General features: G+C 50.2%; 2 protein-coding genes across 6 annotated transcripts; both read left to right on the forward strand.

Annotated features, from left to right (window-relative positions):
• The first annotated feature begins 20,403 nt into the window (after positions 1-20,403).
• On the forward strand, positions 20,404-34,879 carry MFGE8 (milk fat globule EGF and factor V/VIII domain containing). 4 transcript variants are annotated; one of them, XM_032176242.2, is made up of 8 exons: positions 20,404-20,647; positions 23,938-24,069; positions 26,484-26,665; positions 27,066-27,218; positions 27,943-28,087; positions 32,069-32,253; positions 33,743-33,898; positions 34,022-34,879. In XM_032176242.2, exons 1-8 carry the CDS (start codon positions 20,575-20,577, stop codon positions 34,157-34,159), a joined length of 1,164 nt encoding a protein of 387 aa, XP_032032133.1. In that variant the 5' UTR covers positions 20,404-20,574; the 3' UTR covers positions 34,160-34,879. The 4 variants fall into 4 exon arrangements, with proteins under 4 accessions (XP_032032133.1, XP_032032136.1, XP_032032135.1 ...); XM_032176245.2 differs by lacking the exon at positions 20,404-20,647 and adding an exon at positions 21,417-21,467 and having other exon boundaries at positions 34,022-34,871; XM_032176244.1 differs by lacking the exon at positions 20,404-20,647 and adding an exon at positions 21,690-21,771.
• Positions 34,880-38,051: 3,172 nt separating this feature from the next.
• On the forward strand, positions 38,052-60,357 carry HAPLN3 (hyaluronan and proteoglycan link protein 3). Of its 2 annotated transcripts, none has more exons than XM_058427762.1 (5): positions 38,052-38,139; positions 50,276-50,446; positions 55,882-56,250; positions 58,378-58,680; positions 59,390-60,357. In XM_058427762.1, the coding sequence occupies exons 2-5, from the start codon at positions 50,323-50,325 to the stop codon at positions 59,674-59,676; spliced, it is 1,083 nt and encodes a 360-aa protein (XP_058283745.1). In that variant the 5' UTR covers positions 38,052-38,139; positions 50,276-50,322; the 3' UTR covers positions 59,677-60,357. The 2 variants fall into 2 exon arrangements, with proteins under 2 accessions (XP_058283745.1, XP_032032139.1); XM_032176248.2 differs by lacking the exon at positions 38,052-38,139 and adding an exon at positions 40,489-40,627.
• The last annotated feature ends 591 nt before the right edge of the window (positions 60,358-60,948 follow it).

Consider the following 60,948-nt stretch of genomic DNA (forward strand, 5'->3'; position numbering starts at 1 on the left):
AAGGAGTCAGAAATTTTAAGTTGCTGCTCAGTTCATTGACATGGTTGACTTTTTCTTGGATAAAATGGGAAAATAAGTGTCTGACAAGTTCTTCTGGGCTGCTGGCTTGTAAAGGGGAACAGTGGGTGGGAGAAAGAGGGCATTCAGCTCCTAAACAGGTCAGGTATCTTTGCATTGAACAGGCCCCCATGCTGGGCCAGGTGTGGTGGCTCATGCCTGTAATCCCAGCACTTTGGGAGGCTGAGAAGTGTGGATCACCTTAGGACAGGAGTTCAAGATCAGCCTGGCCAACATGGTGAAATCCCATCTCTACTAAAAATACAAAAATTAGCCAGGCATGGTGGCAGGTGCCTGTAATCCCAGCTACTTGGGAGGCTGAGGCAGGAGAATTGCTTGAACCTGGGAGGTGGAGGTTGCAGTGAGCCAAGACTGCACCACTGCACTCTAACTTGAGCGACAGAGCAAGACTCTGTCTCAAAAAAAGAAAAAAAATAGGCCCCCATGGCTTAAAGAGAGGCATTATCCAGTTGAGGGATGAAGAAGGAGGGAGGTATTGGAGAGGCTGGGTGTTGGGTAGGGATTAGCCAGCAACAAATCTTCCTGGACTTGTGGTTCACTTTCTACCCCTCAACCCTGCCCATTCTGGGGCTCTTGCTCTTGGGTTTGATTTCCAACAAAGAACTTGATGTTCTTCCGGAAATGGCCTTACTGTGGACTCAGGCATGAGATGAGTTGTCCAGATGTCCAGCTGGCCCAGTTAGAAAGGTTTTGAGCAGAGCCCTATAAAAATAAATCTGTCTAATGTATTTCTTCCACGTCCTTCTTATTCTGCAACTAAATACCCAACTCAGGCCTGAGTGTGTTCCTTTATCCACAGGAGATTCAGACTCCTAGAACTGTTCTGGGCCAATAGATGCCACTGATCATCTGGGAAAGAGGAGAGGAAATGACCTTGAATCAATGAAATAAATGTGTCTGAGCAACAGCTCAGCAAAGGTCGTCAGCCAGATAAGATGTGAAACTGGGGCTCAAATCCAAATCTCAGGCTCTAAATCTTTCTGTATAACACCCAGCTGCCTGTCTCCAAATAGCAGACACACTGGGTGAGAAGACATACCAAGGTACCACCCAACTGTGAATAGGAGACCACTGGCTGCTTCCAAGTGTCAGGGCTGCAAGATTTCAAAGAAGGAAACTAGTCAGACTGGAGGGAGTGGCCAGAGGAATTCAGTGGAGGACAGTAGTCAACAGAAACCCAACTGAACTATGGAAATCACATCAAGGAGCCTCAGAATTTGACCCACCCATTTGGTTTCAGTGAGAAAACACGTTTACATTTTTAAACTGAAGGCATATTTATTCCCCAGCACTGGCCTCTGGCCCTTGGCCTCTGGATTAGAAACAAGAGGTGGTTGTTTGGTCCCTGGACTGGGATATTTGCTCAGATTGTGATGTATGCTCAGAGCATCTGGTTTGGGATAGGGGGTGTGCATTTGGAGGGTGTGAGTGTGGGGCTGCCATCCTGTTTTTCTCAAGCTCATGTGATGCCTGTGTTGGAGAATGCTGGAAAGTGGAGGAGGAAGAGCTGGCCTGGAGAACCTCTTCCCTCCTTTCCATATCGATGGAGTCAGGCAGTGTTGACAAATACTTGTAAGTCCGCACCTTAGAGAAAATGTCACTTGGCCCCATGATCCCTCTCACTGTCCTGACACATGCCTTTTGCTTAAATTCGTGCAATCACAGGGAGTCACCCCCGACAAAAGCAGTTCACCCCTCTTTGGAGAGCACTTCCTCTCCTGTATACATGTGCTGTTCTGTTGTCTCTACACTTGGCTTCTGGTTCTTCTATGAGGGATAGTCATTCTACTCATTCAAAAAATATCCTTTTTCTTTTCTTTTCTTTTCTTTTTTTTTTTGAGATAGAATCTTGCTCTGTCACCTAGGCTGGAGTGCAATATCACGGTCTTGGCTCACTGCAACCTCCACCCCCCAAGTTCAAGTAATTGTCCTGCCTCAGCCTCCCAAGTAACTGGGATTACAGGTGCTCATCACCTTGCCTGGCTAATTATTTTTAATTTTTAGTAGAGATGGGGTTTCACCTTGTTGGCCAGGCTGGTCTCGAACTCCTGACCCCAGGTGATTCACTGGCCTTGGCCTCCCCAAGTGCTGGGATTACAGGCATAAGCCACCATGCCTGGCTCATTCAACAAATATCTTAGAGGTACCTCCGTCATGCTGGGCCCCATGTCCAGTCTTGGAGATAAGGAGCTCACCTGGCAAGGATAGATAGGTAACAGGCAACTTATTTCAATACAGGCACCATCATCCACTTAGTTTTTCAGGCCAGAACCTGGGTAGCATCCTTGATTCCTGTATACCTAACCCCACACATCCTACCCACCAGCAAGTCTTGTTGGTTCTATTTCCAAAATACATAGGGTATTCTTCCTCTTTCTTCCAACTCCACTCCTTTACTCCTGGCCCAAACGACCCTTGTTTCTCTTCTGGACCACTGTACTAGCCTCCTAATTGGCTTTTGGGCTTCTCCCCCGTCTCCATAGAACCCATTCTTCACATAGCAGCCCGGACCATCTTTTAAAAATATTGGCACTCTCCTCCTTAAAGTCCTTTAGTAGAATTTTAAAAAATGTAAGCTTTGTATGAAGTTCAACACATCTTCAAAACATGACACAAATCACAAGTATACACCCTGGTGAATTTTCACAAAGTGAATACACTCATGTAGCTAGCCCTCAGAACCGGAATGTTTCCAGCCTCCCGACCCCCCAGGAGCCCCACTTGTACTTCTACATCACTAGTTTTCCACCAAGATTAACCACTATTTTGACTTCTAAACCATTGATTACTCTTGCCTGCCTCTGACCTTTGTATACATGGAACCACAGAACATGTCCTCTCTTGTGTCTGGTTTCTTTTGCTCAACATTCTGTTTATTGAGTTAATGGTAAACAATGTAGATTTGATTGTATGTGCAAAACAAAAACAAAACAAAACAAAACACATAAAATCCACTGGAGGGGTACAAACATTTTGGAACACTGGCAGCATCTACTCAGCTATGTGTGTGCCTTATGATTCAGCAGTTCCTAGTTAACCACTCAAGAGATAGGTAGGCATATGCTCATCAAAAGACATGTAAAAGAATGTTACAGGTCTAGGCTAGAAACCACCAGGTAGGTGTTATTATTACTCCATGTTACAGGTTAGGCAACTGAGGCTCAGACAGAGATTGAGGAACTTGCCTAAGATCACCTGCTTGGTATATGGCAAAACCAGCCTTCAAACCCAGGCTGACAAAGTCCTGCCAGGGCTGGCCCTTGTCCGACTCCATGCCTCTTGGTTTCTACTCTCCTGCCCTCATTCTCTTGGTCAATCAGCCAGGCTTGTGCCTTTCTCAAAGCATTTTTTTGTTTTTATTTTTATTTTTTATTTTTTTGAGATGAAGTTTTGCTCTGTCGCCCAGGCTGGAGGGCAGTGGCACCATCTCGGCTCACTGCAACCTCTGCCCCCTGGGTTCAAGCAAGCTTGTCTGGTTAAATTTGTAGTTTTAGTAGAGACAGGATTTCACCATGTTGGCCAGGCTGGTCTCGAACTCCTGACCTCAAATGATCTACCTGTCTCAGCTTCCCAAAGTGCTGGGATTACAGGCATGAGCCACTCTGCCTGGCCGCATCTTTCTATATTCCTTTTTATTTGGGTAATTTTCTTTCGGCATATTTGCTCAAAGCCGAATACTTGTGTAACTGCCCAAGAGGTTTACCTTGCCCACTGCCTAGACAGAGCCAATTCATCGAGAAAGGGGAATTGCAATAGCCAAAGAGTAATTCCTGCAGAGCCAGCTGTGCCGGAGACCGGAGTTTTATTATCACTCAAATCAGCCTTCCCAAGCATTCAGGGAACAGAGTTTTTAAGGATAACTTGGTGAGTGGGGGGATGCCAGTGAGCCAGGAGTGCTGATTGGCCAGGGATGAAATCATAGGGAGTTGCAGCTGTCTTCTTGTGCTAAGTCAGTTCCTGGGTGGGAGTCACAAGATCAGATGAGCCAGTTTATTGATCTGGGTGGTGCCAGCTGATCCATCCAGTGCAGGGTCTGTAAAATATCTCAAGCACTGATCTTAGGAGCAGTTTAGGGAGGGTCAGAATCTCGTAGCCTCCAACTGCATGACTCCTTAACCATAATTTCAAATCTTGTGGCTAATGTTAATCCTACAAAGGCAATCTAGTCCCAGGCAAGAATGAGGTCTGCTTTGGGAAAGGGCTGTTACTGTCTTTGTTTAAACTATAAACTAAGTTTCTCCCAAAGTTAGTTCAGCCTATACCCAGGAATGAACAAGGACAGCCTGGAGGTTAGAAGTAAGATGGAGTCGGTTAAGTTAGATCTCTTCCACTGTCTCAGTCATCATTTTGCAAAGGTGGTTTCCATCCCTCCCTTTGGGTTTTATAACACCTTAATCTTAAGGTGTAGGCTATGAAGATGGGAAAAGGCCATTGATCGCTCTGGCTTCTTTCTGCTCATAGGGAATGTAGTGGGAATGGGAGTGAACCCCAAGGTGAGAAGAATGGAACTACTTTGCAATTGTCTGAGTGTACTCATGCAGGCCTGGTTGAACTTCCAAGGCTTGCATGGCAAAAACATTAGTACTCTCATCTATAGTTTTACTACAGTGTTTAAGTGAACAGCCTACTATAAGGCAAATAATAAGTCTTAGGATGAAGGGTACAATTCCAAATTTTAAAAGCAAAGATTTGAAAACATTAGTTTGGGGACTTCTAACCCATAAAGAATTTAGAATTTAATCTAAACTGCAGAAAAAACCTCAAGAACAGCTAACAGTGTACTATAGTTTTTCTTCTGAAGTGCAATTTTTCTCTCTCCTGTCCCCATTTTTCTTAAAAACCTATTATGATGGAACTGATTTGTTTATAAAATAAACTTTAGCCTTACTGTACTCAGCCTGATTATTTGCATAAAGTGAAGCAAAAATAATTATTTTCCACTTGGGCTTTTAAAAATTGGCTTTGATAGAACTCTGTTCCATGAGGAATCTCAGATAAGACTTTTTAATAGCCAAGCCCAGCCATGGGTTTGTACCCTCAAATACCTATGAGTTGGGCAAATTCCTCTCCTCTTGGGGTCCCAAGATAACTTGGGGTTCCTGGGCCAGTTAGAAAGTGACACTCTTTACTTATCACAGGTCAGGAACCCTGTACAGGGACTCTATTGTGGACAGGGCATGAGGCCAGATGCCCTAATGGGCTTTAATTGGCTTTATAAGTCAACTTTGATTCTTTAAAGGAAGCATGCCATTCCAGTCAAAGCCTTCATAAAATAACCAATTTCTCCAATTGTGTTCTGTTACAAAAGAAAACAGATTCTTATTGCACTTATGCAATTAACTATACTGCCATAAATTGAGAATACTCACAAATAGTTTCCAAATTCTGGAGAAATAAAGTAGAGAGGAATAAATATGCTCCAAATTTTGTTCACAGGAGTATATTTTACTCACTTGTTGAAAGTTGCAAATAGCTCTAAAGAAATAAGTTCTCTTGACTCTGAAAACAAAAGGTTTAGCAATATTTAACACATTAGCTCTCCCTGAGAGTCCTAGAAGTTTGTTTTCTTCCTCTATTCCAATAGCACAATTTTTAAACTTATCTGAGACCTGCACTGAGAGTCCTATATCTGATTATAAACTGCGTTTTGAAAAGGACCAAAGTAGGCTGGGTGCGGTGGCTCATGCTTGTAATCCCAGCACTTTGGGAGGCTGAGGAATGTGGGTCATGATTTCTGGAATTCAAGACCAGCCTGGCCAAGATGGTGAAACCCCGTCTCTACTAAATGTAAAAAAAATTAGCCAGGCTTGGTGGCAGGCACCTGTAATCCCAGCTACTTGGGAGGCTGAGGCAAAGAATTGCTTGAACCAGGGAGGTGGAGGTTGCAGTGTGCTGAGATTGTACCACTGCATTCCAGCCTGGGCAACAGAGTGAGACTCCATCTCAAAAAAAAAAAAAAAGAAGTAAAGAAAAGGACCAAAGTAAGACAAAAGATCCGTGGATGACAAAACTCTATAGCCACTATTAAAGCTACAATTGACTAGGAATTTTGGTTACTTCTGTGGCATACAACAATTTTACATAACAATTATAATTATTGATAATGTATGCTAAATTATCTCAACATTATAGAAGTTTCCCATAATTTTGGAACACATACCAATAACATATTTAAACAAATACAGTCCAAAAAAACGAAACACCATTCACTCTTCTATTTGAAAGGTTTTTTTCTATTCTAATGTCACAATCTCCCACAGTTATTAATCAGAAATCTGCAGTTAGGAGCAGCTGTTAAATTTTATAGTTGATTATAAAATCATCTTTTAAAGAGGACCAAAGTGAGACAACAATTGTCTGTGGATGACAAAAATATTTTAGGGCAGCCACAGTTAAAGGCACAATTGACAAGGAAATTTACCTCTGTGGCACACAGTCATTTAACATAATAATTATAATTATTACTGATAAAACATACCAAGTCATATTAGACTTACAGCAGTTTTACATAATTTTGGAACATATACCAACAACACATTTACACAAATATAGACCAAAGAAAGCCAAACACCATTTCATATTTGACAATGCTTCCTGTATGATTTTTGTACCAAATAAGCCAAATGTCATTTTTGGACTTTAGAGGACCTAATATCTAAAATACTGGGCTAGAAAGAGACATAATCTATAATTTGATTTTGGAAAGTTTGTTAAATATCAAAGGCTTAAAACACTGGATATCACAAAAGAGAATCCCAGGTCACTGTAAGTTATTCATTTGCCCAAAATGATAACTCCAAAAAACAGTTTTAAAAAGAAAGCCTTTACTCTAATAGAGGAGACTTAGCTTTCCAAACAAGACCCAATAAAGATAGTATGAGGCTAACTGAATTTGTCTCTTCTCTCTTTTCCCTTTTTTCCCTGCCATTTACCCAAAGGAGAAAACAAAACCATTTCATTATCTTTTATCATTACATAAAAATCATTTTCAAAAGAGAAAACCAAATTTCATGTTTGCTTTAGTGCATCTTTAATGTTAAGGCTAGTTTCTTAAATAAAATTTTATATCTCTATTCAGTTGTAATTAGTTTGACCATAAGGTAAGGTTTTCTAGAACCCTTTACAATTTTCCATCAAACAGCAGAGCAATTTTCTACGAAAACTGTGTTATTTGGACACATGGGCCCAAATTCTGGTCCCAAAACAGTATCATTTTAAAGTTTTAACCTATAGAAAAAAAGCTAAATAATTTCTTTTAAATCTCAACCAACTTGTTTATGCCCACATAATTTTTTTTATAAGATTAACCATTTACTAACCCTTTTCACTTTGCGTAAACCTTCAGTTTTGTTCCATTACTCTTTTAGGTTAAGACAATCTTTATTTTATTTTATTTTGAGATAGAGTTTTGCTCTTGTTGCTCAGGCTGGAGTGCAGTGGCGCGATCTCAGCTCACCACAACCTCCACCTCCCTGGTTCAAGCAATTCTCCTGCCTCAGCCTACCAAGTAGCTGGGATTACAGGCATGCACCACCATGGTCAGCTAATTTTGTTTTAGCAGAGAAGGGGTTTCTCCATGTTGGTCAGGCTGGTCTTGAACTCCTGACCTCAGGTGATCTGCCTGCCTAGGCCTCCCAAAGTGCTGGGATTACAGGCATGAGCCACTGCACCCGACAAGACAATCTTTAAAACCCTCCAAACTAAACAAAATTACATTCCCTTTAACAAAGCCATATTCCCATACATTCTTATAATCTTTTACCAAAAACACATTTCCTACACACCTTGTATATAAAACTGTTTTTCCAGTGGTCTCAATTACATGTTACAATGTTAACTCTTAGCAACTTTTATTTTTAGTCAGAAGCTTGATAAGTAAGCAATTTTAATTATGTACTGGGGTGGAGCCTAGGACATCAGACAGAAATGAAAATAAGGCCTGACCCTTTAGCATAGCTAGCGGGCATGGCTCTCCATATGTCCCCAGGCCTCATCCATCACCTAATGCTGCAAAGTAGGTAAATTGAACACTTTTCAAAAGTCAAAGAAACAGTTTGATCTTAAAGCATTTAGCAAATCTGATATCTGACCTTAATTTAGACCAAATATCTACATTTTCAAGACCTTTTATTTTACCAATAATCTTTTTTTTTTTTTTTTTTTTTTTTTTTTGAGATGGAGTCTTGGCTTGTGGCCCAGGCTAGAGTGCAATGGCACAATCTTGGCTCACTACAACTTCTGCCTCCCAAGTAGCTGGGATTACAGACGTGTACCACCATGCCCAGCTAATTTTTTTATCTTTAATAGAGATGGTGCCAACATCAGCTCGGTCGCAGAGACCCTAACCCAGTGGCGCTAGAGAAATTAAAGACACACACACAGAAATATAGAGGTGTGAAGTGGGAAATCAGGGGTCTCACAGCCTTCAGAGCTGAAAGTCCCGAACAGAGAGATTTACCCATGTATTTGTTAACAGCAAGCCAGTCATTAGCATTGTTTCTATAGATATTAAATTAACTAAGAGTATCCCTTATGGGAAACAAAGGGATGGGCCGAATTAAAGGAATAGGTTGGGCTAGTTAACTGCAGCAGGAGCATGTCCTTAAGGCATAGATCACTCATGCTGTTGTTTGTGGCTTAAGAATGCCTTTAAGTGGTTTTCTGCCCTGGGCGGGCCAGGTGTTCCTTGCCCTCATTCCAGTAAACCCACAACCTTCCAGCGTGGGCTTTATGGCCATCATGAACATGTCACAGTGCTGCAGAGATTTTGTTTATGGCCAGTTTTGGGGCCTGTTTATGGCCAGATTTTGGGGGGCTTGTTCCCAACAAGATGGGGTTTCACCATGTTGGCCATGCTGGTCTCGAATCCCTGACCTTGTGATCCTCCCACCTCAGCCTCCCAAAGTTCTGGGATTATAGGAATTACCAATAATCTTTAAAACTCTCTTTTTTTTTTTTTTTTGAGATGGAGTCTGGCTCTGCTGCCCAGGCTGGAGTGCAGTGGCAGGATCTTGGCTCACTGCAAGCTCTGCCTCCTGGGTTCACGCCATTCTCCTGCCTCAGCCTCCTCAGTAGCTGGGACTACAGGCACCCGCCACTACGCCCGGCTAACTTTTTGTATTTTTAGTAAAGACAGGGTTTCATCGTGTTAGCCAGGATGGTCTTGATCTCTTGACCTCTTGATCCACCTGTCTCGGCCTCCCAAAGTGCTGGGATTACAGGCGTGAGCCACCGTGCCTGGCCAAAACTGTCTTTATTTCCAAAAGATTACTAAAGTCACGTGAACAAAAAGGCATTAAAGTTTCCATTTTTGTGACAAAATATTTAAGCCCTTATTTTTCTAAGCCAATTAATCAGAGCCCTTTTACATATAAACATCACACACAACACATATAAATACAGACAGAAGATTCAGCACTTGTAAGATTTTTCATTTGCCAGTTTCTTAATTGGATTACCGGCTTCAGGGTGGAGGCTGTGGAGGAACAGGGCCAGGAAAGCATGCTTTTCTAGGGCCAAATAAGCAGCAAGTAAGTAGCTGAAGACACAGACAGATGCCCAGAATTAAGGGTGCCATTTTATACTGGACCTTGGATCCCCAAAAGGAGGGAAATACTATGGGAGAAGACCATGCAGTGCTTCTTTTTTTGAGATGGAGTTTTGTTCTTGTCATCCAGGCTGGAGTGCGGTGGCAAGATCTCCACTCACTGCAACCTCTGCCTCCCAAGTTCAAGCAATTCTCCTGCCTCAGCCTCCTGAGTAGCTGGGATTACAGGCACCCGCCACCATGCCCAGCTAATTTTTGTATTTTTAGTAGAGACGGGGTTTCACCATGTTGGCCAGGCTGGTCTTGAACTCCTGACGTCAGGTGATTCATCCACATCGGCCTCCCAAAGTGCTGGGATTACAGTCATAAGCCAATGTGCCTGGCCGACAGTGCAGTGCTTCTACCCTGCATTTCATTACAAGGCAACCCAAAGCCAATGAGCCCATTTTGTTATCAGCCCATCCCTCATGGGAGTCTCATCTCTCCGTCGGGGGTGGGGATGTTTTCTTATCTTCTAGGCAGCCAAGAGCATGCTTCTCTGATCCAAGTGTGCAAAGAGTCAAGTATTCCTCCGTAACTACTATTAGCCATCCTTAAAGTATATTTCCTATTTAGTTATTACACACCAAAGCTCTCTCATAATGCGAAGTAATTTCTGATATCCCCCAAACTCAAAACTGTCAGATAACATAATGCAAACAGAACAGAGCCTTTGATTTTGAGAGGGATCTATCCGCTTTTACTTTCTGGGTTTCATGAGGAAAACAGAGGTTTTTTTTTGTTTTTTGTTTTTTTCCCCAAAATGGGGTCTGTGGTGCTTCCTCTGTTTTTCCCAATGAGTCCCAGACTACCAGAAGTTATCTTAGGGCCTCTCATGTATGCATTAAGAGTGGCAAGACAAAAAATAAAAAATTGAGAAAAATAATTCAGTCGACTGAGAAGAAAACATCTTTTTCCAGAAAAACAAGTTCTAAGAGAGAAAAACATAAAGGCCCTTTAAATGTACTTAAAGCTTGTTTATCCACTTTTGATTAAGCTGACTTTTAGTCATAGTGCTCTTAAAAAAAAAATCCTTTAAAATTTGTTTATTACCTGACTTTAGCCATGCCCAGCGGCCGATATTTTTGGCTCTTGATTCTATCACAGGTAACTTCCCACATGAAATTAATCCGTTTTAACTAAGGTTACAACTTAACCATGGACACATAGGTGTTTCAAAGAGATGGTAAGCAGTTTCTTTTTCTCTCTCTCTTTTTTTTTTTTTTTTTTTTTTTTTTTACAAAATTTAGAATCTCCCCCAGGGTAGTTTAGAGAAAGAAAAGTTCAAGACAGGAAATCGGAAGCTATCCACGGGGTGGAGGGAAACCTCAATAAATGGCAAAGTAACATAAATAAAAAACCAGAAAGGAATCACTCTGGAAGTCAAGAATAGAACCCAGGCTGCCATTGTCAAAAAGCAAAGCCTTAGCTGCTGAGTTAGAGCAATGAGTAATTTCTATTGCTCTTCCCAGAAGGATCATAGAGAAGTCAATTTCAAGCTTGCAACGGCTTTTAACTGCTCAGGATAATTTTTAGGGCTAACTATGACATGAACCTCAAAATTCCTGCCCTCTCGATGGTGGGAGTGGGAGCCAAAAGAAAGTATCGCCACATGGTCACGAGGTTAAATTAAGCTCTTAAGGACACAAGACGGACATTTCTTTTTTTTTTTTTTTTTTTTTGAGACAGAGTATTGCACTGTCGCCCAGGCTGGAGTGCAGTGGCCTGATCTCCGCTCAATGCAACCTCCACCTCCTGGGTTCAAGCGATTCTCCTGCCTCAGCCTCCCAAGTAGCTGGGATTATAGGTGCCTGTCACCATGCCTGGCTGATTTTTTGTATTTTTAGTAGAGACAGGGTTTCACTATGTTGGCTAGACTAGTCTTGAACTCCTGACCTTGCGATCTACCCGCCTTGGCCTCTCAAAGTGCTGGGATTACAGACATGAGCCACTGCGCCCAGCCTATACAAGACAGAAATTTCATACAGTATTGGTTTCAGAGACCTGTCTGTAGCAAAGTTTGTAACTGACCAGCCTGCCAGACTGGCTTGAAAAGTGGGCTGATAGACGTCCTAAACTCACATTCTATCCTGTGATGCCCCTCTCACCGTTACAGAACACAGAAAGACAAATTCTTAGCACGAAGTACACCAGATTCGCTACTGCCTAAGACTAGTTTCACAAATCCTTTTTCTATTAATCAAACACTTGCAGAGAGACAAATAGTGATGTTTACCATTTACCCAGAGAGAGAAAGAGAGAGAGACCAGAAACTTGGCTGGTAAGAATTTCTTACCGTGTTTTGCCAGCATACCAGATTTCCGGACTCCCTTTCTCAACGGAGTGGCTTCTGATGACCCTGCTCACTGCACCATAGCTGTAGGGTTCAAGAGAAAATCACCCTTCACTGTTTTATGGAACCATAGGCAAGATTCTTAATTTGCAAGATGCTGCCCAACGGGCTGCATGGGGAATGGAATTAACATTTTCCATCCCAGCAAAACACACATAACAAAACGAACATTAGTCACCTCGCTCAGCACCCAATATCAACCTGGCAAAGCTCAAACCTTTTCTCCCTCCATTGATCCCTGTTGTCTTTGATCCATTCCAGGTGGGAAGGGATGACCTCCAAATGGTAATTCCCAATGGGATCTCTGGGCAAGGCAAAGAGCAGATAGTCACCTCAAGAGACAGGTCTGTTGAGCCTTCTTTAGGGCTCATGGAATGTGACCAGACAAATAAGTGGGGTTCTCTGAGTTAGGCCCCTTCCATCGTCAATTCCTTTTGAGATCCCTTCCACATTTACAAACATACACAAAGATGAGATGGACGGAAGGCCTTCCAAATCATACTGCTAACTGAGAACTCCAAGAGTATCCCTTCCAAACTATCCTCCTATTCTCCATCTGAGAAACCTCCTTGAAATCTTCCTGATCCAGGAGTCTCCCAAACCATGACTCTTCCTACTAGTTAGAAAGAGCCAACTGAGACCACCCGGGAGCCGAACAGACACCCTGCAATGGGGCTACAGACACAGACACCCCATGATGGAGCTACAGCACCCCCCATAGGGCTACAGAACCAGTCGGGAGAAGGAAGGAGGCACTGGTAGTGCCTAGGATACTTGCCAATCCAGACATCCCACCATGGGGCTACAGAAAGACACCCTGTGATAGGGCTACAGTTAAAGGACATCTCCCCAGGACTATTTCTCCATTGCAATTAAACTCATGCACATTAGATCGGCAGCACCCTGCCAGTAGAGAGAGTACCAGAGAAAGAGTAATTTGCGCAGAGCTGGCTGTGCGGGAGAGTGGAGTTTTAGTATGATTCAAATCAGTCTCCCTGAGCATTCAGGGAGCAGAGGTGTTTTTTTTTGTTTTTTTTTTGTTTTTTTTTTTTTTTTTGAGACGGAGCCTCGCTGTGTCACCAGGCTGGAGTGCGGTGGTGCGATCTTGGCTCACTGCAACCTCCAACTCCCTGGTTCAAGCTATTCTCCTGCTTCAGCCTCCCCAGTAGTTGGGATTACAGGCACATGCCACAATGCTCAGCTAATCTTTTTTTTTTTTTGTATTTTTAGTAGAGACGGGGTTTCACTACGCTGGCCAGGATGGTCTCCATCTCCTGACCACATGATCCGCCTGCCTTGGCCTCCCAAAGTGCTGGGATTACAGGTGTGAGCCACCGTGCCTGGATCGGGGGCAGAGTTTTTAAAGATAACATGGTGGGGGGGCGGGAAGCCAGTGAGCCAGGAGTGCTGATTGGTCAGGGATGAAATCATAGGGAGTTGCAGCTGCTTCTTGTGGTGAGTCAGTTCCTGGGTGGGGGCCACAGGATCGGATGAGCGAGTTTATTGACCTGGGTGGTGCCAGCTGATCACATCCAGTGCAGGGTCTGCAAAGTATCTCAAGCACTGATCTTAGGAGCAGTTTAGGGAGGGTCAGAATCTTGTAGCCTCCAACTGCATGACTCCTTAACCATAATTTCTAATATTGTGGCTAATGTTAGTCCTACAAAGGCAATCTAGTCCCCAGACAAGAATGAGGTCTGCTTTGGGAAAATGCTGTTACTGTCTTTGTTTAAACTATAAACTATGTTTCTCCCAAAGTTAGTTCTGCCTACGCCCAGGGATGAATAAGGACAGCTTGGAGGTTAGAAGAAGCAAGATGAAGTCAGTTAAGTTAGATCTCTTTCACTGTCTGAGTCATAATTTTGTAAAGGCGGTTTCACCTGGTCAAGTTTTGTAGATTTGTTACAGACTGTGATCCAGAAACACTGAAACAACTTATAGTTCCATCAATTAGGCATAAATGTATTTATTTTCCCCATAGCCCCATTCATTGACTAAGTTTTATCAATTTAATTGATTTTTGTTAAGTCTCTGGAAAACAGAATGTGTTCTGTGTGTGTGTGTGTCGGGGGCGGGGTGGGGGACCAGCTAAAAAGTGAAGGTATCTCTGGCTTCCCTGCTTTTTTCTTTTCTTTTCTTTTTTGAGACAGGGTCTCACTCTGTCACCTAAGCTGGAGTGCAGTGGTGCAATCTTGGCTCACTGCAACCTCCACCTCCCCGGCTCAAGCAATCCTCCCACCTCAATCTCTCCAGTAGCTGGGACCACAGGCGCAAACCACTGTACTTGCCTAATTTTTGGTAGAGACGCGGTTTCACCATGTTGCTTGCCCAGGCTGGTCTCAAACTCTTGGGCTGAAGGAATCCCCCTGCTTCAGCCTCCCAAAGTGCTGGGATTATAAGTGTGAGCCACTGTGCCCGCCTTCCCTGCCATTTATATAACAAAAACCTGAACGTTTTCAGTGGCCTGCTTGTTTAATATGATCACAGTACGATACTATTGTTAGAAAATCTAACCAAATTCTGGCCAGGTGTGGTGGCTCATGCCTGTAATCCCAGCACTTTGGGAGGAGCCGAGAGCCACTGCACTCCAGCCTGGGTGACAGAGCGAGACTCTGTCTCAAAAAAAAAAAAAAAAAAAAGAAAAGAAAACAAAATCTAACCAAATCCTGTAATGCTATGATGCTCTCATACTGGATAAGAAAAATGTTCAAGCCAAGGAGATGCCATCCCACTGAACTCTATAAAGATAGAATCATAGAGGAAAATCCCCTTCCTCTCCATGCCTCCCCTCCCCTGTTAAACCCCCTTGTCAGCTCCTGGTCCCCAAACCTAGGTCTTTCATTTATTCTCACAGTGGGTTTATCCAGTAGTTCTCATCCTAGTTGTACATTAGCCTCATCTGAGGAACTTGAAAAATACTAATGCCCAGGCCCCACCTCAGTGATTCTGATTTGATTCCTCTGGGTGGAGCCTGGTCTGTGTTTGAAGAATCTTCCCAAGTGAGGCTAATCTGCAGCTGAGGTTTCTAGTCATAAAGCTAACCACAGTCAGTGCTCAATGCATGTTTCTTGAATGACTCAGTGATTAAATGTGTCTTAATTGGGTAACTGTGCAGTTGTTCCACATGGGTGGCAGAAAGCCCGTGAGGGTGATTAGGAAGTTCTGTTCTGCAGCAGTAAGTGGCATTAACTGGTAAGGGTGCTATGCTCACAGCATTCTCTACCTGCCATCTGAGATGGATTTCTGAAGTGTTGTATTTCTTTTTTATTGAAATAAAATTCACATAACCGAAAACACACTCTTAAAATGTACAGTTCAGAGGCCGGGCACAGTGGCTGTAATCCCAGCACTTTGGGAGGCCAAGGCCAGCGGATCACCTGAGGTTGGGAGTTTGAGACCAGCCTAGTCAACATGAGGAAACCCTGTCTCTACTAAAAATACAAAAATTAGCTGGGTGTGAAGGCACATGTCTGTAATCCCAGATACTCAGGAGGCTGAGGCACAAGAATTGCTTGAACCTGGGAGGCAGAAGTTGCAGTGAGCCAAGATTGAGCCACTGCACTCCAGCCTGGGTGACAGAGCGAGACTCCGTCTCAAGAAAAAAAAAAAAGTACAGTTCAGTCAGTTCAGTGGTTTCTAGTATGCTCACAAGGTCATAAAACCATTATCACTGTGTTCAAGACATCTTCATCATCCCCCAAAAGGAACTCTGTATCTATGAGCAGCACTCCTCATTCTCCCCTCACCCCCACCCCTGGCAACTGCTTATCTACCATTAGTCTCTATAGATTTGCCTTTTCTGGACATTTCATAGAAAAGGAATAATATGCAACACGGTCTTTGTGACTGGCTTCTTTCACTTAGCATAATTTTTTGTTTGTTTTTTGAGATGGCGTTTTGCCTTCCCAAAGTGCTGGGATTACAGGCGTGGGCCACCACACCTGGTTTTAACAGTATTTTTATTTGTTTACTATGTATGTATCATTAATTTAACCCCAGAGGGTGACTGGTGAACCCTCTTGGCTCAACCCTGAAGACCATGAGGGAGCCTGTGGTTTGGGGATGGGTCATATGTTCCCGAGCAGGGCAGCTTCCTTCTCTGGGAGAAGGTTTGTGGTCACAGGGAGGCGACTGAAAGTAACATTGCTGATGGAGCTCTTTCTACATAAAAGGTGCTGGGCTAGGGTGACAGGAATAGATATGACATTATTCCATATACCAGGACTTACAATCGAGTGACAGGTATTGCGACCATCATTCCAATATGAGGCAAAGTTTGATAAGAACTATAGGAGAGACTGCAGATTTAAGAGAGACAGGTTGGGAACAGTAAATTCTAATTAGAAGACTTGATTATTACAGCTTTGTAGTAAGTTTTGGAATTGAGAAATGTTAGTCTTTCAACTTTGTTCTTTTTTTTTTCCTCAAGATTGTTTTGGCTATTCTGGGTCCCTTGCATTTCCGTGTGATTTTTTTTTTTTTTTTTGAGATGGAGTCATGCTCTGTCACCCAGGCTGGAGTGCAGTGGTGCGATCTCGGTTCACTGAAAGCTCTGCCTCCCAGGTTCACACCATTCTCCTGCCTCAGCCTCCTGAGTAGCTGGGACTACAGGCGCCCACCACCACGCCCGGCTAATTTTTTGTATTTTTAGTACAGACGGGGTTTCACTGTGTTAGCCAGAATGGACTCGATCTCTTGACCTCGTGATCCGCGCACATTGGCCTCCCAAAGTGCTGGGATTACAAGCATGAGCCACCGCGCCGGGCCTCCGTATGAATTTTAGTATCAACTTGTCAATTTCTGCAAAAAGGGCAGATGGAATTTCGACAGAGATAGTATTGAATCTGTACATCAATTTGGGGGTGTACTGGCATCTTAACAATACAAGTCTTCCAATCTATGAACAGGGGATAATTTTCCATTTGTTTAGATCTTCTTTAATTTTTTTGATGATGTTTTGTAGTGTTCAATGTACAGCTCTTGTATTTCTTTTTCTTTTTTCCTTTTTTTTTTTTTTGAGACGAAGTCTCTCTCTGTTGCCCAGGCTGGAGTGCAGTGGCACGATCTCAGCTCACTGTAACCTCTGCCTCTCAGGTTCAAGCGATTCTCCTGCCTTAGCCTCCCGAGTAGCTGGGATTACAGGTGCCAGCCACCACACCCGGCTACTTTTTGTATTTTTAGTAGGGACGGGGTTTCACCATGTTGGTCAGGCTGGTCTTGAACTCCTGACCTCAGGTGATCCACCCACCTTGGCCTCCCAAAAATGCTGGGATAACAGGCGTGAGCCACCAGGCCCGGCCAGGTCTTGTATTTCTTTTGTTAAATTTATTCCTAAGTATTTTATTCTTTTTAATCTTATTGTAAATGGGATTTTTAAAAATTACGTTTTTGGATTGTTTATTTCTAGTTTAAGAAATACAACTGATTTTTATATATTAATTGTGTATCCTGCAACCTTGCTTAGCTTATTTATTATCTTTGATAGTTGTGTGTTTGTGTGTGTGTGTGTGTGTGTGTGTATGTGGATTCTTTAGGGGTTTTTTTTGTTTTTGTTTTTTGAGACGGAGTTTTGCTCTTGTTGCCCAGGCTGGAGTGCAATGGCGCGATCTCGGCTCACTGCAACCTCCGCCTCCCAGGTTCAAGCAATTCTCTTGCTTCAGCCTCCCGAGTAGCTGAGATTACAGGCATGCACCACCACGCCCAGCTAATTTTGTATTTTTAGTAGAGACGGGGTTTCTACATGTTGAGGCTGGTCTGGAACTCCTGACCTCAGGTGATCTGCCCACCTCAGCCTCCCAAAGTGCTGGGATTACAGGCATGAGCCGCTGTGCCCGGCTCTTTAGGGTTTTTTATATACAAGATCATGCCATCTATAAGTAGAGATAGAGATAGTTTTACCGCCTCCTTTCCAATGGGGATGTATTTTCTGTTTCTTGCCTAATTGTCCTGGCTGGAACCTCCAGCACAGTGATGAAATAGAAGTGATGAGAGCAGAACACCATGTCCTATTCCTGAGCTTAGGGGAAACATTCAGTTTTTCACCATTAAGTATGATAGTAGCTATGGGTTTTTCATAATATATATATATATTTTTTTTTTTTTTTTTTGAGACAGAGTCTCACTGTGTCACCCAAGCTAGAGAGCAGGGGTGCAATCTCGGCTCACTGCAACTGCCGCCTCCCAGATTCAAGCGATTCTTGTGCCTCAGCCTCCTGAGTAGCTGGGATTGCAGGTGTGCACCACCATGCCTGGTTACTTTTTGTATTTTTAGTAGGGACCAGGTTACACCATGTTGGTCAGGCTGGTCTCGAATGGCTGACCTCAGGTAATCTGCCCACCTAGGCCTCCCAGAGTGTTGGGATTGCAGGCGTGAGCCATTGTACCCATCGGTTTTTCATAGATTTTTAAAAATCAGGTTGAGGAAGCTCCCTTTCACTTCTAGTTTGTTGAGTGTTTTATCACGAAGAGGTGTTGGATATTATCAAATGCTTTTTCTGTCATTATTGAGTCGATCCTATATGTGTTTTCCCCATATATATATATATTATATATATATATATTTTTTTTTATATTTTTTTTTTTTTTTTTAGACAGAGTCTTGTGCAGTGGCACGATCTCGGCTCACTGCAAGCTCTACCTTCCGGGTTCACGCCATTCTCCTGCCTCAGCCTCCTGAGTAGCTGGGACTACAGGTGCCCACCACCACGCCCGGCTAATTTTTTTTTCTATTTTTAGAAGAGACGAGGTTTCACTGTGTTAGCCAGGATGGTCTTGATCTCCTGACCTTGTGATCTGCCCACCTCGGCCTCCCAAAATGTTGGGATTACAGGCATGAGCCACCACACCCGGCACCCCTTTCTGAATATTTTAAGAAGGGCGTCTTGCCAGTGGACTCTAGTCCCAACTTAGGTCTCAACACAGCTAGGAGGGAAGATTTGTGACTGTTCTGTTTGTTGGCTAGTCTGACTTAAACATTTATTACTATTACTATTGTTATTATTTTTTGAGACAGAGTCTCGCTCTGTTGCCCAGGCTGGAGTGCAGTGGTGCAATCGTGGCTCACTGCAGCCTCGACCTCTTGGGCTCAAGCGATCTTCCCACCTCAGCCTCCTGAGTAGCTGGGACTACAGGCATGCGCCTAGAGTATTTTTGTATTTCTTTTTTCGTAGAAACAGGGTTTTGCCAAGTTGCCCAGGCAGGTCTCGAACTCTTGAGCTTAAGTGATCCTCCTACCTCGGCCTCCCAAAGAGCTGGCATTACAGGCTTGAGCCACCGCTCCCGGCCTGAAGCATTATTATTATTATTATTTGAGACGGAGTCTCACTGTGTCACCCAGGCTGGAGTGCAGTGGCATGATCTCGGCTCACTGGGACCTCTGCCGCCTGGGTTCAAGCGATTCTCCTGCCTCAGCCTCCCAAGTAGCTGGGATTACAGACACCTGCCACTGTGCGCGGCTAATTTTTGTATTTTTAGTAGAGACAGGGTTTCACCATCTTGGCCAGGCTGGTCTCGAACTCCGACCTCAGGTGATCCACATGCCTCGGCCTCCCAAAATGCTAGGATTACAGGTGTGAGCCACCGTGCCCAGCCAAAACACTATTGTTAAAATCACTTATTTGTAAACAGGTAATATTTGCACATGATAAGTACAAATCATTTAGTAAAAAGTCAACGGTGACAGGCTTGCTTTGTTTTATTCCCTTTCGGCAAACAGGTGCCCATTTCCTCGCATTTTGTCTATGGTGCCTTTCTTGCAACAAAGGCAAAGATGAATAGTTGTTACAGAGACTTAGGGCCTACATATCAGAGAACATTTTCTATTAGGTCCTTTACAGAAACCTTCGCTGATTTTTTTTTTTTTTTTTTTTTTTTAGTATTTTACCATTTCAAACAATGTTGCTGTGCTATCTCTGTATATCTGTCATTTTGCACATGGATGTTTCTGTAGAATGAATCTCTTTATGTGGAAATGCTAGGTCTTAAGGTGTCAGCATTTGTCATTTTGATAGGTGTTACCAAACAGCCCTCTAGGGAAGTTGAACTAATTTATACTGTCTTCAGCGAAGCATGCTTGGACCTGTTCCCCACAGCCTCCACTAACCTTGTTAACATCTTGATACTTGCGGATCCGAGAAGGGAAACACGATGCTCATTGTAGTTTTAATTTGCATCTATCTGATTATGAATAAAGAGTTAGCATCTTTTCAAGTCTAAAAATCTTAAAAACAAAAACAAAAACAAAACTCCTGAACTTTTCCCGCCCAACAGACTCAAGACTCGTGACCCGGCCGTTGGCGCGACGCCGGACGCCGGTGTGGCAGTGGCGGAAGAGGCAGATATCGCAGACCACCCCCGCGCCCCCCAATTCCTTTCAACCAATTCCCTCCCAGCCGCGGAGCCCCGCCCCGAGTCCGCCTCTGGCCAGCTTGGGCGGAGCGCACGGCCAGTGGGAGGTGCTGAGCCGCCTGATTTATCCGGTCCCAGAGGAGAAGGCGCCAGAACCCCGCGGGGTCTGAGCAGCCCAGCGTGCCCAGTCCAGCGCCCGCGTCCCCGCAGCATGTCGCGCCCCTGCCTGCTGGCCGCGCTGTGCGGCGCGCTGCTCTGCGCCCCCGGCCTCCTCGTCGCCCTGGGTGAGTGGATCGCGCCGCCCTCTGGCCCTCGCCCCTCCTCCCCGCGCCGCTCGGAAGTTTGCTCGGCGCCCTCTCTCCCCCTCCACTGTTGACAAACTTAGACAAAGCCCCGGGGGGACCCGGCCGGGCAGAGGGGCGGCTTCTTCCGCTGCGCCCTGGCGGGACAGGGGGAAGCGGCCCTGCTGTCTCTGCGCTGGGGCTTTTGGGCTGGGACTCGGGACATCGGGTGACAGCCCTGCCGCCCCCAGCGATGCGGCTTACAGATAATGACAAAGGAATCCGCTGTGTCGGGCCTCTCTTTTCCCTTGTGAAAAATGAGGCCAGGGAACTGCGTTTGACTTTCGAACCCCTTCCACCTGGGACATTCTAGGACTCTAGTATGGATAAGTCTTCTCTGGATAACTTTGTCCTGGCAACTCCCTGCCAACTCCAATTGGCTGGACAGTTCATTAGATTTTTGCGCTCCCAATTGTCCCTGCCTGGTCACATAAGGGAAGGGCTGGGGAGTCAGTGCAATGGACGCGGGCCGTAAGTGGGGCCCGGGAGGGGACCCAGAGGCTGCGAGGAACTTGGAAGAGGGCTGCCTGCTGATGGGAGTCTCCTGACTCCCTCCCTCCCGCGGCCTTGGCCGGCTGCTGTATCTTCCCTGGTCCTCCTCCGCCTCCCAGGAGGCCTCCGGCGGCCAGCTGGGCCCCTTGCAAACTGGACTTGCGGATGCCCCGTGCCATTCACCGTGGAGCGCTGGGAGGCGGTCAGGGCCAGGGCTGTTTAGGCGGCCCCTCCATCATTTTCTCATAGAAATGAGATTGACTGAAGCAAGGTAGGTAATAGCTGAGCCCCAGCCCTATGTCCTGTGATCTGCCTGACCCTCGGGGCTAGAGCTTCTAGAGTGCTCCAAGCTCCCAGGAACTTGGGAGCTCCTGGCCCTCCCCGGCCACCATGAAAGACAGCTGGATCTTCATAGCTCCTTTCTACTCTTCTCTGTACCCCCCAACCTGAACTCTGGCCAAATGTTACTGGAAAGTCCCCAAAAGAGGAGGATTCTGAAGTCCCAAAGATGTTTTTATACAGGGTGATCTGGCCTTTTCCAGAAGGAGGAAACACCATGCCTATCTTACACACAGGTAATGTGACTGGGTAGAGAACACCTTTTACTTTCCCTTTTTCCCACTGGACCGTTTTGCCCTGGAGCAGTGTAGGGAGAGGGCCAGTGCAGTTGGGAGGGAAGAGTCCATTCCCAACCCAAGCCTCTGTCTGTGTCAGTGCTCGCCCCCGCCTACCAGGTCAGAGGAAGGATTACCTGCTATTTAAAGCCAATGACTAATAGCTCCTTGGGAGCCACTTTAAGCTCCGAGGCCCCTGGAGGCGGAGCTCTGAGGGCAGATGGCTCATTAATGGTGGTGTTGCCTTCCCTGGAGCCGGGTGAACTCTCTGGGGGCTTTGGGATTTCAGGAGGACTCTCCAGCCTTAGATGGGTGACTCTGAGGGGGAGGCGAAAAGGTTTTTTTTTTCTTTTTTCTTTTTGAGACGGAGTCTTGCTGTGTCGCCCAGGCTGGAGTGCAGTGTCGCGGTCTCGGCTCACTACAAGCTTCGCCCCCTGGGTTCATGCCATTCTCTTTCCTCAGCCTCCCAAGTAGCTGGGACTACAGGCGCCCGCCACCACACCTGGCCTGGCTAATTTTCTGTATTTTTAGTAGAGACGGGGTTTCACTGTGTTAGCCAGGATGGTCTCGATCTCCTGACCTCGTGATCTGCCCGCCTCGGCCTCCCAAAGTGCTGGGATTACAGGCGTGAGCCACCGCGCCCAGCCAAGGCAAAAAGATTTCTCATGTCTTGCTCCAAATGACAGATTCGGGTGTAGGGTCTGGGGCAGCCCTTCTGGGATGCTAAGTTCGGCTAGAGGACCCTTGTTGGGCCTGGCCGACCCACCAGAGTCAAGGGATTGAGGATAGGCCCTCCTGTTCCTCCTCCTGTGTTCTCCACCACTGGGGCTGATAGTGCACATCTGTCATCCAGGTTCCCATCCAGAAGCCCTGGTGGCCTCTCCAGCCCTTGCCCCCTGGTGGTTCTGAAATCATCCTTCCTTTTCACTCCTCTGCCCTGGCTTCCTCTCTCACCACGCTCTCCTGCTCTCCACCTTCACCCTCTTCGGTGGGATTTCTGCATTTCAGCCAGAGGGACCTGTCTGCAGCTACCAGATGCTCCCCACCCTGGGGGAGCTCAGCGGCGTGTCTGCACATGGGCCTTTTTAGCCTTCTTCAACCCGCAATTGGAACTGACTTTCCCACTCCCATCTCACACTTGAGAATCTGTTTCTTGTTTTTTTTTTTCCTCCCCTGGTGGACAATGGTGAGGAGGGTGAAGGAAGGTTAAAAGCCACTGCTCTAAACTTGTCATTCTTCAGATCCCTCCCAGTCTGGCCCCAGCCTACCCTTCCAGCTGCATCTAACTGTGCTCCAACATATCACAGCCTCTGTGCATCTGCTTTTCTTGGAACATTCTTTCCTCATTGCCCAGTTTGGCACCCCCCTTACTTTGTCTTCTAGACCCAGCTCGAATATTCCCTCCTCTGGGAAACTTCCATTTCCCCAGCAGAAGTCATGCCTCCAGTGACGGTCCATGCAGGCTTCTGGAGCGTTGGGCAATCTTCCTCATCTGTGGACTTGCTGGCCTCTTTCCCCTTGGCTTCTTGAGGCCTGAGCGGCATCTGATTTCTCTGTCTCAGGGGCCCAGCATGGTCATTGGCCCTCTCAATGTTTCCTGGATGATCACCGTGCTGTCCCTAAGTCAGGGCTGCCGTTGGAGGTGACATCTGTGACTGCAACCTGTGCCTGAACTGGGGGGCAGAACCTGCTCGATGGGCCAGGACAATGCTTCCTTCCACTGCCCCTGCCTTAAAGTCCTCATGGGCCTCCTTTGCAATCAAACTGCTGCCAAGAGACCTGCCCTGGACCTTGCCTGCCTCTCCAGACCCCAGCTGCCAGCTCTTCCGCCAGTGGGCAGTGGTCCCCAGCACCACTCCCATTGTCAGCCAGCACTTTTCTGGACACTCCCAGGCCACTTGGAAAGCTGGGCACTTCCCTTATGTGGGCTGATTTGCCTACACATGGACTTCCTTGGCTCTAGGCTGACTCAGGCTCCATCCAGCAGACTGGGGAAGAGGGAGAGGAAGAGATAATGGGCTGAGTTTGAGTGGAGGGTCCTTGTGGGCTGGGTCCATCTGCTACTTCTCACCTGTGTCCCCAGCTCCTTCCTGATCACCTGCTCATCTTACCTGTCTCTGTCCCCAGATATCTGTTCCAGAAACCCCTGCCACAACGGTGGTTTATGCGAGGAGATTTCCCAAGAAGTGCGAGGAGACGTCTTCCCCTCATACACGTGCACGTGCCTTAAGGGCTATGCGGGCAACCACTGTGAGATGAGTGAGTATCTGAGGGTGCTTGTTACCTGTTTCTAGCAGTAGACCCTGAGCCGCAGCCCTGGTGGCACAGGCCATGTGCTGGCCTTATTCTCTCCCTGTGATCCCCACCCCAGTGGAGGTGTCAAGGCCTCCTCTGGGGAGACTGAGAGAGAGAGACAGAGCCTCAGTTAGACCAAGGGGGCAAAAGGGTCCTGTTGTTTCTTCCTTCTTTCTGCCTGGCCCTCTTTCCTGAGACTGCCGGCCAGGCCTGATGCTGATGCAGAGGAGTGAGGGATTGTGGTCACCCTGGAGGTCATGGGAGTGCTGTTTCTTGAGTCACCATGAGCCAGGCACACAGCATTAGGGTAAAGTCGCAAGGATTTTTCTACCTAAGAGGGGAAAACAAACACATTCTTAGTCTTTTGGGGCCCAGGAACTCAGTAAGTCAGGCTTGGTTTCAGAGTCTGACAATTCCTGGCCCAAGTTTGACCTGCAGCCTCATCACAGAGCTCAGGGAGAAGGGAGAGGCCTGGGCCAGCTGAGCCATCCCCTCGCGGTCAGGTGGTCAGAGGCCCCGCGTGCCCAGAGGGGCTGTCCTCGTGTGACCTGCCTGGTTATCCACTCGGCCACAGAATGGCCCTAGGTGGGGTGGCAACAGCAGTTCCCCTGCTGTCCTCCCTCCAGGCCCAGCTGGAGTCCCTCCCACTCAGGGCTCCCACCCCACTAGGACTCCTCATGGGGTAGGTGGGTCGCCCACATGTGGGCCCAGGGATGGGTGGAGCGGGGGTCCTAGGTTTCTGAATCCAGCAGGTCAGTCGCTGAGCATCTTGGGTAGGGGACAGGGGACGTTTTGCCCTCCTTAGGGAGATGTGGGGATGGGCTCTGAGGTTTGCTGGCCACCAAAAGGAGGGGGCGGGGGGCTTGAGCCAGCTGGGTGGGAGCAGGGGCCCTGGGAGAGAGCAGGTCAAGTGAGTAGGATGCCTTTTACCTCCCAAGGGGCCCTGGGGCCTGTGCCTTGGACCCTGCTCTGAGGCCAGATGTGTTTGAGATCCTGGTGGAAGGGTGTGCGTATGGTTTGGGGGACAGGTTGCTAAGGCAATCAGAGCCCTGGGTGGGGCCAGGTGGGGCCACTAACGAGTGTCCTGGGAGCTGAGGTAACAGTGAGTGTGCCTGAGTGGGAATTACCCACCCTGACTTCTAGCTTCTGGGCCTGGGTTCTGCCCCAGGCTGGATATGGCTGCGCCCAGGAAGAAGGCAGGGGTGACCACACAGCGGAGGAAGCCCTCAGAGGGACCTTCGCAGCTCTTCCTTGCCTTTTACGTGGTATGTTTCCTTGGAGCCAACAAGGAGCCTGTGGGCCCAAAGACTGCACACTGGACTCCTTCAGGGCGTGAGCATGGTGGGCTATGGGGATTGTCCTGGAGGCAGACTGGGGTCAAATCTCAGCTCAGCCACTGGCCGAGCTCTGGTCTTGGGGCTCTGGCCTCACTTTGCGCCTTCCCCCCCTTCCCCCAGCCAGAGTGTGCTAACACCGAGCTCGTCTGAGCCTGTGATGTTGGAGGAAGACTAGATCTGTCTGTGGGTTCTCTGCTTGGCAGCTGGAAGGCCCAGGCACACGCTGGGGGATCCCCAGGTGATGAGAGAAGCTCGGCCTGTAGGTGGGCCTGGTAGCTGTCCTGGGTTCCTGGGACCGCACTGCTGGAGTGATGGTGAGGGGGGTGGGGCCTTGGCCATGGGCATGTTCACAGATGGCTGGGTGAGGGCCCACAGGTGGAAGGCGCAAAGAGGGAAAGCAGAATGGCATTTGTGCCCCACCCAGAGAACTCCTGCCAGTGGGATTCTAGAAAACTCCAGGCAGATTAGCTTCTTTGTTTGTGTGCAGTGCTGGTACTGTTCACTGCCATGCGAGGTAGCCCTTCTCCCAAAGCCACCCTCCTGAGGAAGCCAGGGGCTGGGCCGAGGATGGTGCCCCTTCCTGGTGGGGGGGGACACTGAGGAAGAGGGGGTCACACCAGTATTCTGTGCCACCAGTCTAACCCCTGCACCAGACTAATTGCTGCCAGATGCCCTATATGAATGAGGCCACCTCCCACAGCCTGGAGGGGGACTCTACTTTCCATGAGCGCCAATCACGGCTGTCCCCAGAGTGCTACCCTGGCTGGGATCCTCTGGCAGCCCTGGGTCCCGGCCTCCCATGACTCTGCCCACCCCGCTTGTCCTCACCACCCCCAGCCACATACCTTTTCTTGGCACCTCCTCCTGGGCACTGCCTTCATTGTCCCTTTGTGGTCTTTGTTCTGAGAGAGGCTCTGAGGTTCTCCCTGGCCCTGGGGCCTAGGCAGAGGCCATACAGTCTTATTTTCTTGTCCGTTGGGTCCCAGCTGGGCCCAGGAACCTGCTGGGGTAGCCATCTGACTGCCACCTCCCTCCCCTCAGAATGCGTCGAGCCACTGGGCATGGAGAATGGCAACATTGCCAACTCACAGATCACCGCCTCATCTGTGCGTGTGACCTTCTTGAGTTTGCAGCACTGGGCCCCGGAGCTGGCCCGCCTGAACCGCGCAGGCATGGTCAATGCCTGGACACCCAGCAGCAATGATGAGAACCCCTGGATCCAGGTATGCCTGGGGATGGCCCTGGGGCGGGGCGATGGAGAGAAGGCTCGATGCATGTTCCTGCATTTGGGGGTTACCCCAGGAGGGTTCATTACTGGGGTTCAGGTGGCAAGGTAGCAGGTTCCCATGGATGAAGTATCTGTAAGTGGATGGCATCCCTGGGGGAAGCTGGTATGGGGTCAGGGTGAGGGGGGAGCAGGCCCCAGGCCATGGAGGAGCTGTTGGTACTGGATGAGGCCTCTGGAGGCCTGAGCAGTGAGGGCAGTGTGCTCAGCTGCCCCTCCTCTGTTTTGCTTGAGTTGTTCCCCCACCCAGTGGGGGGAGTGAAGGGATGGGTCTGCTTGGATCTTGAGTGGAAAGAACCCAGGAGATAAGGGTGCCATCTCCCCTGCCCCGTGTCCAGGTGAACCTGCTGCGGAGGATGTGGGTAACAGGTGTGGTGACGCAGGGTGCCAGCCGCTTGGCTAGTCCTGAGTACCTGAAGGCCTTCAAGGTGGCCTACAGCCTTAATGGACATGAATTCGATTTCATCCATGATGTTAATAAAAAACACAAGGTAGGTCTCATTGGGGCCTGAAGGAAGGGCTGTGGTCCATACCCCCTAAGGTTCTAGCATTGACTGAGGACCCCCAGTGAGTCCAGAGAACCCTGGGTGATTGGCCATGATGTGGGTCTTCGGGTACATCTTGGCTTCTAGAAATTGGGAAACCCAGACTGTGTCCATGTTCTGTGGTTTATAAGCAATAGTCTCACTTTAGAGATGAGACTAGTGAGACTCAAAATGGTACAGTGACCTGTTGAGGGTGGTAGTGGTGGTGGAGCTGGGTTTTATTCTGAGCCTTCAGGGGTACATGTACAGTTGTGTAGGTTGTACACTGCTCAAGGATGTCATTGCTAAGCAGGCACCATTCACAGTATAGGCATTGTACATTTGTGGAACTCTGTTAGAAAATTGTCATAATAAACTATTTGAGAAAGGAGTGCCTTTTCCTAATTTGCAAAGAGGCACCCGGTAGGTTACAGGTGGCCCTGTGTCAGCTATAGGGGTTTATGCCCAGGCTTTATAATGATTAAGGAAAGTGGGAGGAGAATCTTTGTGGAGGGCCGTGGGGTGGCCAAAGGAGAGGCTGCTACGTGAGCCTCTGCTGGCTCTTCCAAGTCCTCTTCACCCTCCCAGCCCCACCTCTTCCTCCCAGGTCTGAAGAGGAAGATGAGGTAACCCCAGGGAGGGGGACTGCCCAGATGGACCCCCTCCCCCAGTCTTGTCCCTTCCTTCCTAGGAGTTTGTGGGTAACTGGAACAAAAACGCGGTGCATGTCAACCTGTTTGAGACCCCTGTGGAGGCTCAGTATGTGAGGTTGTACCCCACGAGCTGTCACACGGCCTGTACTCTGCGCTTTGAGCTACTGGGCTGTGAGTTGAACGGTGAGTGCTGAGGGTGCGGGAAGGGGGGCACCGTGGGCCAATCCTAGGAGGTGGCCCTCCCTTCTGCCTCTTTTCTCAGCCAAACTGTGCTCGGTAGGGCAGCAACAAGGCCCGGGGACCAGGCTTCACTCGGGAAACACACTCTAGGGGGTCAACCTGGCCAAAGCAGTCCCACCCAGGTGTTTACTGTCTGTCAACCCATGACCCAGGGCGCTCTGGTTGATAGAGAAAAAGACATCAGTTTTCAAAGTATTTTCCCTTCTTCTGGTTGGCTCCTCTCCTGTAGCTTCTAGAACATGTAGCGTTAGGTGTGTTTGGCAGATGTCAGCTTTACGAGGGCAGAGAATTTGTCTGTTTTGTTTGCTTCGGTATTCCCAGTGCCTAGAATGGTGTCTGGTTTATAGGCACTCAATAAATATTTGATGAATGAGTGAATGAATGAATGAGGGGCGTGGGGCCCCGATGAATGATTTATTAAGGGTACACATCTGGTAGGTATTAACACTTGGTCTAGATCTCTGGGCTCCTGACCACACCCATCCAGAGCTTTCCCTGCCAAACTCTTAGAGTCTGCACTCCAGAGAAACACACGGGCTTCTTGGACCACAGGGCTTGGAGCTGGTGCTTCCTGCTGCCTTTTCCAAAGAGATTCCCAGATGAAGAGCTGGGGAGACCATAAAGGGACAGATTTCTGCAGAGCCAGGAGACATCCTTGGCGAGGTCAGAGTGCCGGGTTTGGGCTGACAGACATTGATTGTCTCAGCCCAGCTCAACCCAGCTTTCCTGAGGTCTGGGTATTTCTCTCTTTGCAGCCTCAGTGCCACCTGCTGGCCATCAGTGGAACTGTAGGGCTCGCTAAGCAGACCTGCAGAGTGGAGGTTCTTATCTTAACCGCTGGCGTTTTTATCTTACCTGCCCTCCTGTGCCTCGCCTTTCCCCTCTGTGACACGTCTTCCTGTTGTCTCATTTCAGACACCACCCAAATACCCCTCCGAGCTGAGTTCAGTGCCTGGCTGGGTTTAGTGTTTTTGGTATGAACTTGAGTAGGTATGCTTCCTCCACCAGGGGCCCTTTTGAGCCTTACTGTTTCAGTGGAGAGTAGAAGACTTTGCCTTCTGCTAGAAGGAAATGTAGGCTACTGGGAAAGGACAGAGCCAGGTCTGTGTGCCTCTCCCTGGAGTCCCTGACACTTGCTGTTTTGGCTTGAAGCCTTCGGCCATTAATGTTGCCTGTATCCAGGCATGACTGGCCCCTGCTCAGGTCCAAGAGAGGGTGAGTCTTGCAAACCAAGGAAGCCCAGGTACCCTGTCTGCTTCCTTCAGAGTCTGGACCACTCCTTTCCCTATAGGCCTTCCAGTTGGCTGGAGAGTGTGGGTGCATGTGTGCACGTGTGCATGTGTGTGGGTGGGGCTGAGGTCTGGGGGTACCTGGGATTCCACAAGGGATCCCTCTTTGCAGGCATGGTGTCTTTGGTGAATTAATTATTTAATTCAATTGATGTTTATTAGCATATTGATTAAGCCCCTCCTGGGTTAACTTGGCTCTAGGGAATGATTCCTTGACCTCATGGAATTTGCGTTGTAGCGAGGGAGGCAGACTTGAGGCAAGGAGCAGATGACAGAGAGCAGTAACAGCTCTGAAGAAAGCTAGAGGCTGATGAGATGACCGTGACTTGGGGTGAGGGGAGAGAGCAAGACAAGGACCGCTCTGTCGGGAAGGCCTTTGACTGGGGGCCTGAATGATGGAGAGCCAGCCACATGAAAAACTTAAAAAGAGCACTGCAGGCAAGGAATTGGTAAATGCAAAGGCCCTGGGGCATGTTGAAGGGTGGAAGGAAGGCCAGTGGAGCTGCAGCCAAGAGACTGAGGGGCAGCTTGGTGGGTGAAGAGCCCCAGGGACCCGCAGTGTCATCACCTAGGAGCTTCTTAGAAATGCAGACTGAGGCCGGGTGCGGTGGCTCACGCCTGTAATCCCAGCACTTTGGGAGGCCCAGGCGAGCAGATCACCTGAGGTCAGGAGATCAAGACCAGCTTGGCCAACATGGTGAAACCCCGTCTCTACTAAAAAAATGCAAAAATTAGCTGGGCGTGGTGGCAGGTGCCTGTAATCCCAGCTACCAGGGAGGCTGAGGCAGGATAATTGCCTGAACCTGGTCGGGAGGTGGAGGTTGCAGTGAGCCGAGATCGTGCCACTGCACTCCAGCCTGGGTGACAGAGCAAGACTGTGTCTCAAAAAAAAGAAATACAGACTGAAAGCCCCAGCCTAGACTTGCTGAAACATAAGCTTTTTTTTTTTTTTTTTATCAAGATCCCCAGGTGATCTGTGAGAATTATTCCCCTAGTATCTCTATTTATAGATGGGGAGACTGAGAGCCAGAGAGAGGAAGGGACTTCCTAGAGTGATGGAGCTGACAGTCCTGCCCCTGCCCTGGTGCCCCTTCCAACTGCATTTCACCAGGAAGGCTGTCTGACTTCCTGGGGAGGCTGAGAGCGAGGAGGGTATGAACGGCTAGAAGCGGATGATCTGTAGAGGGGTCTGCGTTGAGCACATTGTGCAGAATTGGTGTCCTCTGCAAAGCTGCCCGGGTTTTAGCCTGCCTCAGGCCTCTCCTCTTCTGGGGCCAAGGGACAACCAGCTCTCAGCCCGGTACCCTCTCTTTGAGGGGGAAGGTGGTGGTTCCCTGGTGCACCACTGTCAGGAGGCAATGGTACCATCGGCAGGCATTGTCAACGCACCCTGGGGGCAAATGTCTTGAGTGGTGAGAGTATTGGAGGGCAGTGATATAACTTAGCTGGCTCCCAGTACTCTTGAGTGGTGAGAGTATTGGAGGGCAGTGATATAACTTAGCTGGCTCCCAGATGGCAGGGGGCTCTCCAGTCCCACCGTCCACTCCTGCCTCCCTCAATTCCCCAGAGGGATAGACACTTGTGGAGTGAGGATGCTTCCAGGTGGGAGACACCCCCATCCTTCTCTTGGGAGTTGTATCTCCTGCCCATCCCCAACTGTTCTATCCATATGCAGGTGCAGATATGAGTGCAAGGCAGCCCGGCACATTCCTGAGTGTTTGGGGCAGGGCTGAGTGAAACAAATGCCAGCTTCCTGGGCCAGCCCTCACAGGCCTGTGTGACAGCATCCCCAAAACATTTGAGTGTGCGAAGGCCCTCTGGGAGACACTAAGTCAGAGGGCTTAAATAGAGATGTTGCTGAGCCCCAGGAGTTGTCTGAGTTCTCTAACTGCCAGCTGCTGGAGGGCAGGGATGTCATCCTGTTCATCACTGGGTCGCCACCAGCCAGGCCTTCATCATCTAGCTGGGATGTGTAGCTGGTAGAGGTGATGTCATAGTGTGACATTAGGAGTTCGTATGTAACTTGGGCACGATGCTTAATGTCTTTCAGTTTTCTCATCTGTAGAATGGGCTTACTAATTTCTACTTCATTTAGTGTTTTTTTTTCTTTTTCTTTTTTTTTTTTTTTTTTGGTGGCAGGTTAAATGACTGAAGTAAGCACTGAATAAACAAGGTGGTTGATATTAAAGTAGATAGTGACTGTGCCATGGGACGGATGGGAGGCCGAGGCGATGGGGGCAATGCTGTGAGTCCAGAAGAGGAAGAAATCCTGCCCAAGTGAAGTAGTCAGGGCAGACTTCTTGGAGGAGGTGTCTCCAAAGTCAGGCATTGAAGGAGGGCAGGAGGTGGTGGAGCAGGGGCTTCCCTGGTGCAGAGGAAGAAGGGTGGTGAGTGGGAGGTCTTGGGTGATCTGTGAGGAGCTGAGCCCCGCTGGTTGAGGTGAGGAGCTGGTGGGGCCGGCAGTGAGAAGGTCGCACAGTTGGCCCTGCAAGGCGGATGGAGCTGCTTTCTGTTGCCCAAGAGCATGCCAGGGGCTGGTCAGGATCCACAGAGTTCTTTCTGCTTCATCGCCTTGTGCTCCTGCCCCTGGGAGCTGTGGATCCCAGATCCAGATGACAGCCCACCTTGCTGGCAGGATGCACCAATCCCCTGGGCCTGAAGAATAACAGCATCCCTGACAAGCAGATCACGGCCTCCAGCAGTTACAAGACCTGGGGCTTGCATCTCTTCAGCTGGAACCCCTCCTATGCACGGCTGGACAAGCAGGGCAACTTCAACGCCTGGGTTGCGGGGAGCTACAGTAATGATCAGTGGCTGCAGGTGGGTCAGCCTTCTTGGGATGTGGGGCTGGGGTTGGGTGGGATGAGGTGGGGCTGGGGTTGGGTGGGATGAGGTGTTACTGCCAGATCTTTGACCTCTCTCCAGCCCAGGCTTCTGCTCCTCGAAAGATTTCTGGAAAAACCTTGTTTTCCTTTGGCTTTTCGTTCTTCTTACCACCTGTACTCGCTTCTCCTGATCCTGCTTCCACCAAGGTGGAGAAAGGGTGTGTGTGTGTGTGTGTGTGAGAATATGTGTGTGTGTGTATGTGTGTGTGAATATGTGTGTGTGTGAATGTGTGTGTGTGTATGTGTGTGTGAATATGTGTGTGTGTGGGAATGTGTGTGTGTGTGTGTGTGTACACAGGAGGAGAGCCACTCCATGGGCTGCCACAGGGTTGACAAGGCTCAGCCTATGGACAGCAGGGCGGAGGTGGAAAAGGGAGACACGACCCAGGCATCTTGGGACCTCTCCCTTGAGCACAGCATACATATTCTCTGACTCAGTGTCTAAGAAGCCACCATGTGACAGCCCTTGTCTGTCATTGAAATTAGGAAACAAAAGAGAGTCATGGAAAACCAGAGCTTGTTTTATAGACGAGGAAGCTGAGAGCTGGCAGGACGATGATCTGCCTAGTACCCGCCTACTGGCTGGCAGTGAGTTGGGTTTACACCTGGATGTTGGGGAACTGTGTGTCCAGGCGCAGCTGGCAGCTTCTCCAGGGAGGTCAGGGACCGGGGACAGGAGGTCTGTCTCAGGGCCCCATGGAGCACACTGCAGAGCTGGGTTCCGTGAGGAGCTGCCTGCCTGCGGACACCGTCAGGACCAGGGTCAGACTGTGGGCAGCACCGCAGGGAGCCTCTAGAGCAGTTCCTGCCCCTCCAGGCTGTGGCCTCTCCCGTCCTTCTTCCCATCACAGCTCAGTGCAGGTCTCAGGCAGGGGTGGTTGGTGTGGAGCTGGCCAGGGCCCAGACTCTAGGAGCTTTATACCAGTGAGGTACCAAACACCACGTATGGCCAAGTCGTGGTATTATTTATGTCCCTCCACCGCTTTTTTTTTTTCTGAGACAGAGCCTTGCTCTGTCACCCAGGCTGGAGTGCAGTGGTGCCATCTCGGCTCACTGAAACCTCCGCCTCCCGGGTTCAAGCAGTTCTTCTGACTCAGCCTCCCTAGTAGCTGGGATTACAGGCACCCACCATCATGCCCAGCTAATTTTTTTGTATTTTTAGTAGACACGGGGTTTCACCATGTTGGTCAGGCTGGTCTCGAACTCCTGACCTCAGGTGATCCACCCACCTCAGTCTCCCAAAGTGTTGGGATTATAGGCATGAGACACCATGTCCGGCCTTATGCCCATTTTATAGCCAAGGAAACTGAGGCTCACCCAAGTAGTTTTTTTCAAAACTAGAATTCATGCCTCAGTGCGTCTGCCTCTCTTCACCTTACTGGAGATGGTCCAAGCAGAGAAAATGTGGTTGGTTTCTTCCGTAGGTGGACCTGGGCTCCCCGAAGGAGGTGACAGGCATCATCACCCAGGGGGCCCGTAACTTTGGCTCTGTCCAGTTTGTGGCATCCTACAAGGTTGCCTACAGTAATGACAGTGCGAACTGGACTGAGTACCAGGACCCCAGGACTGGCAGCAGTAAGGTGGGTGTCTGTCCAGCTGCCCACCCTTTGCCATTCCTTCATTACTTCCCTGGGAGTCTGGCCTGGGGCTCTGAGGGGAGGGGGGCTGGCTTGGGGTCCTCCTGACACCTGCTCTGCCTCTAGATCTTCCCTGGCAACTGGGACAACCACTCCCACAAGAAGAACTTGTTTGAGACGCCCATCCTGGCTCGCTATGTGCGCATCCTGCCTGTAGCCTGGCACAACCGCATCGCCCTGCGCCTGGAGCTGCTGGGCTGTTAGTGGCCACCTGCCACCCCCAGGTCTTCCTGCTTTCCATGGGCCCGCTGCCTCCTGGCTTCTCAGCCCCTTTAAATCACCACAGGGCTGGGGACTGGGGACTGGGGAAGGGGAGGGTGTTCAGAGGCAGCACCATCACACAGTCACCCCTCCCTCCCTCTTCCTCACCCTCCACCTCTCATGGGCCCTGCCCCAGCCCCTACCCCCCATCCCCTAATCCCCAGCCCTCACTGTCCTGTTTCCTTAGGCACTGAAGGATCTGAGTAGGTCTGGGATGGACAGGAAAGGGCAAAGTAGGGCGTGTGGTTTCCCTGCCCCTGTCCGGACCCCCGATCCCAGGCGCGTGTGTCTCTGTCTCTCCTATCCCCTCTCTCACACATCACATTCCCATGGTGGCCTCAAGAAAGGCCCGGAAGCACCAGGCTGGAGATAACAGCCTCTTGCCCGTCAGCCCTGCGTCGGCCCTGGGGTACCATGTGGCCACAACTGCTGTTGCCCCCTGTCCCCAAGACACTTCCCCTTGTCTCCCTGGATACCTCCCTTGCCCCTTGTCCTGAAGCCCAGTGAGACAGAAGGGGATGGGGCGGGTCTATGGGGAGATAAGGGAGCGAGGTCAGAGGAGGGCATGGGTTGGCAGGGTGGGCATTTGGGGCCCTCTGAGCTGGCTTTTCACCCCAGAGGACACAGGCAGCTTCCAAAATATATTTATCTTCTTCACGGGAACTCTTGGTGTGGTTTGTTATTGTTTCATGGGAATGGGATTTCAATTGTGCTGGTTTCCCCATCCCCCACCTGTGGTCCTCCCTGAGTCCCAGCTTGCTTGCTTGCTTGCTTGCTTGCTTTCTTTCTTTCTTTCTTTCTTTCTTTCTTTCTTTCTTTTTCTTTCTTTTTCTTTTTTTTCTTTTTTTGAGACGGAGTCTTGCTCTGTTGCCAGGCTGGAGTGCAGTGGTGTGATCTCGGCTCACTGCAACCTCTGCCTCCTGGGTCCAAGCATTTCTCCTGCCTCAGCCTCCCAAGTAGCTGGGACTATAGGTGCACACCACCATGCCCGGCTAATTTTTGTATTTTTAGTTGAGACAGGGTTTCACCGTGTTGGCCAGGATTGTCTCGATCTCTTGACCTTGTGATCCACCTGCCTCGGCCTCCCAAAGTGCTGGGATTACAGGTGTGAGCCACCATGCCCAGCCCCATCTTTCTTTATGTCACCTGCCTGACTACACATAGCTTCATAGCAGGAGGCGGGAGACTTTGGTCCAGGGCAGCCTGGAGGGAGTCAGGACTTCCAGGTCCTCAAAACCTGACTTCCCCTCTTCCCTCTGCTTTCTACCTTCATGCCATCTGGCCCTGGGCCCCACAACTGCTGCCTGGTCAGGGGCCCAGCGAGTGCCTGGCAGACACTGTCTCCTGAATGCTTTTGTTCCCTTCCTGCCAGGAAGACTGGCTGGGGCAGCTGGTTTTCCCCTTCAGCAGTTTCCATTCTGTCTGCAACTGGAGTGGTAGGCTGGAGAAACTATAAGAAACCCAGTGAACCTGGGTGCCTTCAGAACTGCGGGAGTTCCTGGGGTGGGTGCAGCGTGGGACTGGAGGAGGGGGCCGGGGCTCTGCCAAGTGGGCATGAGGCCTCCTGCCTGAACACACTGGTTCCTGGTAGGCCACTGGCGTGTGTGCTCCAGGGATACCCTCTCTGCCCTCCCCTGTGTGGGGGTCATCAAGAAGTGGGGGTGGGCCTTGCAGGCCAGTGTGCTGGTGATCTGGGAGGGTGACTTGCAGGCAGAGGCTTGGCTAGCTTGGGAAGGGGTGTAGGAAAAACCACCCTCTTTGTCAAGGTGAATTTCTCCAAACTTTGGGAGCCGTGCTGTGTTCTGCAGGCAGGGGGTGCCTCTGAGCAACAGGAGGTGGGGCTGCCTCTGAGCAGCAGGAGGTGGGGCTGCAGGGCTGCCAAAGGGAGGGCGTGGCTTTGCTGGAACCACATCAGGGAAATGCGTCTGGAAGTGGTGCCTTTCTGAGATCTGCCGTGGCTGGGCTCCTGGGCCTAGCAGGGTCTGAATAAAAGGCCCAGGCCGAGGTCTTCGCAGGAACTGAGGATGGGGGACTCCCTTCCCCTGGGGGTCCCTTGGCCTACTGCTTCCCGTTTCAGAGCTCTCTTCTGTGGAGCGGTGTGGATTGGGTTTAGAGCCAAGTCTTTCTGGGTGCTTTCAAGCCTCAGGACTCCCTCCTGGGGGAGTTTCCTGCCCTGAACCCCTGTTCCAGCATCCCCTGGGGATGAGCAGACAGTGGGAGAAGCATCTCTGCTCTGGGATGGGTTGGCCAGAGCCTTCTAAAAGTCCCCCTCCTGGGACCCTGGAGTGGAGTCCCCTCACTCCTGACCCCCTCCTTCCTTCCTTGGCTTCTCTCCCTCAGCAGTGTCTTCCATTTGCCCAGCTTTTACCATCACCCCTACACATTGACTTTTTTCTGCCCCACTGCAAGGCAGAGGGTGAGCGTTCACATTCCACCTGCTGGCTACCCCTTCCGCTGGCTGGCGTGTTCAACTCGACTTAACTGTAACAAAATGTGCTCTCCCTGCTGTCCATCCTCTCCCCTGTCGGGAACCTGCAGAAGAACCTACCTTGGCTCCCCTTTGCCCATCAAGCCTGGCATTCCTTTTAGGTGCAGTTTACCTGTTCATCACAGTTCTTTGTGCTCCAATTTGCCCCTGGCTGTGTGTAACACACACACACCCATGCACAAACACACACACACTCATGGGCCAACTTGAGCTGTGTTTAGGAAGAGGCTCTGGGCTCTGTGACCCTGTGACCCTTCGACCCTTCCCCCAGCCAAAGCTGAAGGACCTCCTTAGTCTTTTCTGCTGAGGAAACATCGGGCTGTCCAGGCCAGGGCCCCCATTGGTCTGGACAGGAAAGAAAACACCCTGTCCAAACAGAGGCATCCTGAGCAGCTGCCTGGATGGCTGTGCCGATTAGCAGGATTCCGAAGGGAGGCCCACCCCTGTTGGAGGACCACTCAGAAGCCTGATTGCCCCTGCAGGCTGCAGAGGCATCCCACCCTGTGTCTCCCCTCCTAGCCAGGGCCACTCATTCAAGCCCCATGTCCTGGGGATAGCACCTGCTATGTGCCTGACAGTGAGTTAGGAATCTGGCCAGCGTTTCATGATGGCCAAACTCAGGGGCATGAGGACGTCAGCAACCCCTTGCTTTTTTGTTTTTTTGAGTTGGAGTTTCGCTCTTGTTGCCCAGGCTGGAGCACAATGGCATGATCTTGGCTCACTGCAACCTCCGCCTCGTGGGTTCAAGCAACTCTTCCTCAGCCTCCCAAGTAGCTGGGATTACAGGCGTGCTCCACCACACCCAGCTAATTTTGTATTTTTAGTAGAGATAGGGTTTCACCGTGTTGCCCAGGCTGGTCTTGAACTCCTGACCTCAGGTGATCCACTGGCCTCCACCTCCCAAAGTGCTGGGGTTACAAGCATGAGCCACTCACTGCACCTGGCCTCACCCCCTTGCTTTCTATTTGGAAAAGAAAGTAATACAGAAGTCTCATCCCTTCCACAAGCGAAGGTGGGGAGCAGCCTTAGCTCCTAGCAGAATGCTGGACAGGGGCTTCCTCTGCTTACTCCCACTGTTTTTGGTATACCAGGCTTTCTAAGGGGATCCCCCCTCCCCAAACTCTCCTATTCCACCCCTACTCTCCTTTCCCAAGACGTGAGGGCCTCAACTCTTGCACACCCCCTTTGCGGTGGTTCCCAGGGAGTCTGGAGACCGCTCAAGCCTGCAGCAACTCCTCCCTTAGGGCCCAGCCCTTGGGAGGGAAAGGCGCGCGTGTTCCTTTAAGGGGCTGGTCTGGCGGGAGCGCGGGGGTTTTTCTGCTGCCGCTTCCTTTCTGCCCTTTTAAGTTCCCCGAAATCCGACTGCTGCCTTGGACCGGGACAGCTCGCGGCCTCCGAGAGCTCTAGCCGTCGAGGAGCTGCCTGCCTGAGGACGGTACGTGGCTCAGGGGTCGCTGGGCTTCTGGGGCTGTGTGCGGGCCGGGTTTCTCCCTCACCGCTTTGGGTGCCCTGCGGGTTCCCACACCTCCCGGGCAAAGTCGGCGGAAGGGGCAGGAGGCGTGGGCCGGGCACTGCGGAGGCCCGGGCTGAGATGGGCTGTGATCGCGGGCGAGGGGCGCCCGGGGCACAAGTGGGGAGGGAGCCGCGCGGGGGTGCAGGCGGACTCGCACTGGACTCTCGTGCCCACCTTGAGGGAGCAGAGCCCGAGCGGACCCCGTGGCCTCCGAGACCACCGTCCGCTTCCAGCCCCCTTCCTGCCAGGGGCCGCTTGGCTCTCTCCCCTGTCGTCTGTCCAGGGTCGGCTGCCTCCAGTGCCGTCCGCAGCGCCCCAGGCCCTGCCCCTGGGTATCTGTTGGATGCTCCGGGGACCCCAGGAGTCCTGGGAGGGGCTGGGGGCAACCTGCGAGGCGGCTAGCGGACCTGCGCCTCTGGACCGCGGCTGGCCGGCTCTGGACGCCTTGGGGCAAAGGCAGCGGATGCCTATGAGTTCCAGACCTCGCTCACCGGGGTTCCTGCCCCAGGGACAGCGAAGCCAGAAGGGTAGGGAGGGTGGAGGGCAGAGCACTGGGTGGGAGATGGCGACCCTCAGGGAGAAACATAGGCTCGTGCGCAGCCAGTATGGAAACAGCGCGGCACTTGGACCCAGTCCTGCCACCAGCTCGTTGGGTGGCCACAGGCAGCCTGTGAACCTGTTGGGACCTCGGTGTTCCGCGCTGACCCGCGGGAGTGCCTGTGCTCCCTGCAGCAGGGGGCGGCGATTGAGAGGGGCCCTGGCTTCTCTCCCTCGACGCCGCCCGGGCCAGCGGGTTGGGAATGCTGGTAGGAAACACCTCCGGTTTTCATTCTCCTGGGGGCTGCAGGTTTCAAAGGCGCAGATCAAGCCTTGTGCAAACAGGGACAGGGATGTCAAATTTCTCGCTGGGAGCAGCGCTCGAGCAGACCTCGCGGGCGATGCTGTCCCCTGCTGGTACCTGGGGGACTTGTACTCACGGACGGCCCAGTGCGGACATGCACCTGGCGGGCACCCACCCTCCCTCCAAGCCCAGGCTTATTGTTCTTGGGTGGAGGGATCCCTAGGCTAGAGGCGCCTGGGAAAAGCAAAGGGCTGGTCATCAGGAAACCTGAGACTTCTCCAAGTTCGAGATATTTGACAAAGATAACGCCTTGGGTAGTTCACTGACCTCCACACTCTTGGCCTCATTTTCCTCAACTGTGAAGAGGAGGCAGTGGTGACCACTTTGTCTCGCAGGCAGTGAGAGAGGAGAAAGAGCCACTGAGACGGTGTAAGACTTCACTGTGTGAACTGCTCACAAGTGTAGTAATAGGTCGTATTTTCCCAGTGCTTGCTCCTTATCAAGCATCAAGCAGTGTTTTCAGTGCTCTGCAGCTCTTCTCTCCCTTATTCTTCACGAGAGTGTTTTCTTGTTGGTATTGTCGTGACTCTCCCCCGCTTTTTTTATTTTTATTTTTTGAGATGGAATCTCGCTCTTGTTTCCCGGACTGGAGTGCAATGGCTCAATCTCGGCTGACTGCAACCTCCGCTTCCCGGGTTCAAGCGATTCTCCTGCCTCAGCCTCCCGAGTAGCTGGGACTACAAGCGCCCATCACCATGCTCGTCTAATTTTTGTATTTTTAGTAGAGATGGGGTTTCACCATGTTGGCCAGGCTAGTCTTGAACTCTTGACCTCAGGTGATCCGCCCACCTCAGCCTCCCAAAGTGCAGGGATAACAGGCATGAGGCAACGTGCCTGGCTTGTGACCCCCATTATAAAGATGAAGAAACTGAGGCTCAGAGAGGTGCAGCGACTTGTCCAATGACAGAGGGTTCGTAAGTGGGTGGAGCCAGAACTGAATGCAGGCAGCCAGTCTGCTTCTAGAGCCTGAAATCTTTGCCATGTTCATTTGTTGAGCACCTGCTGCATGCCAGGGACCAGATATCATACATCTTCTATAATTGTCACCACAGCTCTTTTTTTTTTGGGATGGAGTCTTGCTCTGTCGGCCAGTCTGGAGTGCAGTAGTGTGGTCTGGGCTCACTGCAACTTCCGCCTCCTGGGTTCAAACAATTCTCCTGCCCTAGCCACCCCAGTAGCTGGGATTACAGGCATCTGCCACCATACCCAGCTAAGTTTTGTATTTTTAGTAGAGACGGGGGTTTCACTGTGTTGGCCAGGCCAGTCTCAAACTCCTGACCTCAGGTGATCCACCCCCTCAGCTTCCCAAAATGCTCTAGGATTACAGGTGTGAGCCACCGCACCCAGCCTTAAGTTCCTTTTTTTTACAGATGAGGAAATGGACGCACAGAGAGGTGAACTTGCCCGAAGTCACTCAGCAGGATGCAGTGTGTCCAGCTCCAATACCGAGCCCAGGTCCGAGTGCCCAGGCAGGACTCCAGAAGATTTGGGGAGCTATCCACTGTCAAGGTGACTGGGCTGGACTTGGTCTTGGGCCTTCCAGCTGGTGGCACCTCTGTGGTGGTCCTGAGGAGTTGGTGGCTGGATAGCCATGGTAGGGGAGCAGCGGCTACCCATCCCTCCCCTCAGTGGTAGTGGTCAGGGATGGTCAGAGATGGACCTGGGGCAAGGCGGCAACCAAGTGGCAATTGTCATTCCCAACTCCCACCCAGAACCCTGTCCTGTGTGCACTGACTTCAGCATTCAAGGCTGTGCTTGTCCTCAGCCCCTGAGTTCCCCTTTAGTCTTCTCTGGAGAGAGGAAATTTTCTGTTCAGAGAGGTCAAATGACTTTCCCAGGGTCACCCAGCTAGCAGGTGGCAGAGCTAAGACCCAAACTCAATGAGTTTAACTTGAAACCTCAGGCCTGTGTGCTGCTCCTCTCTCAGAGAGGCCTGGAAAATGGCCAGTTTCCTCCTGGCCTGTCGTTCTTGGGCACAGGGCTGATTTTTTATTATAATTCCTTTTGTTTTTCTTTTCTTTTTTTTTTTTGAGATGAGTTTCGCTCTGTAGCCCAGGCTGGAGTGCAAAGGTGTGATCTCGGCTCACTGCAACCTCTGCCTCCCAGGTTCAAGCAATTCTCCTGCCTCAGCCTCTGGAGTAGCTGGGATTACAGGCACCCACCACCACACCCATCTATTTTTTGTATTTTTAGTAGAGACGGGGTTTCGCCATGTTTGCCAAGCTGGTCTCAAACTCCTGACCTCAGGTGATCTACCCTCCTTGGCCTCCAAAGTGCTGGGATAACAGGTGTGAGCCACCGTGCTCGGCTAATTCTTTTTGATTTTCTTGGCATCCCCCTCAATGTGAGGTTACATTACTGCTGAGTTAGCATCCAACAAAGAGAGGTGTTGACCAGATCATACCCCTCCACTTGAAGTGATAAACCAGAGAGCAAACAAAGCTTCGTGCCCCATAGGAGAGAGGCCAGAAGTGATGGAGATAACTCGGGTTCCTTTTAGCTTGGAAAGGAGGAGCCAGGAGGGGGACCTGCAGTTGACTGGCAGTCAGAAAACATCTAGAATGATCCTTTGAGAGTGCAAAGCAGATTCATGCCACTCCTCTGCTGAGACTCTTCGATGTCTTCCTTTCTTAGAATAAATTCCAAGGTGCCACATCATGGGACCTCTGGCCATGACTTAGACATCATTTCCTGCCACCCCCGCCCCCCGCCCCTTGTCCCTAGGGCTCTAGCCTCACTGACCTCTGAGCCATTCCTGCCAAAGGCCTTTGCATTTGCTGTTTCCTCTCCCTGGAATGCCCATTCTCCCAGGATTTTCCAGGTTCGTGTCTTCATTGTATATTGGGGGGCCCTCCTGACCCTCCCTGTCCAAAAGGTACCCCTTCTCCTGCTTCCTCTTTCTCTATCACCTGCATCACTTTCACATTCCATATATCACACATTGTGGGTTTGTTTTTTTCTTTTTTGTATGTTTTCCCTCCAGAGGTGATGGCCTACTGTGAACTTTCCTTTTGTTCCTGGGTATAATCCCCGACTTTTAGCATGGCACCAATTTAGATGGGCCATATCTTCCTGACTCCTTGCAGGACTAAGGAGGTTCCCAAACATTGTGGAGTTAACAGTACCAAAGTCGGCAGGGTGTTCCAGGGTCTGGGGGGGAATAGAATTGGGGTTGAGAATTTCTATGGGGTTCGGGGCAAGCAAATTGATGCTGAAGCAATGACCATCAAGCTATGGGATCCCCTCAGTGGAGGTCCAAGATGTAGAATGTATTCTAAAGCTTCTGGGACCCAAAGGTCCTCAGTAGGAGATCGAGTAGGAGAAGGGAGGTCAAAATGCCTAAGAGACATTATCTTTTGCCTTTATGGGCTAACTCCATAGGAGAATTTAGCATAAGAAAAGAGGGTTTAAGTCACTGGAAATGTGTGTGAGTCACCCTGGAAGAGCTGCCACTGCCAATTGCATCACATGGAGGGACTGGGGACTGTGACCAGAAGAGAGAGAAAAGAGCCCTTCCCCCTTCCAGGCAGGCAGCTATCCCCATTCACTTCTTGGCCTTCAGGTAACACCAGAGAGTGGCCCTGGCCAGTTGGCTTCAGTTACTAAGGAGCTGCTAGGAAATGGCTGCTCAAAGACTGCAAAAGAAAAAAAGGAAAAGGACTCGGTTCCCTCACCCCAACTGGGCAGTGGTGACCAGGCGTTTCCACATGGAAACCCTTCAGTTTTACCAGAGAGTGGCCCAGGCCAGAAACCTACAGTTGCCTCTGTGCGTAGGCACTGTCCACTGAGGGTCCTGCGTTGGAAAGGGGGAGAGAGAGAGAGAGGGAGGGAGGGAGAGAGAGAGAGGGAGGGAGGGAGAGAGAGAGAGAGAGAGAAAAGGGTTGCCCTGTATGGAGCAGAGAGGAAAAGGGAAAAAGAAAAAATAAATCCCAAACTTTAGGCTTATCTCCTGGCTGGCTTATCAACATATGTTCCCGGTGGAGGGTCTTGACTACAAGTCATCCAGGTTCTTGGCGTTTTGAACAGAGAATTGGACAAAACACACAAACAAAGCAACAAAAGAATGAAGCAACAGAAGCACAGATTTACTGAAACGAAAGTACACCCCACAGAGGGGGAGTGGGCTCCAGCATGCGGCTTAAGAGCCCGCGCACTGTGTTTGTTGTCTTCTATTAGGATTCCATGAGGATGTTTCTTCTGCCTGGAATGGTGGCTGGCAAACGATTGATGCATGACAAATATGTGTTGAATGAATGAGACCGAGTCCCAGCTCCTTTATCTACCTGGGTAACCTTAGGCAAGCATCTTAGCATTTCTGAACCTCAGTTTCCTTGTCTGTACAGTGAAGATAATAATTCTGACACTGGGAGGCCCACAGACAATTGTGTCCATGGAAGCGCACTGACAAGTGGAAGGCAGTCTTTAAATATGACAGATTGGGCTGGGCATGGTGGCTCACGCCTGTAATCTCAGCAGGGGATTTGGTAGGCCGAGATGGGTGGATCGCTTGAGGTCAGGAGAACAGCCTGGCCAACATGGCAAAACCCCATCTCTACTAAAAATACAAAAAAAAAAAAAAAAGAAAAAAAAAATTAGCCGGGTGTGGTGGTGAGTACCTGTAATCCTAGCTACACAGGAGGCTGAGGCAGGAGAATCCCTTGAACCTGGGAGGCTGAGGTTGCAGTGAACTGAGATCACACCACTGCCCTCCAGCCTGGGTGACCAAGTGAGAGTCTATCTCGATAAATAAATAAATAAATAAATAAATAAATAAAACTTTATGCAGACTGTTATGGGCTTGGCTGACAAGCATCGAACAGAGTCCTGTCTGTACCACCTCCTGGCTCTGTGATCTTTGGGTAGTTGCTTCATGTCTCTGTGGCTCTATTCACTTGTGGATTAAATGGGGAGAAAAAAATTCTCCTTTCCAACCATGGGGAGCTCTTAGGAGGATCATGGGAGCTGCTGGTTGTAGAAGCCCTTTAACAACCAGGGAGCAAGTGTGGTGCCAGGCTGAAGGTTGTGAGGGTGTGCTGGGGTTTCTGAGGCTGGGGAGGGGTGCCTCAGAGGCTCAAGCATTGAGCTCACCAGAGGACGGCAGAAGGTGCTACAGTGTGTTCTGCCTTCATGCATGTTTCTGAACTGGGACTCACCTCATCCATGATTGGTGAGAGTGATGGAGGAACAATGTCAGTATAACATGGAATTGCATTGGTTCAGTAGTGATTTTTCCCAACCTGTGAATGTCTGGAGATTTTTCGTAATTAAATATCAAGCCTTAGCAATGTGTGAGTTCCTTAACATAAATGCTGACAGTCTTGCAGAAAGTGCCGTTCTTTAGGAAACGAATCCAGAAGTCTGTCGCCATCCTAACTCTTTTATTTATTTATTTGTTTGTTTATTTATTTATTTATTTTGAGATGGAGTCTTGCTCTATCTCTCAGGCTAGAAGTGCAGTGGCGCAATCTCAGCTCACTGCAACCTCTACCTCCCCAGTTCAAGCCATTCTCCTGCCTCAGCCTCCCGAGTAGCTGGGATTACAGGTGCCTGCCACCACGCCCAGCTAATTTTTGTATTTTTAGTAGAGACAGGGTTTCGCCATGTTGGCCAGTCTGTTCTTGAACTCCTGACCTCAGGTGATCTGCCCGCCTCAGCCCCCTAAGGTGCTGGGATTACAGGTGCGAGCCACCACACCCAGCCACCATCCTAACTTCTGCCGTTCACTCTCCAAAACTCAGGAACCAAATAGATTTGGATAACACATCATCCCTTCCTATCCCACATTTCCAAAATCTCAATATCCAAACTCTCACCATCCCAACCAAAGGATGCAATAGCTTTGGCGAAGGAGGAACGCTTGCATGGCTGGCTTAGCTGCTTAAGAGAACTAAAAGTTTTCTGATAAAATAGGAATATGATGAAGAAATTGTAAAAACATATCCCTGTGTTAAAAAAACATTGAAGATGACTTCACCTTGGGTCAGACTTTTAATTTTGGTAAACCTGGTTTCTATCAAAACCAAAGCCTCTGAGGACTTACATCTCAAAGGAGGAAGCACTTGTCCCAGTGGTGAAAGCTGCAAGGGGCTGATAGAGGCATCAGCGGGGTGCAGATGTCAGTGGAGTGTTAACGGTGATTGTGTTTTTTGTTTTTTAATTCAGATTGTTCTTATTTTGTTAGCTCTCTGATTACAAAGTTACATGTTTTGAGCAGTCTGTCCTGACTTTCCCTCTAACTTTGTTATTTTTTAATGCATGATTTTGCAAAAATGCACTTTTTTTTTTCAGGGCTACTGATGTCCCTTAGTGGCAGAAACGCCTGCATTTGTTTACCCTTAGGAAGCCCTTTCTCACTAGGGAGCATTTGTGCTAGATGAGCCACTGTAAGAGGCTGGAAACATTATAAGCGGCAGCTGGGCGCCCCTCTGCTCAAGGAGACTCTAGGTGCCCAGGGACAGCCGGGAGCCTGGGACATCAAGCTCAACATCAAGTCTTGGCCCCACTTCCCTCCTGGTTCCAGGTGTGGAGCCTGAAGGAAGGAAGAGGAAACTAATTCTTACAAGGGTTTGCTCTGGGCCACTGGGCTGTGTGTGCCACACAATCACCTCCCTGAATTTGGCATGGTTCCGGGCTTTGGGGCTGGAGTGGGTTCGAATCCTAGCTCTGCCACTTTCTAGCTGGATGACCTTGGGCATATGACTTAGTCTCTCTGTGCCTTGGTTTGTCCATCTGCAAAATGGAAACACTAATAGGCTCACATCTTGGGGTAGTGGTAAGAATTAAATGAGAGAGACCAGGTGTGGTGGCTCACGCCTGTAATACCAGCACTTTGGGAGGCGGAGGCCGGCAGAACGATTAAGCCCAGGAGTTTGAGACCAGCCTGGGCAACATGGTGAAACCCCATCTCTACTAGAAATACAAAGAATTAGCTGGGTGTGGTGACACACACCTGTAATCCCAGCTACTTGGGAGGCTGAGGCAGGAGAATCATTTGAACCCAGGAGGCAGAGGTTGCAGTGAGCCGAGATTGCACCACTGCACCCCATCCAGCCTGGGTGACAGAGTGAGACTTGGCCTCAAAACAAAAACAAAAATAAAATAAAACAAATAAGCGAGTAAGTGCTCAGCTGTTCATACTTTTATGCTGATCATAGTAATGCTGTGGTGTGTGTATTTGTTAGGACAAGTGAGGCTAAGCTATGTTGACAAAGAGATGCAGGTTGGGCTCGGTGGCTCACGCCTGTAATCCCAGCACCTTGGGAGGCCGAGATGGGCAGATCACCTGAGGTCAGGAGTTCAGGACTAGCTTGGCCAACATGGCGAAACCCCATCTCTACTAAAAAATTACAAAAATTAGCCGGGCGTGGTGGCAGGTGCCTGTAATCTCAGCTACTCAGGAGGCTGAGGCAGGGAGAATTGCTTGAATCTGGGAGCAGAGGTTGCGGTGAGCCGAGATTGCACCATTGCACTCCAGCCTGGGTGACAGAGTGAGACTTCGTCTCAAAAAAATAAAAAAAGATGCAAAAAATGGAGGCTTAAATATGATAGGACTCTGTTTCTCTCTCATAGGACAGTGCAAGTGGAGGAGGTCCAGGGCTGATGGGCAGCTCTGCCATTCAATCTGTGGTTTCCATCTCTGACTTTAAGCTGGATACTGTGGTTTCCAGAAAGTTGGGGGAAGGAATAACAGGGAAAGTCATCTGTAATTGTTTTAACTGCCAGACCTGGATGTGGCATGTTATTTCTACTTGCTGCCATTGACCAGAACTGAGTCACATAGCTCTCCTAGCTGCGAGGGAGGCTGGAAATGCAGTCTTCAGCTGAGCAGTCGTGCACCCATCTAGACCTCTGTTACTTTAGGAGAAAACTAGAATGCATTGGCGAGAAATGTACCAGGGTGAGTTTTATGATCTCCATTTCGCAACCGAGGAAACTTGCCCAGAATCTTGCAGTGAATAAATAGTAGAGGTGGGATTTGAACTCTGATCTTCCAGTTCCCAAACTCTGTACCAGGTTGCCCCATTGTGCTTAGGCCTCCCAGTTCTCCATCACCAAGGGGCCTTACAGGTGTCAACAGGGGAATGAATTCCTCTTGGACAAGAAGTGGGGCCTCAGAGTTGGTAGTGTCCTGGCTGCAGTGCACAGCACAGATGGCAGGTCTGGGCCTCAGGTTTTCTGTGAAGGTGTCTAAGAGAATGGTGGATTCTGCCTCTCAATTTTCTTTACATCCATTCTCTCCAGCAAGAGCTCCTAACTGTTCTGGAAACAAGAATGTTTCCTCCACAATCCCATCACTCTAACAAGCCAATGCCGTGCCTGTCTGCCTGCCTTCTTTCCTCCCTCCTTCCCTTTCCTTTCCTTTCCCTTCCTTCCTTCCCTCCCTCCCTCCTTCCCTCCTTCCTTCCCTCCTTCCCTCCTTCCTTCCTTCCTCACTCCCTCCTTCCTCCCTCCTTCCTCCCTCCCTTCCTCCTTCCTCCCTCCTTCCTCCCTCCCTCCTTCCTTCCTCCCTTCCTCCCTTCTTTCCTTTCTCCCTTCCGTCCTCCCTCCCTCCCTCCCTCCCTCTTTCTTTTAATTGTTTCCTCATCTTCTGGGGCCTGTACACAGGCATTCACAAGACCGCATGGTTGCAGTCATAGCAGAGACAATTGTATGTTCTGCTTTGTCTATTTTAACTCACACCCTAAGCATTCTTCCACGTTGCTACACGATAATCATAGTTATGTTTGCAGCTGCCTGCTGTCATTCTGGTCTTGCTGCCCCCAGGTCCACCTTCCACTCAGCCCCTGCAGGGAAGTGTCTTAAGATGTGAGTCTGATCCTGTGAGTTCTCTGCTTAAAGCCATCACTGGCCCCCAGGACAAAGGATAGGCTTCTGGCCAGGTATGGTGGCTCGTGCCTGTAATCCCAGCACTTTGGGAGGCCGAGGTGGGCAGATCACTTGAGGCCAGGAGTTCGAGACCAGCCTGGCCAACATGGCGAAACCCCATCTCTACAAAAAATACAAAAATTTAGTGGGGCGTGTTGGCGCATTCCTGTAATCCCAGCTACTCGGGAGGCTGAGGCACGAGAATCACTTGAACCCAGGAGATGGAGGTTGCAGTGAGCTGAGATCTTGCCACTGCACTCCAGCTTGGACGACAGAGTGAGATTTAAAAAAAAAAAAACAGGATATGCTTCTGGGCCTGACACCCAAGGCATCCAGACACTGACCCTGGTGACCCCCTTACCTGCTCTCCTCCATGCAGCCAGGGTCTTGGCAGGAAGCAGAATTCAGCCCAGATGATTCCAATAAAGAGACTTTAATGGAGGAATGACTTCTAGAGAGTAGGGTGAAGGGACCCAAAAAGGAAGTGGGGGACGCAGAGACCAGCAGCAGCAGACACTCTGTGGCAGAGGCACTAGGGTGGCGAGGGAGCCAGGAAGCAACACCCCGTCTTCTTTCTCTTCCCTCTCTACCGTCTTCTCTGAGTGCCTCCCATTGGCTCAACCCCACTGGAAGCCAGAGGGCCCGGGGAACTGGGACAACAGGGACCACTACATGTCAGAGAAGGACAGACGATGGACCTGGCGGGTATGTGGGACAAATGGAGGACTTTCTGTACACCCCCAGCACCCCCAGGCTCGGGACTCTTGCTGGCATCTGCACCTTTGTAGTGGCAGTGCCCTACTGGATAAACCTGTCAGTCCTTCTCCACCTGGCAAACTCCTGCACCTTCAGTCTCATTTGGACATTCCTGTTTCTGTACCTCCATCTTGGTACTCACCACACAGCAATCAAGACTGCCTGCCCACGACTCCGCTGCTCCCTGGACAAAGCTCCTTCAAGGAGTGACCCCATCTTTTAATTGTTGAGAGCACGCAGTAAACGGCAGGTGAGCAGGGCTAGGGTGACATGAGTGAGGCAGTAGCCCTTGGTGTGAGATTTAAGCGGGGGAGGAAGGGAGTTTGGTAGAAATCTTAGTAATCAAGACATAATATTTTAATACAATATTTAAAAAAATCAAATCATCAAACTACAGCCCATGGGTTGGCTGCCTCTTTTGAGTGCCCACCCAAACTGGAATAGCTCCCAAGACCTCTAGCATAGTGTTCAAAAATTATTTTTGAGTTGGGCGCAGTGGCTTATGCCTGTAATCCCAGCACTTTGGGAGGCCGAGGCAGGCGGATCACTAGGTCAGGAGATTGAGACCATCCTGGCTAACGCGGTGAAACCCCATCTCTACTAAAAATACAAAAAATTAGCTGAGCTTGGTGGCATGCACCTGTAGTCCCAGCTACTTGGGAGGCTGAGGCAGGAGAATTTCTTGAACCCAGGAGGCAGAGGTTGCGGTGAGCCAAGATCGCACCACTCCACTCCAGCCTGGGCGACAGAGCGAGACTCCGTCTCAAAAAAAACAAACCAAAAAAAGGGTTCACAATGCAGGACTCATCTTTACTTAACATACCCTCTATTCACCCTGATATTTTCTATTCTAGTCTAGTTTATTTGGCATCATTAAAAAATGCTGCTCATACCTTTCTATTCTTTTCTTTTCTTTTTTTTGGACAGAGTTTCACTCTTGTTGCCCAGGCTGGAGTGCAATGGCGTGATCTTGGCTCACCACAACCTCCGCCGGGTTCAAGCGATTCTCCTGCCTCAGCCTCCCGAGTAGCTGGGATTACAGGCATGTGCCACCACGCCTGGCTAATTTTGTATTTTTAGTATAGATGGGGTTTCTCCATGTTGGCCAGGCTGGTCTCAAACTCCCGACCTCAGGTGATCCGCCCGCCTCAGCCTCCCAAAGTGCTGGGATTATAAGCGTGAGCCACCATGCCCGGCCTGCCCATAACCTTTCAAATTCTGGCTTGAAAAACATTGAGCCTGTCATATCATCCTGCTTAATTTTCTCTACTGTCTTTTAGCTGCCTGATACTTCCTTCTTATGATTTGTCTCTGCTGATCTCCCATCTTGCCTTCGAGGTACAGCTCCCTGAAAGCAAGAACCTCATCTAGCTTGTCACTGCTGTCTTCTCAGCTCTGGGAACAGCGTCTGGCACGCAGGCGGCAGGTGTCCTGCAGTGAGCTGTTAAGCAAGCCTGTGAGTGGCGTTGGAGCAGAGGGGATGTGGGCCCTGGAAGCCGGGCTTTTCTAATTGCCTTGTTTTCCTCCCCTTCCCAGTTTGCCCTGGGGCCGCAGCCTGGCCCGGGTCACCCTGGCATGAGGAGATGGGCCTGCTGCTCCTGGTCCCGTTGCTCCTGCTGCCCGGCTCCTACGGGCTGCCCTTCTACAACGGCTTCTACTACTCCAACAGCGCCAACGACCAGAACCCAGGCAACGGTCATGGCAAAGGTAGGCAACCTCCTGAACCCAGCTCTTTGCTCCCCTGGGTGACCTAGACCTCTTTGGCTCTTGCTGTGATCTGCGGGTTCCAGGCTGGGACAGGGACAGCAGCCCTGTTCCAGCAGGGCCCTTGTAGTGGACCAGCTTGCTTCTCAGACAGAGGAAGGGGTGATTTCATTTTCCTGTGTTCGCCAGCCCCTTCGTCATGGGGCCCAATTCACTTAGGCTTTTTACTTTCCCTAAAAGTCTTGCCAGTTCTTCAAGGTCCAGCTTGAATGTGTCCTCCCCTGGTCCCCCCCCAGTGGAAAGGGGACTTGGGGTCGAATAGATGTGAGTTGTTTTTTTTTTTTTTTTGAGATAAAGTCTCACTCTGTTGCCGAGGCTGGAGTGCAATGGTGCGATCTCAGCTCACTGCAACCTCCGCCTCCCAGGTTCAAGTGATTCTCCTGCCTCGGCCTCCTGAGTAGCTGGGATTACAAGCATGTGCCACCATGCCTGGCTAATTTTTGTATTTTTAGTAGAGAGGGGGGTTTCACCATGTTGGCCAGGCTGGTCTTGAACTCCTGACCTCAGGTGATCCACCTGCCTCGACCTCCCAAATTGCTGGGATTACAGGCGTGAGCCACCATGCCTGGCCCGAGTTTGAATCTTATAATTCTACTTCTTACTAGCTGTGTGGCCTTGGGCGGGGAACTTTTTAAAGTAGCAGTTATTGTGCACCCATCATGGGTTGGGTGTGCTTCTAGATGTTTTGCATATGTCGTCTCCTATAATCACAAAAGCCCTGATGTAGGCAAGGGTGAAAATACACATTTTTTTTTTTTTTTCTTAAGATGGAGTCTCACTTTGTTGTTCAGGCTGGAGTACAGTGGTGCGATCTCGGCTCACTGCAGCCTCTGCCTCCTGGGTTCAAGCGATTCTTCTGCCTCAGCCTCCCGAGCAGCTGGGATTACAGGCATCCGCCACCACACCTGGCTAATTTTTGTACTTTTAGTAGAGATGGGGGTTTTGCCATGTTGGCCATGCTGGTCCTGAACTCTTGACCTCAGGTGATCCACCCACCTCAGCCTCCCAAAGTGCTGGGATTACAGGCCTGAGCCAACGAGCCTTGCCGAAAATACACATTTTTAACCACTAGTGCAGCACAGGTGCTGACCAGGCTGAATTGATGCTGCCTGCCCTCACAGCCTGAAAATAGATTCTATTATCATCCCTTCTCATAGATGAGCAAACTGGGGCTCAGAGAGTTGATCCAGTTGTCCAGGTCACACAGCTATTAAAAAGACAAGCTGAGGGCTGGGTGCAGTGGCTCATGCCTGTAATCCCAGTACTTTGGGAGACTGAGGTGGGTGGATCACTTGAGGTCAGGAGTTCGAGGCCAGCCTGCCCAACATACTGAAACCCCGTCTCTACGAAAATACAAAAAATTGGCCAGGTGCGGTGGCTCACGCCTGTAATCCCAGCACTTTAGGAGGCCGAGGTGGACGGATCACGAGGTCAAGAGATCAAGACCATTCTGACCAACTTGGTGAAATCCTGTCTCTACTAAAAATACAAAAGTAGCCGGGCATGGTGGCAGGTGCCTTTAATCCCAGCTACTCAGGAGGCTGAGGCAGGAGAATCGCACCGAGATCACACCACTGCACTCCAGCCTGAATGACAAAGTGAGACTCCGTCTCAAAAAAGAACACAAAAAACAAAAAATTAGCCGGGTGTGGTGGTGCGCACCTGTAATCCCAGCTACTCAGGAGGCTGAGGCATGAGAATTGCTTGAACCTGGGAGGAGGAGGTTGCAGTAAGCTGAGATCATGCCACTGCACTCCAGCCTGGCTGACAGAGGGAGACTCGCCTCAAAAACAACAACAAACTTGTTCCACTTGTTTGTGGAAGGAACGAACCAGATTGCTGGTCTCAGTAATAGCCAGCACCTGCCATGAAGAGCGCACACCCTGATTCAGAGACGACACATGAGCCTGCAAGTGCAGGGCTGGGTGTTTCTCACATTTCCCTCTGCCTTTGAGTAGATGATTGTGCCTGCAGAGGCGTCTTCCCTCTTTTGATCAGTCTCCTAGATCAGCTGTAACAAATTAACACAAACTTGGTGGCTTGAAACAAGAGAAATGTATTCTCTCACTGCTTTAGGCACCAGAAATCCAAAATTAGTTTCACTGTGCAGAAACAGAGGTGTGGATAGGACTATGCCTCCTGTGGCTCTTGGGGAGAATCTGTTCTTCCCTTGCCTCTTTTGGTTCTGGTGGCTGCTGGCATTCCTTGGCTGTAGCTGCCTCACTCCAGTCGCTGCTCCATGGTCACATGGCCTTCTCTTTTATATGCAAATCTCCCTCTGCCTCCCTCTAAACAGGTACTTGCACATTTGCATTTAGGGCCCCTCTGGAAAATGCAGGATACCCTCCCCATCTCGACATCCTTAGTTTAACCTCATCTGCAAAGTCCATTTTGCCACATAAGGTAATGTTCACAAGTTCTAGGGATTAGGATTTAGGGTATTTTGGGAGGCTATTATTTAGCCGACCACACCTTTTTCTTCAGAATTTATTTTGTCATACAAGCACTACTTTATTTATTTATTTATTGAGACAGAGTCTCGCTCTGTCGCCCAGGCTGGAGTGCAGTGGCGCGATCTCAGCTCACTGCAAACTCTGCCTCCCGGGTTCACACCATTCTCCTGCCTCAGCCTCCCTAGTAGCTGGGACTACAGGCATCCGACACCACGTCTGGCTAATTTTTTGTATTTTTAGTAGAGACGGGGTTTCACCGTGTTAGCCAGGATGGTCTCAATCTCCTGACCTCGTGATCCGCCCGCCTCGGCCTCCCAAAGTGCTGGGATTACAGGCGTGAGCCACCGCGCCCAGCCTACAAACACTACTTTAATGAGATTTGCAGAATTTAAAAAACTTAAACTTCCTACTCATAGTTTCACTACACTACCAGGCCAACATTTCATTTTTCTGTTTCCCTTTTGTCCCTGAATATGCAAGCAAAGTCATATATAATCCTTCCACCCAGGGGAACCACTGCTCACTTTTTAGGTATCTCTTTCTAGCCTTTCTTTTTTTTTTTTTTTTTTTTTTTTTTGAGACAGGGTCTCACTCTGTCACACCAGTGCACTGGTGTGATCTTGGCTCACTGCAACTTCTGCCTCCTGGGCTCAAGAGATCCTTCCACTTTAGCCTCCTGAGTTAGCTGAGACTACAGGCGTGCACCACTGTGCCCAGCTAATTTTTGTATTTTTAGTAGAGATGGGGCTTCACCATGTTGGCCAGGCTAGTCTCGAACTCCTGGCCTCAAGTGATCTGCCCGCCTCAGCCTCCCAAAATGCTAGGATTACAGGCGTGAGCGACTGCACCTGGCCGAGCCTTTCCTTTATGATTTAGAAAACTTTCTTCAGCAAAAACCAGCTTATGTCATACATGTGATTTTTGTAGTCTCCTTTATCACCTCATACAATAGAAATCGTTTTCTAAGTCAATGAATGAATATACATCTACCAGATTATTTTACATGGCTGCATAGTATTTTATCATATGGATGTACATTTTCATTTTATTCAGGTTAAAGCTTCAAAGGTAACTTTACTTAAGAGAGTTGGGAAGAACCAAGGAAGTGGCCCCTAAATGATAGCCCTGCTTCATATCTGTTGGACACTTTCTGTGTGCCAGGCGTCCTGCCTTACCTGATTTGAACCTTACCACAGCCCTCTGTAGGGACTGTAATTAACGCATTCTGCAAATGGGGAAGCTGAGGCTTGACTTCCCTGGATTACACAGCTGGAAAAAGGTGGAACCAATGGCAAGCCGGGATTGCCTGACTCCAAACCTCTGTACCTACTGCCTCTGCAGAGCAGGACAGCTCTAATCTGAATGAGCCTGAGAATCCCCTGGAGGGCTGGACCCCATTCCCAGAGTCTCTGATGCACTGGGACCCCACAATGTGCATTTCTGACAAATTCCTGGTGATGCTAATGCTGCTGGCCCGAGGGCCACACTTGGAGACTTCTGCATATGTCGATCTGCCACATTAGGTATAGCTCTTTTTCAGCATGATTCCTCTACAGGGAACCTCCCTGTCTGTCTCCTGCTTACCCATGAGGCTGTCCCCTTGCCTCCACCTTTTTAATTAATTAACTTGTTTCTATTTTGTTTTCAGCAACAGAGTCTTGCTCTCTCACCCAGGTTGGAATGCAGTGGTGCCATCATGACTCACTGCAGCCTTGACTTCCAGGGCTGAAGCAATACTCCCACCTCAACCTCCCGAATAGCTGGGGCTACAAGCACCTGCCACCATACTCAGCTAGTTTTAAAATTTTTTTTCTAGAGACAGGGTCTCACTGTGTTGCCCAGGCTGGTCTCAAACTCCTGGGCTGAAGCGATCCTCCTGTCTTGGCCTCTCAAAGTGTTGGGATTACAGGCGTGAACCACTGGGCCTGGCCCCTGTCCCCACCTTGAGTAAATCAAGCATGTCTTGAAGTCTAGACCCAAGAGAATGAATCAGTGAGGTCCCAATAGGGGCTCCCAAGTTAAAGATGAGGCAGCCTTGGCCTATGAACTTGATTCTTTTGTTGCATGTTGAGTTCTGTGTGTATTTGTAACTCTGAGCTGTGAGTGTAGTCTCCTTTAGAAGTTCTGCCCTTAGCTCACTAGGCTGCTCGGTATCTGGGAAGAGTCATGGTGGACAGCTGGACCAGAGAGTAAAGCCGGGGCTGTGCTGTCCTCTGGCCAGTGCGGTGGGGAAGGAAACTCCGAGGGATCCCTATCAGGGCCACTTGTCCTGGCCATGTACCTCATGTGGGGTGGCTCTTGTTGCCTGCTCCATTGGTTAGATTTTGATGCATAGCAAACCACCCAAAACTTAGTGACTTGTTTAGGATGACAGCCGTTTGTTTAGCTCATGATTCTGTGGGTCAGCATTTTGGAGTGGGCTGCATTTCTTCAGGTCTTGCGGTTGGGTCTTGCAGATGTGCCTGCCTGTGGTGGGCAGGTCAGTTGGGGGCTGGTTGCTGTAGGATGGCCTCAGCTGGGGCGCCCTGTCTCTGTTCCGTGTATTCTCTCATCCTCTAGCATGCAAGCCTGGCCATGTGTTCATGGTGGCTGGCAAAGTCCTAAGAAAAAAGTGGAAGCAGCAAGGCCCCCTGGGACCTATGCTCAGAAGAGGCATGATGAACAGTCTCTTCCAAGGCATTCAGTTGGTCAAGCAAGTGGCAAGGCCAGCACAGATTCAAGGGGGTGGGGGAATAAATGTCATCTCTTGATGGAAGGAGATGCCAAGTCACATTGCAGAGCATGTGGATACAGGGAGGGGTGGAGCATGGTGGCCATTTTTGCAATCTGAGCCTGGAGGAGCCACGGATGAGGGTGTGCGGTGGCCCTTGCAGGGGTACAGATGTGCTGCAGCAGGTCTCATCTGCACCGTGTCTCTCCCCGAAGACCTCCTCAATGGAGTGAAGCTGGTGGTGGAGACACCCGATGAGGCCCTGTTCACCTACCAAGGGGCCAGTGTGATCCTGCCCTGCCGCTACCGCTACGAGCCGGCCCTGGTCTCCCCGAGGCGTGTGCGCATCAAATGGTGGAAGCTGTCGGAGAACGGGGCCCCAGAGAAGGACGTGCTGGTGGCCATCGGGCTGAGGCACCGCTCCTTTGGGGACTACCAAGGCCGCGTGCACCTGCGGCAGGACAAGGAGCGTGACGTCTCGCTGGAGATCCAGGATCTGCGGCTGCAGGACTATGGGCGTTACCGCTGTGAGGTCATTGATGGGCTAGAGGATGAAAGCGGTCTGGTGGAGCTGGAGCTGCGGGGTGAGACCCTGACGGGGACTGGGTGACACTGGGACCTGAGAGCAGAGGGGAGAGGACCAGAGAAAACATCCAGACCTCTGTGCTTTAGACATTTAAAAGTACTTAATTCTCAAAACAACCCACAGGGAAGCTACTGTTACGACCCCCATTTTATAGGTGAGGAAACTGAGGCACAGAGAGGTCAAGTAACTTACCTAAGGTCACGCAGCTTGTAAACGACAGAGCTGGGGTCTGAACCCGAGCACCCAGCCTCTAGAATCTGTTCCCCTCTACCCGCTGTCATTCACATCCCATTCAGAGAGAGGAAAACTGGAGCTGATCCCACAGCTTATTAGAGACAGAGCTGAGATTTAAGCAAGGTTAGCGGGTAACACAAGCGAATGAGGCAGCCCAGTGTGAGATGCTGGGAGTGGTGGGGACTGGGCACACTCCTGAGCCCTTGTCCTCTCCCCAGGGAGCTCCCACGCTACTCAGGCCCAGCTGATGATGCCACACCAGAATGCAGGCCCCACCTTGCCAAATTTTCTGGCTTGACAAGATAAGTTTATATTTTTATGTGAGATCTCCTGATTTTTATGTAAAAACCTTCTTTTTAAAAACAAAACAAAAAACAAAGAAACAAAAAGCCCCCCAAAACCAAAACCAAAAAAACCCAGTGCTGTCCAAACCAGCCACACCCTGCAAGCCAGATCTTGTATGTGGGGTCCCTGTTTGATCTGTAATTTGTATTTACCTTCTCTGTCTCTAGGATGGGACTGTGTGTCCTCATATCTCTCCCACATATTAGGAAGGCAGTTCGGGCATAGAGGAAGGTGACCTGACTTTAGCCCCAGCCCGCCCCAGCTGTGACATCTGGGTAAATGCCTCATCCCCCTTAGAGCCCTGGGCCTCTCAGGTGTAAAATGAGGTATCACAATCTTTCCTCCTTTACCTCCCTCAGAGGCAATGAGGATAAGATGTATGTCCTTAAAATGCATTCTCTGTCTTTGCCACCAGTGTCCACATGGCTTACATGGTGGCTTAGAGGGGCCACATTCCTCATTCTTGAAGTTGGGGTGGCAGTGGAGTTGGGGAGAACCCGCAAGAGTCATTGGTCTGGGGTCTGCAGGGGCAGTCTAGAGAAACAGGGAGCCCTCACCCCATTCCCAGGGCTGCAAGGGCTAGGAATTTGGGGTGGAACCAGGCATGAAATAGTCCCCCTGCAAACACACATGGAGGCTGCAAGCTGATTGTCAGGGCTCATGGGCTTCTCTGCCACCCAACCTGGCTTTGCCCAGGTGCCTGGCTTCCTGCCCTGGTGAGATTGGAGGTTTGGGGCTCAGGCTATTCCCAGGTCCTTGGCCACAGGAAGTAGATTGCAAAGACTCCGGGTAAACAACAGCAGCCAAGCAGTGTCCTTCCCAGACCCCTAGGGTCACCTCTACTCCTTAAGGTTTCATTGACTTGGTAGAGACTACATCTCAGAAGTTTAAAAACTTTTTATTAGAGTAAAATTTCAAACATGAACATATCTTTTGAGGGAAGCCTGTGGCCCCTATCAGACCCTGGCCACAAGGAGAGAAACCGCCTACCCAGGACCTCCCTGCCCTTGAGCCTCCTTTATGGAAGGCCCTTCTCCAACCCTCGCCCCACAGCCTCTAGGGCCTCTCCTTCTCCTGAAAATCATCTGCCACACGTGGAAAGTTCCTTGCATTTTCCTAGGAAATTTCCACATTCATAATAACATAGACGATCAGGTCCCAGCTAATGAGTGGGGAGCTGGGAGTCAAACCTGGCCCTTAGAGCCCAAAGCCCGGGCCTGTCTGGAGAAGATGGCACAGCTCACTGGGGGTCTGGCAACAGCCTCGTGGATTAGGTATCATTTCCCTTCTATTGTTGGGGACATTAAAGGACTAATTAATTACCTTAACTCATGGATGTTTTCTGAGTACTGCTGTGAACCAGCTGAGTCCCAGAAGAGAGGCGGCAACGGACAGGAGGTCAGAGGTTTGCTGAGTTTTTCTGAGGGACTGTGTATGTGTGTGTGTTGCAGGCAGCACATGTCCCAGTGAACGTGGGAGGAGAGCAGGGTGTCCAGCCAGCTGGGCCCCTGGCCACCCCCTAAGCTCCTCTTTCCTCCCCTGGCAGGTGTGGTCTTTCCTTACCAGTCCCCCAACGGGCGCTACCAGCTCAACTTCCACCAGGGCCAGCAGGTCTGTGCAGAGCAGAGCGCGGTGGTGGCCTCCTTTGAGCAGCTCTTCCGGGCCTGGGAGGAGGGCCTGGACTGGTGCAACGCGGGCTGGCTGCAGGATGCCACGGTGCAGTACCCCATCATGCTGCCCCGCCAGCCCTGCGGCGGCCAGGGCCTGGCACCTGGCGTGCGAAGCTACGGCCCCCGCCACCGCCGCCTGCACCGCTATGATGTATTCTGCTTCGCTACTGCCCTCAAGGGTGAGTGGAATGGCCAAGTCCGGGTCTGCGAGTTTGGTGGCCACCCGGGACCTGTGAGAGGGCAGCTTCTGGGGAGCTCTGGCCCCCTCTGCTGGCTCTGCTGGTACTGCCACCTGGAGGCCAAGAGCACCAGCCACCCTAGAAGCAGCGACTGGTTGAGTTTTGAGTGCTTTGCTGCTGCTGCGTTATGCAGGGCATAAATCATTGGTTTCTTCATTCATCAAATGTTTACTGAGTGCCTACCATATGCTGGGGCCTAGACTAGACTCTGGGGAATCACAGACGAATAAAACACAGCCTGTCTTCACAAAGCAGCTCATTTCATAGGAAGATGAGCAAGTAAAAACAAACTGGTTCAGTGTCATATGCCAAGCCCTTGGAAAAGTGTCTGACACATAGTAGGTGTTCAGTAAATGACCGAATGGGCAAGAGACTCTGACTAGTCCAGCCTAGATGGGGTGCCCACCCACCTAAATAGGGAAGGGTGGTGGGGGAGTGCAGACATGACTGGAGGGACCCGGGGTTCTACAGCAGGTGGGACAGAGCTCTCTGGGACTGGGTAAAGATTAGGAAGTGTTCCCTGCAGATGGCTGCAGTATGGTAGCTCCCTGGGCTCAGGTGGGTCTTTGGGGCCGGCATCTCTGCAGGCCCCACTGTGCTCTCTGGCTGTCCCCTGCACTGTCCGGCACTCACGCCCCCTTTCCCCCAGGGCGGGTGTACTACCTGGAGCACCCTGAGAAGCTGACACTGGTAGAGGCAAGGGAGGCCTGCCAGGAAGATGATGCCACGATCGCCAAGGTGGGACAGCTCTTTGCCGCCTGGAAGTTCCATGGCCTGGACCGCTGCGACGCTGGCTGGCTGGCAGATGGCAGTGTCCGCTACCCTGTGGTTCACCCGCATCCTAACTGTGGGCCCCCAGAGCCTGGGGTCCGAAGCTTTGGCTTCCCCGACCCGCAGAGCCGCTTGTACGGTGTTTACTGCTACCGCCAGCACTAGGACCTGGGGCCCTCCCCTGCTGCATTCCCTCACTGGCTGTGTATTTATTGAGTGGTTCATTTTCCCTTGTGGGTTGGACCCGTTTTAACTGTTTTTATACTTCTCAATTTAAATTTTCTTTAAAGATTTTTTTACTATTTTTTGTAAAGCAAACAGAACCCAATGCCTCCGTTTGCTCCTGGATGCCCCCACTCCAGGAATCCTGCCTGCTCCCCTGGGCCATTTGCGGTTTTGTGGGTTTCTGGAGGGTTCCCCGCCATCCAGGCTGGTCTCCCTCCCTTAAGGAGATTGGTGCCCAGAGTGGGCAGTGGCCTGTCCAGAATGCCGCTGGGAGTCCGGGCATGGTGGGCACAGTTCTCCCTGCCCCTCAGCCTGGGGGAAGAAGAGGGCCCCGGGGGCCTCCAGAGCTGGGCTTTGGGCCTCTCCTGCCCACCTCTACTTCTCTGTGAGGCTGCTGACCCCAGTCTGCCCACTGAAGGGCTAGGGCTGGAAGCCAGTTCTAGGCTTCTGGGCGAAATCTGAAGGAAGGAAGAAATTCCCCTCCCCATTCCCCTTCCCCTCTCGGTTCCAAAGAATCTGTTTTGTTGTCATTTGTTTCTCATTTTTCCCTGTGTGGGGAGGGGCCCTCAGGTGTGTGTACTTTCTTTGGACAATAAATGGTGCTATGACTGCCTTCCGCCATCCCCAGTCCTTTTCTGTGTCTCCATCTCATTCAGTCTCAGGGCGCAGCCCCCTGCCTGTTGGGTGTGGTGGGGGCAGTCCTAGCCCAGGCTTCATAGATTGGCTGGGTCAGGTGCCTGGGGTGAGCAGGGAACTCTGCAGGCGGGTTCTAGCCTTGCCTGCTCAATGGTTCACCTGGTCCTGGGTGCTGGCCTAGTGGCAGAGGACCTGGCTTGTGTCTTCATCATCCACACCCCTTGGCAGTGTGTCTGTCTGTGTGAGGCTCAGCAGAAGAGCCAGAGGTGTCTCTCAGAAGACAGAGGAGGCTGTGCCCTCCAGAGGACCTTAGAGGCCAGGGATCTAGGGGCCAGTGCTCCGTGTGCCTCACCCTCTGCCACCCACTCCCATCCCCACCTCAGGAAACTTGACTTGTTGCCTTGCGCAGGAACGCCTCTGCCACTCACCAACCAGTTATTCCATCGATTCTTCCCTTAGCTCAGTTCTCCTTGTAGTGTGGTCTGCAGCATCAGCACCAATGGGATCTTGTTAGAAGTACAAATTCCTGGGCCCCACCAGAGACCTGCTGAGTCAGAAAGTGGGGTGTGGGCCGGC

This window comes from Hylobates moloch, unplaced genomic scaffold (genome assembly GCF_009828535.3).
Source record: "Hylobates moloch isolate HMO894 unplaced genomic scaffold, HMol_V3 SCAFFOLD_14, whole genome shotgun sequence".
Lineage (NCBI taxonomy): Eukaryota > Metazoa > Chordata > Mammalia > Primates > Hylobatidae > Hylobates > Hylobates moloch.

Excerpts from the sequence above, each read along its gene's own strand:
- HAPLN3 (XM_032176248.2), top strand. The coding sequence starts at position 40,489 with ATGAGGAAATGGACGCACAGAGAGGTGAACTTGCCCGAAGTCACTCAG. Across the intron at positions 40,628-50,275 it reads GGGAGCTATCCACTGTCAAG|TTTGCCCTGGGGCCGCAGCC; the intron begins GTGACTGGGCTG and ends TCCCCTTCCCAG. Across the intron at positions 58,681-59,389 it reads CTTCGCTACTGCCCTCAAGG|GGCGGGTGTACTACCTGGAG; the intron begins GTGAGTGGAATG and ends CCTTTCCCCCAG.
- MFGE8 (XM_032176242.2), top strand. The coding sequence starts at position 20,575 with ATGTCGCGCCCCTGCCTGCTGGCCGCGCTGTGCGGCGCGCTGCTCTGC. Across the intron at positions 20,648-23,937 it reads CGGCCTCCTCGTCGCCCTGG|ATATCTGTTCCAGAAACCCC; the intron begins GTGAGTGGATCG and ends CTCTGTCCCCAG. Across the intron at positions 32,254-33,742 it reads GTAATGATCAGTGGCTGCAG|GTGGACCTGGGCTCCCCGAA; the intron begins GTGGGTCAGCCT and ends TTTCTTCCGTAG.